General features: G+C 45.9%; 1 long non-coding RNA gene across 1 annotated transcript; it reads right to left on the reverse strand.

Moving 5' to 3' along the window:
• Nucleotides 1-13,571: 13,571 nt before the first annotated feature.
• Nucleotides 13,572-35,703, reverse strand: LOC137334370 (uncharacterized). Its single transcript, XR_010966130.1, has 2 exons — nt 35,632-35,703; nt 13,572-13,794 (listed from the first exon to the last, which is right to left on the reverse strand). It is a non-coding gene; the product is annotated as an uncharacterized lncRNA (long non-coding RNA).
• Between the last annotated feature and the right edge of the window lie 36,386 nt (nt 35,704-72,089).

Genomic DNA, 72,089 nt, shown 5'->3' on the forward strand with positions numbered 1-72,089 from the left:
CTGACACACTCCCGGGGACCCCGTGTAAAAATCTGACACACTCCCGGGGACCCCGTGTAAATACTGACACACTCCCGAGGACCCGTGTAAATACTGACACACTCCTGAGGACCCCGTGTAAATACTGACACATACAAGGGGACCCGTGTAAATACTGACACAATCCCAGGGACCCGTGTAAATACTGACACAATCCCGAGGACCCGTGTAAATACTGACACACTCCCGAGGACCCGTGTAAATACTGACACACTCCCGGGGACCCCGTGTAAATACTGACACATTCACAGGGACCCGTGTAAATACTGACACACTCCCAGGGACCCGTGTAAATACTGACACACTCCCGGGGACCCCGTGTAAATACTGACACACTCCCGGGGACCCGTGTAAATACTGACACAATCCCGGGGACCCGTGTAAATACTGACACACTCCCGGGGACCCGTGTAAATACTGACACACTCCCGGGGACCCCGTGTAAATACTGACACACTCCCGAGGACCCCGTGTAAATACTGACACACTCCCGGGGACCCCGTGTAAATACTGACACACTCCCGGGGACCCCGTGTAAATACTGACACACTCCCGGGGACCCCGTGTAAATACTGACACACTCCCGGGGACCCCGTGTAAATACTGACACATTCCCGGGGACCCCGTGTAAATACTGACACACTCCCGGGGACCCCGTGTAAATACTGACACACTCCCGAGGACCCGTTTAAATACTGACACACTCCTGAGGACCCCGTGTAAATACTGACACATACAAGGGGACCCGTGTAAATACTGACACACTCCCGGGGACCCCGTGTAAAAATCTGACACACTCCCGGGGACCTCGTGTAAATACTGACACACTCCCGAGGACCCGTGTAAATACTGACACACTCCTGAGGACCCCGTGTAAATACTGACACATACAAGGGGACCCGTGTAAATACTGACACACTCCCAGGGACCCGTGTAAATACTGACACAATCCCGAGGACCCGTGTAAATACTGACACACTCCCGAGGACCCGTGTAAATACTGACACACTCCCGGGGACCCCGTGTAAATACTGACACATTCACGGGGACCCGTGTAAATACTGACACACTCCCAGGGACCCGTGTAAGTACTGACACACTCCCGGGGACCCCGTGTAAATACTGACACACTCCCGGGGACCCGTGTAAATATTGACACACTCCCGGGGACCCCGTGTAAATACTGACACACTCCCGGGGACCCGTGTAAATACTGACACACTCCCGGGGACCCCGTGTAAATACTGACACACTCCCGGGGACCCCGTGTAAATACTGACACACTCCCGGGGACCCCGTGTAAATACTGACACACTCCCGGGGACCCCGTGTAAATACTGACACATTCCCGGGGACCCCGTGTAAATACTGACACACTCCCGGGGACCCCGTGTAATTACTGACACACTCCTGAGGACCCCGTGTAAATACTGACACATACAAGGGGACCCGTGTAAATACTGACACACTCCCAGGGACCCGTGTAAATACTGACACAATCCCGAGGACCCGTGTAAATACTGACACACTCCCGAGGACCCGTGTAAATACTGACACACTCCCGGGGACCCCGTGTAAATACTGACACATTCACGGGGACCCGTGTAAATACTGACACACTCCCAGGGACCCGTGTAAATACTGACACACTCCCGGGGACCCCGTGTAAATACTGACACACTCCCGGGGACCCGTGTAAATATTGACACACTCCCGGGGACCCCGTGTAAATACTGACACACTCCCGGGGACCCGTGTAAATACTGACACACTCCCGGGGACCCCGTGTAAATACTGACACACTCCCGGGGACCCCGTGTAAATACTGACACACTCCCGGGGACCCCGTGTAAATACTGACACACTCCCGGGGACCCCGTGTAAATACTGACACATTCCCGGGGACCCCGTGTAAATACTGACACATTCCCGGGGACCCCGTGTAAATACTGACACACTCCCGGGGACCCCGTGTAAATACTGACACACTCCCGGGGACCCCGTGTAAATACTGACACACTCCCGAGGACCCGTTTAAATACTGACACACTCCTGAGGACCCCGTGTAAATACTGACACATACAAGGGGACCCGTGTAAATACTGACACACTCCCGGGGACCCCGTGTAAAAATCTGACACACTCCCGGGGACCCCGTGTAAATACTGACACACTCCCGAGGACCCGTGTAAATACTGACACACTCCTGAGGACCCCGTGTAAATACTGACACATACAAGGGGACCCGTGTAAATACTGACACAATCCCAGGGACCCGTGTAAATACTGACACAATCCCGAGGACCCGTGTAAATACTGACACACTCCCGAGGACCCGTGTAAATACTGACACACTCCCGGGGACCCCGTGTAAATACTGACACATTCACAGGGACCCGTGTAAATACTGACACACTCCCAGGGACCCGTGTAAATACTGACACACTCCCGGGGACCCCGTGTAAATACTGACACACTCCCGGGGACCCGTGTAAATACTGACACACTCCCGGGGACCCGTGTAAATACTGACACACTCCCGGGGACCCGTGTAAATACTGACACACTCCCGGGGACCCCGTGTAAATACTGACACACTCCCGGGGACCCCGTGTAAATACTGACACACTCCCGGGGACCCCGTGTAAATACTGACACACTCCCGAGGACCCGTTTAAATACTGACACACTCCTGAGGACCCCGTGTAAATACTGACACATACAAGGGGACCCGTGTAAATACTGACACACTCCCGGGGACCCCGTGTAAAAATCTGACACACTCCCGGGGACCCCGTGTAAATACTGACACACTCCCGAGGACCCGTGTAAATACTGACACACTCCTGAGGACCCCGTGTAAATACTGACACATACAAGGGGACCCGTGTAAATACTGACACAATCCCAGGGACCCGTGTAAATACTGACACAATCCCGAGGACCCGTGTAAATACTGACACACTCCCGAGGACCCGTGTAAATACTGACACACTCCCGGGGACCCCGTGTAAATACTGACACATTCACAGGGACCCGTGTAAATACTGACACACTCCCGGGGACCCCGTGTAAATACTGACACACTCCCGGGGACCCCGTGTAAATACTGACACACTCCCGGGGACCCCGTGTAAATACTGACACACTCCCGGGGACCCCGTGTAAATACTGACACATTCCCGGGGACCCCGTGTAAATACTGACACACTCCCGGGGACCCCGTGTAAATACTGACACACTCCCGAGGACCCGTTTAAATACTGACACACTCCTGAGGACCCTGTGTAAATACTGACACATACAAGGGGACCCGTGTAAATACTGACACACTCCCGGGGACCCCGTGTAAAAATCTGACACACTCCCGGGGACCTCGTGTAAATACTGACACACTCCCGAGGACCCGTGTAAATACTGACACACTCCTGAGGACCCCGTGTAAATACTGACACATACAAGGGGACCCGTGTAAATACTGACACACTCCCAGGGACCCGTGTAAATACTGACACAATCCCGAGGACCCGTGTAAATACTGACACACTCCTGAGGACCCGTGTAAATACTGACACACTCCCGGGGACCCCGTGTAAATACTGACACATTCACGGGGACCCGTGTAAATACTGACACACTCCCAGGGACCCGTGTAAATACTGACACACTCCCGGGGACCCCGTGTAAATACTGACACACTCCCGGGGACCCGTGTAAATATTGACACACTCCCGAGGACCCGTGTAAATACTGACACACTCCCAGGGACCCGTGTAAATACTGACACACTCCCGGGGACCCCGTGTAAATACTGACACACTCCCGGGGACCCGTGTAAATATTGACACACTCCTGGGGACCCCGTGTAAATACTGACACACTCCCGGGGACCCCGTGTAAATACTGACATCCTCCCGGGGACCCGTGTAAATACTGACACACTCCCGGGGACCCCGTGTAAATACTGACACACTCCCGGGGACCCCGTGTAAATACTGACACACTCCCGGGGACCCCGTGTAAATACTGACACACTCCCGGGGACCCCGTGTAAATACTGACACACTCCCGGGGACCCCGTGTAAATACTGACACATTCCCGGGGACCCCGTGTAAATACTGACACATTCCCGGGGACCCCGTGTAAATACTGACACACTCCCGAGGACCCGTTTAAATACTGACACACTCCTGAGGACCCCGTGTAAATACTGACACATACAAGGGGACCCGTGTAAATACTGACACACTCCCGGGGACCCCGTGTAAAAATCTGACACACTCCCGGGGACCCCGTGTAAATACTGACACACTCCCGAGGACCCGTGTAAATACTGACACACTCCTGAGGACCCCGTGTAAATACTGACACATACAAGGGGACCCGTGTAAATACTGACACAATCCCAGGGACCCGTGTAAATACTGACACAATCCCGAGGACCCGTGTAAATACTGACACACTCCCGAGGACCCGTGTAAATACTGACACACTCCCGGGGACCCCGTGTAAATACTGACACATTCACAGGGACCCGTGTAAATACTGACACACTCCCAGGGACCCGTGTAAATACTGACACACTACCGGGGACCCCGTGTAAATACTGACACACTCCCGGGGACCCGTGTAAATACTGACACACTCCCGGGGACCCGTGTAAATACTGACACACTCCCGGGGACCCGTGTAAATACTGACACACTCCCGGGGACCCCGTGTAAATACTGACACACTCCCGGGGACCCCGTGTAAATACTGACACACTCCCGGGGACCCCGTGTAAATACTGACACACTCCCGAGGACCCGTTTAAATACTGACACACTCCTGAGGACCCCGTGTAAATACTGACACATACAAGGGGACCCGTGTAAATACTGACACACTCCCGGGGACCCCGTGTAAAAATCTGACACACTCCCGGGGACCCCGTGTAAATACTGACACACTCCCGAGGACCCGTGTAAATACTGACACACTCCCGAGGACCCCGTGTAAATACTGACACATACAAGGGGACCCGTGTAAATACTGACACAATCCCAGGGACCCGTGTAAATACTGACACAATCCCGAGGACCCGTGTAAATACTGACACACTCCCGAGGACCCGTGTAAATACTGACACACTCCCGGGGACCCCGTGTAAATACTGACACATTCACAGGGACCCGTGTAAATACTGACACACTCCCAGGGACCCGTGTAAATACTGACACACTCCCGGGGACCCCGTGTAAATACTGACACACTCCCGGGGACCCGTGTAAATACTGACACACTCCCGGGGACCCGTGTAAATACTGACACACTCCCGGGGACCCGTGTAAATACTGACACACTCCCGGGGACCCCGTGTAAATACTGACACACTCCCGGGGACCCCGTGTAAATACTGACACACTCCCGGGGACCCCGTGTAAATACTGACACACTCCCGAGGACCCGTTTAAATACTGACACACTCCTGAGGACCCCGTGTAAATACTGACAGACTCCCGGGGACCCGTGTAAATATTGACACACTCCCGGGGACCCCGTGTAAATACTGACACACTCCCGGGGACCCGTGTAAATACTGACACACTCCCGGGGACCCCGTGTCAATACTGACACACTCCCGGGGACCCCGTGTAAATACTGACACACTCCCGGGGACCCCGTGTAAATACTGACACACTCCCGGGGACCCCGTGTAAATACTGACACATTCCCGGGGACCCCGTGTAAATACTGACACACTCCCGGGGACCCCGTGTAAATACTGACACACTCCCGAGGACCCGTTTAAATACTGACACACTCCTGAGGACCCCGTGTAAATACTGACACATACAAGGGGACCCATGTAAATACTGACACATACAAGGGGACCCGTGTAAATACTGACACACTCCCGGGGACCCCGTGTAAAAATCTGACACACTCCCGGGGACCTCGTGTAAATACTGACACACTCCCGAGGACCCGTGTAAATACTGACACACTCCTGAGGACCCCGTGTAAATACTGACACATACAAGGGGACCCGTGTAAATACTGACACACTCCCAGGGACCCGTGTAAATACTGACACAATCCCGAGGACCCGTGTAAATACTGACACACTCCCGAGGACCCGTGTAAATACTGACACACTCCCGGGGACCCCGTGTAAATACTGACACGTTCACGGGGACCCGTGTAAATACTGACACACTCCCAGGGACCCGTGTAAATACTGACACACTCCCGGGGACCCCGTGTAAATACTGACACACTCCCGGGGACCCGTGTAAATATTGACACACTCCCGGGGACCCCGTGTAAATACTGACACACTCCCGGGGACCCGTGTAAATACTGACACACTCCCGGGGACCCCGTGTAAATACTGACACACTTCCGGGGACCCCGTGTAATTACTGACACACTCCCGGGGACCCCGTGTAAATACTGACACACTCCCGGGGACCCCGTGTAAATACTGACACATTCCCGGGGACCCCGTGTAAATACTGACACACTCCCGGGGACCCCGTGTAAATACTGACACACTCCCGAGGACCCGTTTAAATACTGACACACTCCTGAGGACCCCGTGTAAATACTGACACATACAAGGGGACCCGTGTAAATACTGACACACTCCCAGGGACCCGTGTAAATACTGACACAATCCCGAGGACCCGTGTAAATACTGACACACTCCCGAGGACCCGTGTAAATACTGACACACTCCCGGGGACCCCGTGTAAATACTGACACATTCACGGGGACCCGTGTAAATACTGACACACTCCCAGGGACCCGTGTAAATACTGACACACTCCCGGGGACCCCGTGTAAATACTGACACACTCCCGGGGACCCGTGTAAATATTGACACACTCCCGGGGACCCCGTGTAAATACTGACACACTCCCGGGGACCCGTGTAAATACTGACACACTCCCGGGGACCCCGTGTAAATACTGACACACTCCCGGGGACCCCGTGTAAATACTGACACACTCCCGGGGACCCCGTGTAAATACTGACACACTCCCGGGGACCCCGTGTAAATACTGACACATTCCCGGGGACCCCGTGTAAATACTGACACACTCCCGGGGACCCCGTGTAAATACTGACACACTCCCGGGGACCCCGTGTAAATACTGACACACTCCCGGGGACCCCGTGTAAATACTGACACACTCCCGGGGACCCGTTTAAATACTGACACACTCCTGAGGACCCCGTGTAAATACTGACACACTCCCAGGGACCCCCTGTAAATACTGACGCACTCCCAGGGACCCCGTGTAAATACTGACGCACTCCCGGGGAGCCCGTGTAAATAATGACGCACTCCCGGGGACCCCGTGTAAATACTGACGCACTCCCGGGGACCCCGTGTAAATACTGACACACTCCCAGGGACCCCGTGTAAATACTGACACACTCCCGGGGACCCCGTGTAAATACTGACACATTCCCGGGGACCCCCTGTAAATACTGACACACTCCCAGGGACCCCGTGTAAATACTGACACACTCCCAGGGACCCCATATAATACTGACACACTCCCAGGGACCCCGTGTAAATACTGACACATTCACGGGGACACCGTGTAAATACTGACACACTCCCAGGGACCCGTGTAAATACTGACACACTCCCGGGGACCCCGTGTAAATACTGACACACTCCCGGGGACCCCGTGTAAATACTGACACACTCCAAGGGACCCGTGTAAATACTGACACACTCCCGGGGACCCCGTGTAAATACTGACACACTCCCGGGGACCCCGTGTCAATACTGACAAACTCCCGAGGACCCGTGTAAATACTGACACACTCCCGGGGACCCCGTGTAAATACTGACACATTCACGGGGACCCGTGTAAATACTGACACACTCCCAGGGACCCGTGTAAATACTGACACACTCCCGGGGACCCCGTGTAAATACTGACACACTCCCGGGGACCCCGTGTAAATACTGACACACTCCCGGGGTCCCCGTGTAAATACTGACACACTCCCGGGGACCCCGTGTAAATACTGACACACTCCCGGGGACCCGTGTAAACATTGACACACTCCCGGGGACCCCGTGTAAATACTGACACACTCCCGGGGACCCCCTGTAAATACTGACACACTCCCAGGGACCCCCTGTAAATACTGACACACTCCCAGGGACCCCGTGTAAATTGTGACGCACTCCCGGGGACCCCGTGTAAATAATGACGCACTCCCGGGGACCCCGTGTAAATACTGACGCACTCCCGGGGACCCCGTGTAAATACTGACACACTCCCAGGGACCCCGTGTAAATACTGACACACTCCCAGGGACTCCGTGTAAATACTGACACATTCCCGGGGACCCCCTGTAAATACTGACACACTCCCAGGGACCCCGTGTAAATACTGACACACTCCCAGGGACCCCATATAATACTGACACACTCCTAGGGACCCCGTGTAAATACTGACACATTCACGGGGACACCGTGTAAATACTGACACACTCCCAGGGACCCGTGTAAATACTGACACTCTCCCGGGGACCCCGTGTAAATACTGACACACTCCCGGGGACCCCGTGTAAATACTGACACACTCCCGGGGACCCGTGTAAATATTGACACACTCCCGGGGACCCCGTGTAAATACTGACACACTCCCAGGGACCCCCTGTAAATACTGACACACTCCCAGGGACTCCCTGTAAATACTGACGCACTCCCAGGGACCCCGTGTAAATACTGACGCACTCCCGGGGACCCCGTGTAAATAATGACGCACTCCCGGGGACCCCGTGTAAATACTGACGCACTCCCAGGGACCCCGTGTAAATACTGACACACTCCCGGGGACTCCGTGTAAATACTGACACATTCCCGGGGACCCCCTGTAAATACTGACACACTCCCAGGGACCCCGTGTAAATACTGACACACTCCCAGGGACCCCATATAATACTGACACACTCCCAGGGACCCCGTGTAAATACTGACACATTCACGGGGACACCGTGTAAATACTGACACACTCCCAGGGACCCGTGTAAATACTGACACACTCCCGGGGACCCCGTGTAAATACTGACACACTCCCGGGGACCCCGTGTAAATACTGACACACTCCAAGGGACCCGTGTAAATACTGACACACTCCCGGGGACCCCGTGTAAATACTGACACACTCCCGGGGACCCCGTGTAAATACTGACACACTCCCGGGGACCCCGTGTAAATACTGACACACTCCCGGGGACCCCGTGTAAATACTGACACATTCCCGGGGACCCCGTGTAAATACTGACACACTCTCGGGGACCCCGTGTAAATACTGACACACTCTCGGGGACCCCGTGTAAATACTGACACACTCCCGAGGACCCCGTGTAAATACTGACACACTCCCGGGGACCCCGTGTAAATACTGACACACTCCCGAGGACCCCGTGTAAATACTGACACACTCCCGGGGACCCCGTGTAAATACTGACACACTCCCGGGGACCCCGTGTAAATACTGACACACTCCCGGGGACCCCGTGTAAATACTGACACACTCCCAGGGACCCCGTGTAAATACTGACCCATTCCCGGGGACCCCGTGTAAATACTGACACACTCCTGGGGACCCCGTGTAAATACTGACACACTCCTGGGGACCCCGTGTAAATACTGACACACTCCTGGGGACCCCGTGTAAATACTGACACACTCCCGGGGACCCCGTGTAAATACTGACACACTTCCGGGGACCCCGTGTAAATACTGACACACTCCCGGGGACCCGTGTAAATACTGACACACTCCCAGGGACCCGTGTAAATACTAATACACCCCCAGGGACCCCCTGTAAATACTAACACACCCCTAGGGACCCCTGTAAATACTATCACACCCCCCAGGGACCCCTGTAAATACTATCACACCCCCCAGGGACCCCCTGTAAATACTAACGCACCCCCCCAGGGACCCCCTGTAAATACTAACGCACCCCCCAGGGACCCCCTGTATATACTGACATACCCCCCAGGGACCCCCTGTCAATACTAACACACCCCCCAGGGACCCCCTGTAAATACTAACACACCCCCCAGGGACCCCCTGTAAATACTAACACACCCCCCAGGGACCCCCTGTAAATACTAACACACCCCCCAGGGACCCCCTGTAAATACTAACACACCCCCCCAAGGGACCCCCTGTAAATACTAACACCCCCCCCAGGGACCCCCTGTAAATACTAACACCCCCCCCCAGGGACCCCCTGTAAATACTAACACCCCCCCAGGGACCCCCTGTAAATACTAACACACTCCCAGGGACCCCCTGTAAATACTGACGCACCCCCCCAGGGACCCCCTGTAAATACTAACACCCCCCCCAGGGACCCCCTGTAAATACTAACACACTCCCAGGGACCCCCTGTAAATACTAACACACCCCCCAGGGACCCCCTGTAAATACTAACACCCCCCTCAGGGACCCCCTGTAAATACTGACACACTCCCAGGGGCCCCTATCCTAACTTCCAAAAGACAGCTACTCTAAAGAAATGCATATTATTATTGCAGAAAATTAATTTATGCCTATGCCGCAATAGAACTAACATGCTCGTGTGTCAACAAATACCCCAAAAATATAGAATAAATAATTCTCGAGACAATAAGGTAGGCCTCAGATAGAAACGGGCTGACCCCAGTTTGGAAATCTATAATCTACAGTGATGCCATAATGTGTCCTTTCTGGACAGTAGCTGAGCCCAGTCGCAAACACTGTTGTTAAGGCTCAATGCGCAGAGGTGGTCTGGAGGGTGTGTTGGAGAAACAGGCACACAAACTCAATCATTCGTTATGAGGACATTGTTAACTGAGGGGATGAATAGGGGCCAACAACAACAACTTGCATTTATATAGCGCCTTTAACAACAAGAACTCACATTCATATAGCGCCTTTAACAACAACAACAACTCACATTTATATAGCGCCTTTAACAACAACTTGCATTTATATAACGCCTTTAACAACAGTTTGCATTTATATAACGCCTTTAACAACAATTTGCATTTATATAGTGCCTTTAACAACAACTTGCATTTATATAGCGCCTTTAACAACAACAACTCACATTCATATAGCGCCTTTAACAACAACAACAACTTGCATTTATATAGCGCCTTTAACAACAACTTGCATTTATATAACACCTTTAACAACAATTTGCATTTATATAGCGCCTTTAACGACAACTTGCATTTATATATTGCCTTTAACTACAACTTGCATTTATATAGCGCCTTTAACATAGTAAAACATCCCATGGCGCTATACAGAAGCTTAATCCACAAAATTTGACAACGAGCTACATAAATGATATAAAGGGGCTATTAGAACAGCTTGGTCAGAGGTAGGTTTTAAGGACCATCTTAAAGGAGAAGAGAGAGGTAGAGAGTCAGAGAGGTTTAGGGAGGGAATTCCAGAGCTTTGGGCCGAGGCAGCTGAAGGCACGGCCGCCAATGGAGGGGCAAAGGAAACCGGGGCCACAAGAGGCCAGAATTGGAGGAGCGCAGAGGTCGCAGGGGGCTGTAGGGGTGGAGGAGGTTACAGAGATAGGGAGGGGCGAGGTCATGGAGGGATTTGAACAAAAGGATGAGAATTTTAAAATTGGGCGTTGTTGGACCGGGGAGCCAATGTGGGTCAGTGAAGAGGGGGGTGATGGGTGAACGGGACTTGACGCGAGTTAGGATACGGACAACAGATTTTTGGATGAGCTCAAGTTTATGGGTGGTGGAAGATGGTAGGCCGGCCAGGAGAGCAGTCTTCATGCACCTAATCTTCCAACAGATACAACCTCTGCTACATCCTCAATCCCACCACAGCACATTCCTGAATGAAGAGAGAGCAGGTCTTACAGAATACTTTAAGACCACACCGCCCTCTTACATTGCACGTCTCTTGGGGCCTGCCTGTAAGCAACTGAAACAATATATTCTGAGGTTGTGTGTGGGGTCAACTGTTCTTAATACAAAGTCAGTCTTCCTGGAATGCTGGTAGGAATTTTGGTAGTAACAGAGATGGAATATTCTCCCTAATCCCTGTCAGTAACTTCACCACTCAAACATCAAATTTTAGAGGTAATGTTAGCCCTTTGAGGGAGCCCTTCAGCTGTAAAATTAAAAGTGTAGCCAATTTCTGCTTTGATTCAGAGACCCAAGTGCTCTCCAGCTCCATACATTCCGACATTAATAACTGGAGAAGCCAGCGAGCGGCCTCTCACTCAGGGATACAGTGACCAGGGGAGCAGCTTCTCACTCAGGGATACAGTGACCAGGGGAGCAGCTTCTCACTCAGGGATACAGTGACCAGGGGAGCAGCTTCTCACTCAGGGATACAGTGACCAGGGGAGCAGCTTCTCACTCGGGGATACAGTGACCAGGGGAGCAGCTTCTCACTCAGGGATACAGTAATCAGGGGAGCAGCTTCTCACTCGGGGCCTACAGTAATCAGGGGAGCAGCTTCTCACTCAGGGATACAGTGACCAGGGGGGCAGCTTCTCACTCAGGGATACAGTAACCGGGGGAACAGCTGCTCATTCGGGGCCGACAGTGACCAGGGGAGCGGCTTCTCACTCGGGGCCTACAGTAACCAGGGGAGTGGCTTCTCACTCGGGGCCTACAGTAACCAGGGGAGCAGCCTGCGAGTGGCCTCTCACTCAGGGCCTACAGTAACCAGGGGAGCGGCTTCTCACTCGGGGCCTACAGTAACCAGGGGAGCGGCTTCTCACTCAGGGCCTACAGTAACCAGGGGAGCAGCTTCTCACTCGGGGCCTACAGTAACCAGGGGAGCAGCCTGCGAGTGGCCTCTCACTCAGGGCCTACAGTAACCAAGGGAGCAGCTTCTCACTCGGGGCCTACAGTAACCAGGGGAGCGGCTTCTCACTCAGGGCCTACAGTAACCAAGGGAGCAGCTTCTCACTCGGGGCCTACAGTAACCAGGGGAGCGGCTTCTCACTCAGGGCCTACAGTAACCAAGGGAGCGGCTTCTCACTCAGGGCCTACAGTAACCAAGGGAGCGGCTTCTCACTCAGGGCCTACAGTAACCAGGGGAGCAGCCTGGATAACGTTTTAAAGGCAGGAGCAGACCACGCATTACATGCAAGTGAGGTGATGATCACAGCCACTGGTTTAAAATGATTGAACAAGATGATTTCTATTTTTTATTACATGGGCGTTTTGCCAGTGTTTTGGGAATTACATTTCACGATTCCATCTTTCTCCATGAAAACTAAAAGCCAGAGGCCTTGCTGCTGATGCGTTTTGATGGAATTAATGTCATCACAGTGTGTGTTTGTAAACAAAGGAAAGGAAGAAAGAGGAAAGGACTTGCATTTATTATACCACCAAATCATGTCCTCAGGACATTCCACAGCATTTTACAGCCAATGAATTTCTTTTGAAGTGCAGTGACTATTGTAATGTAGGAAACGCGGCAGCCAATTTGCACACAGCAAGGTCCCACAAACAGCAATGAGAGGAATAACCAGAAAATCTGTTTTATTGATGTCGGTTGAGGGATGAATATTGTTCAGGACACTGGGAGAACTCCCCTGCTCTTCTTCGAAATAGTGCCATGGGTTCCTTAACATTCTCCTGAGAGGGCAGACGAGGCCTCGGTTTAACGTCTCATCCGAAAGAGGGCACCTCCGACAGCGCAGAACTCCCTCTGAGATGCATTGATAAGTGTCGGCCTTGATTGCGTCCTTGAGTCACATAATCCAGGAAGAAATAAGTTGAAAATTTTTAATGAAGCCAGTTCAGACTGCTACAAGAAGCAGATTCAATAGTAACTTTCAAAAGGGAATTGGATAAATACTTGAAGGGGAAAAAACTTGCAGGGCTATGGGGAAAGAGCAGGAGGAGTGGGACTATTTGGATAGCTCTTTCAAAGAGCCGGCACAGGCACGATGGGCTGAATGGCCTCCTTCTGTGCTGTAAGATTCTATGATTCTACGAATGTGTGAACCAGATGTCCATAACTAAAATGCTACCATTAAAAATGTTTTAAACATCTTCATTTCAAGTTTGTCAATAGTTCTATTTCTGCTTTACTCTACTCCATTCTCCATCTATTCTGCCGGGGTACAGTTCCACAGGCACCAGTCGCCTTCAGGTACCTCATCCAAGTGAGCAATCCTCCTGCGTGACCCAATGCACTGAATGTCAAGGGCTATTTGGTCGTGTAAGGCATCACTGCCAAACCTGATCGGGTCCTCACCCGACATCCAAACACACTCTAGATCCACCGAACAGCTGTCAGGAATGGGCGTCCCAATTGATATTTTCTGACCCAAGTACAAGGGCCAACCGTATCACCCTAACTGCTGTCCCAGTTACGATCAGCTAACCGAGCACAGAGTCGTCAATTAGCACTACATTGATTGGGATGTCCTTTTTATGCAGCTTGCTTTCCTCAACAATCATTGTGTGGTAACTGTAAAATGTTTAAGTACATGCTGGACTAGATCCAAATGATAGGGAGGCCTCTCTCCCTCTAACAAACACACACGCGCACACGCACACGCACACGCACACGCACACGCACACGCACACGCACGCACACGCACACGCACGCACACGCACGCACAATCCCTATCCCTTCTCAGAAACTCTGGCAGTCAGTATAACCCTACAGTAAGCACAAACAACACAGTGATGTCCAATCACATCTGTCAACTGCCCTACGCTGTACATACCACAACAACAACTTGCATTTATATAGTGACTTTAACTTAGTAAAACGTCCCAAGGTGCTTCACAGGGGCATTATTAAAAAAATTTGACACTGAGCCACCTAAGGAGATATTAGGACAGGTGACCAAAAGCTTGGTCGAAGAGGTAGGTTTTAAGGAGCGTCTTAAGAGGAGAGAGAAGCGGAGAGGTTTAGGGGAGGGAATTCCAGAGCATGGAGCTTAGTTCGCTAAAGGCACAGCTGCCAATGATGGAGCGGTGAAAATTGGGGATGCGCAAGAGGCCAGTATTGGGGGAGCGCAGGGATCTCAGAGAGTTGTAGGGCCAGAGGAGGTTCCAGAGATAGGGAAGGGCGAGGCCATGGAGGGATTTGAAAACAAGGATGAGAATTTTAAAATCAAGGTGTTGCCGGACTGGGAGCCAATGTAGGTCAACGAGCACAGGGGGCGATGGGTGAACGGGACTTGGTGCGAGTTAGGATACGGGCAGCAGAGGTTTGGATGAGCTCATGTAACGGAGGGTGGAGGATGGGGAGGCCGGCTAGGGGAGCATTGGAATAGTCCAGTCTAGAGGCGACAAATTCCCTCTGTGGAGCCTGTTACGCAAGATCACAAAGTTACCAAGACTCACTGCCACCTTACTCTTTGTAACTGGTTCGAGAATTTACTTTTTATCTTTAAAATACTCTTATAGCCCAATGCAGCTGGTGTGCTGAAAGCAGCAGGGCTGGCAGGACAGGTGAAGGGGTAATCAAGATATTAGTGACAAGGGAGATCAAGGTATAATCACATCATAATTCAAGTTGCAGAATTGCAGGCTTATCCAACAGAAAACAGGAACATATGTTTACAGTTATAGAGAGGGAAGGATGGATACTCAGGAGAGGTTACAAGGCAGGAATCTTATCCCTAAGTTTGGGTGATATCATAAATTGGCAGAATGGACTTCAAACAGTTTAAAAAACACCCATCTGACTCGGAGTGCTGCACTGTCCAAGGTGCCATTTTTCCCCCCAACCCTCCTTTCCCTCCCATAGGTTTGGTTTAATTCCATCGAGGGTTCTTTGCAATAGCAGCCATGGCAGACTCCGACCCCAGGTGTCACCCATGATCTCTACAAAGAAGGATTAAATCACTTAGAACCCTCACAACCAGAGGAGACTGAGCTGGATTTGAACCCTAGTAAAAAAAAAGAGAGGCAAAAGGAAGATGCTTAATCTACGCACCATCTGGTCCCCTTCTTTCTGCTCTCCGTGACGACTGTTGGAATTAGTTCTTCAATCTCAAAGAACTTTACTAAACGTTAATGAAGCCTGACCAGCGAATTGGAGTCTAGAAATGCATGAATATTTGGTAAATTGCCACATTAGTCAAATGATTTAGTCAACATAACCCAAAGTCAAAACTGGAAAATGTGTTATATCTAAGATGCTACTTTTAGAAGTCCCCTTAGAATCCCCAGCCCAATTTTCAGAATTTGTAGTAATAATGTTCTGCTCTTAGGATAGCATCATTATATTTTCCCCTTCTTTCAGATGAGACACTAAAACAAAGGCCCCATTTGACTGTTCAGTTTGACATTAAAGATCACGTGATACTATTCAAAGAAGAGCAATGAAGTTCTCCTAGTGTCCTGGGCCACATTCCTTCTTCACCCAACACCACCTAAAAGAGATTACATGGTCATGTATCTCATTGCTGTCCGTAGACTATTGGTGCGTGCAAAATGGCTGCCACATTTACCCACACAACAGCGGCCACTGCACTTCAAAGGAATTCACTTCATGTCGAGCACTCTGAGACAATCTGGAGGAACACAATGAAGCTCTATAAAAATGCTAGATCAGTTTGTAAATAGAATAGGACACAGAAGAATTAAGTAACTGTTGTTGATTTTACAGCACGATTGGGATTTTTTTTTTTATTCGTTCACGGGATGTGGGCGTCGCTGGCAAGGCCAGCATTTATCGCCCATCCCTAATTGCCCTTGAGAAGGTGGTGGTGAGCCGCCTTCTTGAACCGCTGCAGTCCGTGTGGTGAAGGTTCTCCCACAGTGCTGTTAGGAAGGGAGTTCCAGGATTTTGACCCAACGACGATGAAGGAACGCCGATATATTTCCAAGTCGGGATGGTGTGTGACTTGGAGGGGAACGTGCAGGTGGTGTTGTTCCCATGTACCTGCTGCTCTTGTCCTTCTAGGTGGTAGAGGTCGCGGGTTTGGGAGGTGCTGTCGAAGAAGCCTTGGCGAGTTGCTGCAGTGCATTCTGTGGCTGGTACACACTGCAGCCACTGTGCGCCGGTGGTGAAGGGAGTGAATGTTTAGGGTGGTGGATGGGGTGCCAATCAAGCGGACTGCGTTGTCCTGGATGGTGTCGAGCTTCTTGAGTGTTGTTGGAGCTGCACTCATCCAGGCAAGTGGAGAGTATTCCATTACACTCCTGACTTGTGCCTTGTAGATGATGGAAAGGCTTTGGGGACTCAGGAGGTGAGTCACTCACCGCAGAATACCCAGCCTCTGACCTGCTCTTGTAGCCACAGTATTTATTTGGCTGGTCCAGTTAAGTTTCTGGTCAATGGTGACCCCCAGTATGTTGATGGTGGGGTATTCAGCGATGGTAATGCCGTTGAATGTCAAGGGGAGGTGGTTAGACTCTCTCTTGTTGGAGATGGTCATTGCCTGGCACTTGTCTGGCGCGAATGTTACTTGCCACTTATGAGCCCAAGCCTGGATGTTGTCCAGGTCTTGTTGCATGAGGGCTCGGACTGCTTCATTATTTGAGAGGTTGAGAATGGAACTGAACACTGTGCAATCATCAGTGAACATCCCCATTTCTGACCTTATGATGGAGGGAAGGATACTAGTCTTTGACATTATACTGGTAGGTTGTCCAATGCAGATGGCTTGCCTTTTGTCATTGGACCAATGGGTGTACAAGACACTGGTGACGATGGAAATCAGACTGAAGGATGTTGGTGCCATTGTTAAGGGCCGCAGAGGAGGGGTAGATGTGTTTCAATTCTGAGTTACATCAGGTGGGGAGGTTTTGAGCAGAAGCATTCCTGGGCAGATTTTCCAAATTGTCTCTAAGTGCGTGACATGAAATGAATTACTTTGAAGTGCAGTGGCCGCTGTTGTGTTGGTAAATGTGGCAGACATTTTGCACACACCAATAGTCCACAGACAGCAATGAGATAAATAACCAGTTAATCTGTTTTCGGAGATGATGGGTGAAGGAGAAATGTGGCCCAGGTCACTAGGAGAACTCCACTGCTCTTCTTTGAATAGTTTACATGAGGCCTTTAATGTCAACCTGAATGGTGAGGGAGTCATGCCTGGGGAGTTAGCCACACATTACATTTGCCAACAGAATGATTTGTGCAGGATTCAACAACAACTTGCATTTATATAGCGCATTTAACATAATAAAATGTCCCAAGGCGCTTCACAGGAGCGTTACCAAACAAAATCTGACATCAAGCCACATAAGGAGATATTGGGACAGGTGACCAAAAGCCTGGTCAAAGAGGTAAGTTTTAAGGAGCGTCTTAAAGGAGGAGAGAGAGGTAGAGAGCTTTAGGGAGGGAATTCCAGAGCTTAGGGCCCAAGCAGCTGAAGGCACGGCCGCCAGTGGTGCAGCGATGATAATCAGGGGTGCGCAGGAGGCCAGAATTGGAGGAGCACCGAGATCTCAGAGGGTTGTAGGGCTGGAGGAGGTTACTGAGATAGGGAGGGGCGAAGCCACGGAGGGACTTGAAAACAAAGATGAGAATTTTACAATCGAGGCATTGTGTGGGATTCTTAGCACTGTAAAAATAAATTAATGTTCTTAAAACCCACCCATATCCAAAGGCAAGACCCTGCCACTCAATTCTGGTTACTTGTGTAAAAAGTGAGATCAAACTCGATGGAAATACAAACAAAAAGCACGAAGATATTAATTTCAGGCAGAACTCTCCAAACAGTTGGCTCCTTAAAAACAATTCATCACTTTATACTTCACCAGGTTTTGGATCAGTTACCACAGTGGAAATGCAAATGCCTAACAAAAACGGTTTTGTTTAAAAGCAAGATTTATTGGAAACTTCCAGTTGCTCTTAAGGAAAGGGACTTGAATGTCAGGGTGTTTCAGCCAGTCGGGCCCCATAAAAACTTGCAGACGGCCTTCAAAGGAAGGGAATGCTGTGGCTCAGTCGGTAGCCACTTGCATCTCTAAGTCACGAAGGTTGTGGGTTCAAGTCCCACTGCGCGAGACTCAAGCACAAAACCTAGGCTGACACTCCCAGTGCAGTTACTGAGGGAGTGCTGCACTGTCAGAGGCGCCATCTTTTTGGCTGGGACGTTAAACCGAGGCCCTCTCAGGCTGACATTAAAAATCCCATCACACTGTATCGCAGCAGAGGTGCCCTGGGCCAATATTCATCCCTTGAACAACGCCTAAAACAATTTATATTAACGATTTGGATTTGGGAATCGCAAGTATAATTTCAAAATTTGCAGGTGACATGAAATTGGGGGCTGTAGTTAATATAAAAGCAGAATGTGTCAAAATGCAAGAGGATATTAATAAAATTGCAGAATGGGCGTGTAATTGGCAAATTAATTTCGATATAGTTAAGTGTGAGGTGGTGCATTTTGGTAGGAAGAATAAGGAGGCCATGTACTACTTGGATAATGAGAGTCTAAATGGAATAGAGGAGCAGAGGGATCTAGGGGTACAGATTCACAAATCACTAAAAGTAGCGACACGGGTTAAAAAGGCCATTAAAAAGGCAAATCAAGCACTGGGGTTCATTTCTAAAGGGATAGATTTGAGGAGCAAAGAAGTTATGTTAAATTGTATAGAAACTTGGAGTATTGTGCAGTTCTAGTCTCCATATTATTGAAGGGATTATATAGGCATTGGAGAGGGTGCAAAAAAGATTCACAGGGACGATACCAGAACTGAGAGAATATCCTTATCAGGACAGACTAAACAGGCGGGGACTCTTTTCTCTAGAAAGGAGAAGGCTGAGGGTTGAGCTGATAGAGGTCTTTAAGATAATAATACGGTTCGATAGGGTAGATGTAGAGAAGATGTTTCCACTTGTGGGGGTGTTCAAATCTAGAGGTCAAAAATATGAAATAATCACTAATAAATCCAATAGGGAATTCAGGAGAAACTTCTTTACCCAAAGAGTGGTAAGAATGTGGAACTCGCTACCACAAGGAATAGTTGAGGCGAACAGCATAGATGCATTTAAGGGGAAGCTAGATAAGCACATGAGGGAGAAAGGAATAGAAGGGTATGCTGATAGGGTTAGATGAAGCAGTGGAGCATAAACGCCGGCATAGACCAGTTGGGCCAAATGGCCTGTTTCTGTGCTGTATTTTCGATGCAAAACAGATGATCTGGTCATTTTTCTCATTGCTTTGTGGGATCTTGCTGTGTGCAAATTGGCTGCCGCGTTTCCTACATTACAACAGTGACCAAAACATAGAAACATAGAAAATAGGAGCAGGAGTAGGCCATTCGGCCCTTCGAGCCTGCTCCGCCATTCGATAAGATCATGGCTGATCCTCTATCTCAATACCATAGTCCCGTTCTCTCCCCATACCCCTTGATGCCTTTTCTGTCTAGAAATCTATCTAGCTCCTTCTTTAATATATTCAGTGACTTGGCCTCCACAGCCTTCTGTGGTAGAGAATTCCACAGGTTCACCACCCTCTAAGTGAAGAAATTTCTCCTCATCTCAGTCCTAAGTGTCCTACCCCGTATCCTGAGACTGTGACCCCTCGTTCTGGACCCCCCAGACAGGGGAAACATCCTCCCTGCATCCAGTCTGTCTAGCCCTGTCAGAATTTTATATGTTTCAATGAGATCCCCTCTCATTCTTCTAAACTTGAGTGAATACAGGCCGAGTCGACCCAATCTCTCCTCATATGATAATCCTGCCATCCCAGGCACTCCCTCTATGGCATGTATATATCCTTTCTTAGGTAAGGAGACCAAAACTGCACACAATACTCCAGGTGTGGTCTCACCAAGACCCTGTATAACTGCAGTAAGACATCCTTGCTCCTGTACTCAAATCCTCTTGCAATGAAGGCCAACATGCCATTTGCCTTCCTAACTGCTTGCTGCACCTGCATTTTTACATGACTACACTTCAAAAGTACTTCATTGGCTGTAAAGCACTTTGGGACATCCTGGGGTCGTGAGAGGCACTATATAAATGCAAGTTCTTTTCTTCTTATAGGAAGGATATAAAAATAATAGTGCAGATTGACTTGGATGTTTCCAGGAATGAAAAGTTATAGATACAAAGATATACTTAGGAGGACATCTTGCATTTAAATAGAGACTTTCACAACAGCCAATGAAGTATGGTCACTTTTGTAATATAGGTTAACGCAAGAGCCAATTTGTGCACAGCAAGGTCCCACAAACAGCAATGAGATTCATGACCAGGTAATCTGTTCTAGTGATGTTAGTTGAGGGGTAAGTATTGGCCAGGAAACCAGGGAGAATTCACCTGCTCTTCTTCAAGCTATGCCATGGGAGCTTTTACATCCACCTGAAAGGGTGTTTAACATCCCATCCGACAGTCCAGCACTCCCTCAATACTGCACTGAGTGTGTCAGCCTAGATTATGTGCTCAAGTCTCTGGAGTGGGGTTTGAGCCCACAACCTTCTGACTCAAAGGCAAGAGTGCCACCAACCGAGCCACAGCTGACACCGAAACGTGAACGTTTAGGGCTTTTTTCACTAGCGCTAAGAAGATTAAGGGATGACCTGATAAGTTGCCTTCAACTATACGAAGGGTTGTGAAAAGATCAAGTGTGACAGATTGCTTCCACTGGTCGGTAAGATGGATACAGGAGGGCACAAATTCAAGGTAATCACAAAAAGAATAAAGGGGAGGTTAATTTTTTTTTTACACAGGTGGTTAAAATGTGGAATTCTCTGCCAGGAGCCATCGTTAAAACAGAGACTTAGAACATTGCTTGAAATGAGGAATATTAAAGGTTATGGGGAGTGAGCAGGAATTTTGGATTAGCTTCATTGGCCCATGTGGAGAAAAACACTAATGCAGACCTGATGGGGCAAGTGGCCTGTTTCTGTGAAGTGACATTCTATGGTTCTATCTCAAAGGTGATTTAAGGTGATTGGCAAAAGAACCAAAGGTGACATGAGGAAAAACTTTTTTACACAGCGAGTGGTTAGGATCTGGAATGCACTGCCCGAGAAGGTGGTGGAGGCAGAGTCAATCATGGCTTTCAAAAAGGGAACTGGATAAGTACTTGAAAGGAAAAAATTTGCAGGGCTACGGGGATAGGGCGGGGGAGTGGGACTAGCTGGATTGCTCTTGCAGAGAGCCGGCACGGACTCAACGGGCTGAATGGCCTCCTTCCATGCTGTAACCTTTCTATGATGCTTCTATAATTCTAAAGCGCTTCACGTATAGGGTTGCCAACCCTCCAGGGTTGTCTTGGAGTCTCCAGGAATTTGAAGGTTAATCTCCAGGACACTACTGCGAGCAATCCTGGAGAAAAATCATGGCAGCGTTACATAAATTGTGTGGATTTTTTTCATTTTCGTTGAATACTTTTGTTTATTAGTTATACAAATATTGGAGCTGGAGGGAGGGGAAAGGCTTGTTTGACTGACAGCCAAGAATCATCCAATCAGGTAACAAAGAGTCTGGTCGCTTTTCCAATTGGCGCGGGAAGTCAGTGCGCCACAACGATGGACGCGTCGGGCGACCAATGGCGGAGGTGTGGGGGATGGAGGCGGTTGGCGGTCACATGGCGAAATCTCCCAGAATACGTCCAACCAGAGTTGGCGACCCTATTTGCGTACAGTGAATTACTTCGAAGCACAGCGACTGTCGTCATCCAGGCAAGCAGCTAATAAAACAAATCCAAGCTACCCAATTGGATTTTCACACAAGATGATAGAGAATTCAGTTACAAGAAAAGGCCTTTGGGCCTAGCAAAGCTTGAGCCCTCTGTTATTCTACCTTGCCCAGCTGTGTTTTTGTATGCCTTAAAAGTCAGTGACTCTTCTGTCAAGAAATATCCCAGACATTTCTGACTCTTTGCGTGAAGAGATTCCTTCTGGTATCTGACTGAAATTTACTTCTCATTGCTAGTTTATATTTACGACCTCTGCTCCAGCGACCCTGCCATATTTTAAAGTAATATATTCAGGATTTACCGCACCTAATATTTTATAGACTTCAACGAAACCCAGCATTAATGGTGTTCTGTCCAAACTGTAGCTTTTTTGATAACTCACCCCCCCCGCTCAAACTTGGAATCATACTTGTTGTCCCCTCACACCCAGTAATGCTGTGATAAGGAAGTATAGGAATATATCACATTACATCATTCTTCAGGGAGTCAGTGACTTAATCCCTAAACCTATACAGAGCCCAAGACTTGTAACGGTCGAACCCCCCTCCTCTATATGCAACATTAGTTTTAAGTAGAACACTGGTCAATGGATAAAACTGCTCTGCACTGAGATGATTAATTTAGCAGCTTCCCGTTATTTTTCAATTGCTCCATTCACCAGGACACGCGTCGCTATGGGAACCGCATGGTCTGTGGTACAACATGTATTGAAATGAAAAGGGAAAGGAGACCACTGGGTGGCACAATTGGTTACAACATTATCCTTTCACCTCTGGGATCTGGGTTATAATCCAGTCCAGATTGATGGGATGTAAGTCTCCTCTTTCTCTCCTGGCTTTTAAACAAGATGAGTGAAGGTAGCTTCTACTGAATTTCCAGTAGGTGCAAAAACTGGCCATAATTCAATGACAGCATCATTCAGAGAGGCCACAAGACTGACTTCTGTGGGGAATGTGAATTGGTGTTCCTTAGAGTTTGAGGTTAAACCATTTCGTTGGGGTACAGTAGAGAGATCTTTAACCACTGGCATATTTGATCCAGGAATGCTTGACACTGGTAGACGTCAAAAATTTGCAACACTAAGATCCCCTTAACCTGATGAATACTTAGACAACTTCTTTCATCGTATGTTGCATTGTGATTTGAAAATATGGCCCATATCCCTCAGCCACCTCTGGCGGAAAATGTCCTCTGGGCACTTTATGTCAATCCTGTATCAGCAAGAGTTTTCTTACACACTGAGGAAATTTACCACCCTCCCCGCTCCCTCTGCCGAAGACTGGATCTATCAAAATTAAACATACACTTGTTATATAAACCAGAGCAGTCAAAGGTGGATTGAATGCAGGTTACATCACTTCAGGAACTTACATAGAATGTGCAGCACAGAAACAGGCCTTTCGGACCAGTCCGTGCCGGTGTTTATGCTCCACACGAGCCTCCTCCCACCCCTCTTCATCGAACCCTATCAGCATTCCCTTCTATACTTTTCTCCCTCATGCGTTTATCTAGCTTCCCCTTAAATGCATCTATTCTATTCGGCTCGACTACTCCGTGTGGTAACAAGTTCCACATTCTCACCACTCTCTGGGTAAAGTAGTTTCTCCTGAATTCCCCATTGGATTTCTTAGTAACTATCTTATATTTATAGCCCCTAGTTTTGGTCTCCCCCACAATTCTCTTTGGATCCACGAAAGTCAAATAATGTCGCATATCTCATCAACCCACTCCTTTTTTAAAGGATATAAACACGGTAATGGAGAAATACCAGCACAAATAAAATAAGATTTAAAAGTTGTTGTGACCGATTTTGTTGGTCTACAAAAGTACTCGTTAAAAATTCATTTGTGGCTCTGTAATTGGCCTCCATGATTAGGTTTGGCTGTGATTTCCTCCTCGGTCCCATGTTGAACAGCCTGGCGACACTAATGGTCTGTACTCACACCTGAAAAGAATGTGCATTTGGGGAGGTAACGGAGGAAGTCTAATGTCCAAGGAGCTGTAGCCCAGTAAGGGGTCGCTGTCTTCAGGACAGGAAGATAGAAAATGAGAGATAACAAAGAAAATGTACATTTCTGAAGGGATAGATTGCTCACTTGGGGAGCACGTCATGACTACCACATCTCCTACGATGACCACCACATGCCTTACATTTCTCACTTAAAAGACTTTATCCAATGACATTAAATTTTTAACAGTGAGGGTCGGGGTGGAGGCAGAGAAGTGAAGACTGAAAATACCAGAATGTCCCCAGAATGAAGAAGCTGACCTTTTGTTTCAAAAAAAGGAAGTGTTCTACTGATTTGTCACACGATCCTGAGCACCATAATGGAGCTATATGTACACTTCCTCTTAGTTGACCCGTTTTATTGTGTTTTGTGGATTAAAATGCTAATTAGTCTGGAAACAGACTCTTTGGCGGGTAAGGTGGAGTTGAGATACAGACCAGCCATGAACTAATTAAATGGCGGAACAAGCTCGAGGGGCTGAATGGTCTACTTTTGTTCCTATGTTCAGCACTCTGCTTTTTGAGACACCATGAAGTTCCACTCCAGTGACAACACAGCAGTGCTCACAAGCCCATTTGTGAGATCAGTGGAGTGGACCTTTAGGTCAGATCAGGGAGGTTGACAATAAATATCTTTCTAAAATTTGAAGGGCCAAGGTCCATGGTGCAGGACTTGGCCCTTCTAAAGTAGCAAAATGTCCCAAGGCACTTCAAAGGAGCGATTATCAAACAAAATTTGACACTGAGACACACAAGGAGATATTAGGACAGGTGACTAAACGCTTGGTCAAAGAGGTAGGTTTTAAGGAGCATCTTAAAAGGAGAAAGAGGTAGAGAGGGGGAGAGGTTTAGGGAGGGAATTCCAGAGCTTAGGACCTAGGCAACTGAAGGCATGGCCGCCAACGGTGGAGCGATTAAAATCGGGGATGTGCAAGAGACCAGGATTGGAGCTGCACAGAGATCTCGGAAGGTTGTAGGGCTGGAGGAGGTTCCAGAGATAAGGAGGGGCGAGGCCATGGAGGGATTTGAAAACAAGGGCGCGAATTTTAAAATCAAAGCATTGCCGGGCTGCTGGGAACCAATGTTGGTTGGCGAGCATTGGGGTGAGGGTACATCACCCATCAGAGGAGCAAAGAAGACAATGGTGACACAGGCATAAGTTTTAAAAGCCTGTAGATTGTTGGAGGAAGAGAACAATATGCACCACACTTTTGAAGTCCTGCAATAGAGTAGGAAACATGGTAATGAGACTTGATTTTGATATAGTGAGAATGCAAGGGAGGATGAAGAACACATTTGGAGCTTAATAAGGGAGAAATTCCAAATTTGTGTTTATATAATGCCTTTCTAAGAACACCCCAAAGGACTTCATGAGCAATGAATTCTTTGAAGTGAAGTCACTGTTGTTATGTCGGCAAAGAGAGGAAAGATCAAAGGATCAACGACCGACTCCAGGAGCAGTGATACATTAGGAAGATAGGCTCTTCAGCCCATTGAGCCTACTCTTCCATTTCTTATCCTTGGCAGATCTCTTTAATCTCAATTCCCTGCCCATTTTCCATATCCCTTAATATCCTTACTTCCCCTCCATTCCCTTTAAAATATCTCAATTGACAGTCAATCTATGGCCTTCTAAGGCACTGCGTTTCACATTCTCACAATCCTTTGTGAAGAAGATTTTCCTGGTTTGCTTTTAACTGGCTTAACTCTAATTCTAAGATGATGTTCTGGATTCCCCTATTAGAGGGAAGAATCATTCCTTGTTTAAATCCCTTCTTAATTTTAAACACCCGGATCAAATCGCCTCTTACCCCCCCTCGTCTCCAGGGGATGCAATCTTGAGTTCACCCAGTTTCTCCTAAATATCATATGGACAAAGCTGCGGTGGAAACAGATTGGAGGCTAGAGGTGAGAGATGGACTACTGATCAGATGGCAGCAAAAGATGATTCACTCTGGTGTATGAATTGACAGGTCATAAAAATGTCAGCCATGGCACAGTCAGTAGCACTACTGTCTCTGAATCAGAAGGATTGTGGGTTCAAGACTAGAGCACAAAATCTAGGCTAACGCTCCCAGTGCCGCACTGTCGGAGGAGTTGTCTCTTTTGGTGAGACATTAAACCGAGGCCCACTCAGGTGGACATAAGAGATCCCATGGCACTATTTTGAAGAACAGCAGGGAAGTTCTCCCCGGTGTCCTGACCAATATTTATCCCTCAACCAACATCACAAACAGATTTTCTGGTCATTATCACATTGCTGTTTGTGGGACCTTGCTGTGTGCAAATTGGCTGCTGTGTTTACTACTTTACAACAGTGACTTCAAAAAATACTTCATTGGTTGTAAAGCACATTGAGAAGTCCTAAGGTTGTGAAAAGCACTATATAAATGGAAGTCTTTCTTTATAAAACTGCAATCCATGCATTGAATTTTCCAGCATTGTATATTCTGTTTTCCTTTAATAATAGTCAGTTCACTCATTCTCTTTAGAGCACCTTAATGTTATTCTACCATTTCTATTTAACAGATAGAAGTCAAAGGATATCAAAACCTTAAAAGGCTAGGATGGGAAAGAACATAAAGAAACATGGAACGGGAGAAGCCATTTGGCCCATTGAGCTTGCTTCATGATAGATCATGGACCCCATCATGGACTCTACCCAAACCATTTTTTCTCCCGCGGGAAAGTTCTGCATAAATATTCCCTGATCCCCAAAGGTTATCAAGCAAATCTGTGAATGTTCATCCATCCCCACATCTCCATTATTCAACACAGGCCTGCTGTCCCCAATGGATAACATGTCTTCCCTACCTCCCTCACCCCCCCCCCCCAATTCCCCACAATCTCCTGGATTGAATTCAGAGGAACCATCAAGTATTGCGGAGTACTTGATGTACGATACAAGAGAAAGCATAAAAGGAAAGACAAACATGTTTTCAAAGGATCTAAGGTGACTAGGAAGGAAGGAGAATGGAGAGTCTACAAGCAAAAAGTAAGAGTTGCCAAGACAATGACCAAGTTGAGAAGCAAAATCACCACACACATTAGGGTAAATGACGAGATTTTTTTGTGGGGTATGTTCATAGTAGGCAAAGCACTAAAGACAGCTGGCCCTTTAAAGATGAGAGAGGTGATTATAGAGTTTTATACTGATTTTTTTCATATCAATTTTACTGCAACAAACACTGCCGGCATACCCAAGAAGGTGATGGAGACTTACATCTGAGTTTACGGAGAAAAATTAGTCAGCAATGTAGTGGTCATTGGGAAACTACAAGAGGACTTGAAGTTCCATAAAGCATGCTAACAAAAAGAATGCAGTTAAATATACTTGGTGGAGGACTTGATCACATAATCTAGGCTGACACTTCAGCACAGTACTGAAGGAGTTCTGCTTTCTCGGATATGGTGTCGAGGAGACATTAACTCAGGTGGATGTTAAAACATCCCAGGCACTGTTTAAAGAAGAGCAGAGAGCTCTCCTGGTGTCTCAGCCAATATTCCTCCCTCAACCAACAACATCAGAAACAGATTAATGGGTCAATTGTCTCATTACTGTTTGTGGGTCATTGCTGTGTGCAAAATGGCTCCCGTGTTTTATGCACTTCAAAGTCATTCATTCGATTCAAAGTGCTCTAAGGCATCCTGTGAAACATCGTAAGGTGAAATATAAATGTTAGTTCTTTGTTACTCACTAAAGAAATGAAGGAAGTAATAGAACCACAGAAGTTCTTGAAATCTGATGGAACACAGGGTTGTTCCAGGATGCTGGGATTGTAAACATGATCCTGGAAATTATAGGCCTGTTAACTTTCCTACATTGCAACAGTGACTACACTTCTAAAGTATTTCATTGGCTGTAAAGCGCTTTGGGACGTTCAGAGGTCATGAAAGGCCCTATATAAATGCAAGTCTTCCTTTAACATCAAGAGTAGAAACATATGAGCCTTGATTCAAAAACACCTAGTGAAAGTAAAGGCAAGAAATCCAAGTCAATATGGGCTTATAAAAGCAGATCATAAACAAGCAAATGTATTGGAATCCTTGAGAGTGTAATGGAGATAGTTGAATAAGGTAAGGCATTGGCACACAGCTTGACATATTACGTCTCTACATGCCCTGGTGACAATAGAGAGTAAGAGAGGCAGGGAAAGACAACGTAACAGTGTTGCCCAAATTTCTCTCACTGAAAGACTAAGAGCAGAAGAAAATAATAATGCTGTTTTAGGGAAGTACGCTGGGCAAGGTGAGTATGGGGACGCCACTGGCATGAGGAGGCATCAGACAATTAAATCCCAGGGTTCACACTGTTACTGACCCCTCTAGTTCTGAAACAAAAAGTCACATTTGAACCCTGAGATTTACTATCCAGCCATACGACCTTCCGACAAATCTGCATTCCTTCAATTCTGGCCTCTTGTGCATTCCTGACTTCCTTCGCCTCACCACTGGTGGCCCTGCCTTCAGCCGTCTAGACCCTAAGACCTGGAATTCCTTCCCTAAACCTCTCAGCATCTCTCTCCTCCTTAAAGACACTTCTTACAACCTACCTCTTCAACCAAGCTTTTGGTCACCTGTCCTAATGTCTCCTTCTTTAGCTCGGTGTCCATCTTTTAGTCTGATTATTTTTTTGTCTGATTACGCTCCTGTGAAGCGCCTTGGGTCGTTTTACTATGTTAAAGGCGCTATATAAATGCAAGTTGTTGTTGTTGTGGTGGTGGTGTTTAGAAATGTAAAGAAATGTATACTGGTGTTATTAAAAATAGAACTACACAATGGAGAGCACTAGAGAAGGTGCAAAAAAGATTTACAAGGACGATACCAGAACTGAGAGGTTAGACCTATCAGGAAAGATTGAACAGGCTGGTGCTCTTTTCTGAAAGGGATTGATAGGGTAGACATAGAGAAGGTGTTTCTACTTATGGGGGGAACCCAAAACTAGGGACAATACACATAAGATAGTCGCTAATAAATCCAATAGGGAATTCAGGAGAAACTTCTTTACCCAGAGAGAGGTTAGAATGTGGAACTCACTACCACAAGGAGTGGTTGAGGCGAATAGCATAGATGCATTTATGGGGAAGCTAGATAAACACATGAGGGAGAAAGGAATAGAAGGATATGTTGATAGGGTTGGATGAAGAGGGCTGGGAGGAGGCTCATGTGGTGCATAAACACCAGCGCGGACACAATGGGCCGAATGGCCTCCTTCTGTGCCATAAATTTTCTATGATTCTAATTCTATATAACTGGATAAGGTACAGTAGAAAGGAGATTCAGTTATTCAGGTGAATTAATGTTAAGGTTTATATTGTATGGCAAAAACAAACAGAGCGTTAAGGTGGAGGCAAGTAATGCTGCCACAGAACCCAAAGAGATGATAATGATGCTCCATTAAGCATAAGTGAGACCATTTGCATCATGTCCTGTTTTAGTCATTGCACGTTCAGAAAAGACAAAAAACATTGGAAAAAAAATCAAAGACAATATTTAATTTTGGAAGAAAATAAAGATGGACAGGGAAAGGGTAAGAGGAAGGACATGGAAAGGAGAGATTGTCACAATGGTGTCAGGCTCCCAGGTAATCACCTCTTTTTCAATAGTGTTTTTGAAGAGTTAAAACATGGCAATATTTTCTAGACTTCAAAGCCTGAGTTTTCAGATTCTGCACTTTTCAAGTCGCGATTTTCCATACATTAAAGTGAAAAATTGTATGCTAGCAGACGCAGAAAACCCATGCCCAGATTCTACTGTTTAAATGCTTCAGAAATGGTGCAATTAAAAACTTAGTGGGAGTCTTACAGTTCATCACTGCCTCAGTTGCAGTCATCTTGGCAACTTAGTTACATCAGGTATTTCTGACTTCCAAACCAGAAATCTCTGGTAACACATTCCCTTTTAACTTCACGACTGCTGTTGTGTCCAACGAGATGCTTCATCATGTCAAACACAAGTTAATGGTATCATGTGCAAGCTGTTACCGTAGTGACAGGTTCCAAGATGGTGGTTGATTGAAAGCCACAGGAACATCGGAATATACAAGACCGGAAAAAACCATTTTGGTCCATCTGGCCATCCCAAGAGTTCAGAAACAGAACAAACAGTTCACCACCTATATCCCTCAAAGGAATTTCTTGCCAAATGCCTCTCCAACTGTCCCTTAAAACTGCTGATGGTTCCAAACGGTCAGCACTCTTTGCATGAAGCAGTTCTATCTGATCTGCCCATTCACCTTCTCTCTTCTAAGCGTCATCCCATGACTACTCATTATTGTTCTCACATTCTAGTAAAGAGTTACCCAGGTGATACTTTAAATCAAACTGTGAGAGTAGAACAAGGGGGCCCAGGTTCAAATTAATAAAAGATGACTTTAGGGCCGACATCAGGAGCCTCTTCTTCACACAGACAGCGATCAACACTCGGAATGAACTTGGAGGCAAAAAGCCTGGAATCATTTAAGAAACAACTAGGTGCAGCAATGGAGGAGCGTAGGGTTGTTCTGGATGGATGAATTAAGGTGAGCCAAATGTCATCCATAAGTAATGTGTGATCTTGTTGACAACCTTAAGGATCTTGGATGCCTCAGTAAGTCTGTTACAACCTTTCGAAAAATGACATTTCTGTCGTTTTTGCAAGATAACAAAAAACGGTCAGTTAATTTATAGTTTCCTCAGGAAACATCAGAATGTTCAGCACTGGGTTTAAGCTCCAACAGGGAGGTTCGAATAGTTTGAAGTTCCAATGTTCTGCCAGGAGACTGTAGCTACGATATAGATTTTTCTAGTTCTAAGCCCACTTCTCCTTGTCCTGAATCAACCGGCCAACCCTATTCAACCTATTCCAACCGACTCTGACATGGTTTTGAATCAGCTTCCACATGACTGAACAACACTTCTCTCCCCTCTGCCCCTTGCTCCAGTGTCTGACCCTGATTTCCCAAGCCTTAATCCCCTAAAGCTTTTAAAATGATAAGTGTAGAAAAACATCTGGGGTAGAGTTTCCGCTTTGGGCACAATCGGGAAATTGCATCCAAAATGCGCTTGAAATTGCACTGGTTAGGTTCGGTTTCAAGTTTCCGCTAAAATTAATTTGCATAATCACAAACGTAAAATCTTCCATGAACCGGCGCAATTGGGCAGCGTAACAGAATGTAGTCGCTGTTTTCTTTCCGTTACAAAGTATTCCTTGATGTATTTAAGAGTAGTAACCTGGTATCGTTTTATTAACACAGCTGAAAATGGGTTTATCAGCAAAAATAAGCATTTTTATTAATGGTGTCCAGTCCTTCTCCTGTGAGTAACCTGATTTAAAATCACTGAAAATGATTTTAAAAAAAACTATACTGAACTATTTAATAGTTTCATTGGTGTACACAAAGTCAGTTTCTTTGGTAAATTAAGTATTTTTTGATATGATTCGGGCGAATTGAATTTTGAACCAACGTAAAAGATCGCGGAAAACACCCACCAAAGTGGTTTTGGGCATAACTCACTTACGTTTAAAATTCCCCTCATTTTTTGGGCTGGTTCGGCCGATTTCGCTCGGATTGCGCTAATATAACTAACGGAAACTCGACGCTCTGAGCTCTTCATGTCACAGACGGAGAAATTCTACGTTATCATTGTTCCTTCAGCTTCACAAACAGTGCAACAGTTGTTCAACGGAAGAGGGTCTAGCACAATTTCAACAAACTAACAAACGGGCAATTTGTTTGTTAAAACGTTCCAAACGCTAAATTAAACCTTCAGAGGCGCAGTCAGCAAACATATTGTTTGACACACCAATTAAAGCTAGCCAGAATGCCCAAACATTTGGTCACATGGACCAAAGTGACACACTCTCTCCCCTGTTCAATAAGAGGCCAACTGTAAATGACTACTCCCTCTGCTGGGGCCCCACTGAAGAATGCACATCTCAGAGGTTTGCATTACTCTTTTAAATAGATTCCTTCATTTCTGTATGTGATCAAATACAAAAAAAAACAATGAGAAAATTGGGCACGGCAGCAGGAATGTAAAATATTCATTTCAAAAGCATTATGTTTCTCTGTAGTTTTATATAAATTTGTTAAAGTACTCCTAACTCCTGCACTCTTTAATGGGCTTTTTTTTTAAAAAAAGAACCCTGGCTGGTGTGCTTCTCATCTGGTAGATGTGAGTCAGATGTACATTGTAATGTTAGAGCTGAATTGGTGTGCTGAGATCTACCCAAAGTTGGACTTTATTACACTAACAGTGAGCTGTGGCAATGATGCAGAGCTGAGCACTCCTAAGTGTCAACTGAAAGCAAATTTAAATGGGGGGGGGGGGCCGGAATGTGTGGAAACTGTTGCATTCTTCAGAGAAAACAAACATTAAATTTCACTGTCTGGTTATTAACTTGTAATGTCAGCTGATTTTAATACAATGGGGTAAATATATCTCCAGCCCTTCCACCACACCTAATCAACAAAATATCCAGGTCATTTCATAAACTTTTCCTAAACCATAAACAAAGTAAAATTCAAGATTTTTACATTTTTTTCACTATTCTTACAGATGTGATTCCAATTCTAAAGGGGAATTAATATCCTCCCATAAATTATGGGGCAGCTTCTGAAACTAATTCCTACCACACAGCGAAGGCTTCATCCACATTACAGTTTCTGATCTAGAAATAATGCCCTACATTTACTATAAACTTAAAAGCATGTTAGATGTGTATGTTTCCATGAAACCTAATGATTCTTAGCACAAGGTGCATGGGTCCATGAGGTTTTTGAAAGGCTTGATTACAATCGATTAATCGGGATGTGCCTATTATAAGGAACACCTCCCACCTCCCTGTATTGCACCCTCTGGAATCTCAAGTATGCCATGGGAAAAAAATAATCACGGGAATTCCAGCCAGTTTGTTTTTGGCCAGGTTTGGGAGGGGGGGGTTTGCACCGTTCAGGATATGAGTAAGACACAGGCAATTTTCCACTGAGGTGTCCCTTGGTTTTACAGGAACAACAACAAACATTTCTTGGAAATCAAAACAGTCCCCGAAAGGGTGACCCAAAGATGCATTTCGTTATTAACCACACACACTGCAATTGACTGAAAGCTTGCAACCACAAACTGCTACAGTTTTAAAATTAAATACGATTATCAAGATTCGTAATGAGTCGAAGCACGCAATCTACACCGATATGTAAGTGACAAGACACAGGAAGAAGCTCAGAAATATACAATGACTTGCCAGTGGGGACGTTAACTTATACTCGTTGGCGTGGTATCTATAGGATTAAGCATTCAGATTACTAAAGCATGCAATTAAAAGGCCAGTTGGCACGGTTTGAGTGGGATACTATAAACTGCTCTTCCCAACTGTTATAAAAAAAAACATTGGAACAGCTCTCCGGGATGTGTAGTAAGAGTTTTAGACAAGGTGGCCATCCATGCACGTGGCCCAGGACTTCCCTTGATACATGTTTTGACCAGCACAGGCTACAGTGTATTCATTACAAACAAGCTTGTTTACCAACTGCTCTCTTGCTAAAAAAAAACTCCCAGCAGAACTTCAACTAAACTGAAATTAACTTTTTTTAAAAAAATGAATGATATTCTGACAATTTGCATACTGGCCATTTTTTAACATCTGGCTAAAATTCAGATGACATTTAATACTATATATGAAAAGGGTAATGCAATTAAGGAATGCACACACACACACACGAAAAAAACATTCGGGAATACTTTGCAAATAAATATATATATATGTATAAACACACGCGCGCGCGACTGGTTTGCAAATAAACAACACAACTTGTAAATGAAATACAAGGTTTAAAATGCATCAATCTGCCCCTGTTTGGTGCAGACGCCTGTCCCGCTCGGGCTCGTTTTGACTCAGATCTACAACTAACCCAATGAACAGTGAAAACACAAAAAAAAACCCCGCGCCACTAGCAATTAAGCATCTTTAAAAAAAAATCCCGTGGAATTCTGTAACAGAAAAAGGGCGAGAGTTCTGTGTAAGCAAGGGTCCATTCTGAATTATGCCAGTTACAACTTTGAAAGATGACATTCATTGAGATTCACGCTGAATGCTAGCTCTGAAATCATCTGTGTACATCAATGATAAACATCTGAACAGTCCAGTCTAGTCAGGGACGATTTACTGATTCATTTCGCAGGGGAAAAAAATATAAAATCAACATTTTAAACAAAAAAAAAAGTTCCCCGGGAAAAAACTTTCAAAACTCCTTAAAACTTTTTTAAGATAAAAAAAGTTTAAGCAAATCGGAATAATTTATTTTAAATATATATATATTTAATATATGCTATGCCTAATACTTATTACGAATAATACATCCAAAATCATAGTTAATCGGGGCTCTAGGGACTGAAATTGCAACACAAAATGTTTAACCTGCATTATTCAACAATATAACTTGCAGCTCTTCCAAAGTGAATGACTGCATAGATTTATTACATTATATTATTATTAATAAAGACAGCCATAAACGATTGGTGTTGCCAACGAACCAGGAACATTTAACACAAGACGATCTAATTAAAATATTAATTTTTCATTCAACTTTGTGCACTTGAAATTAATTCACTCGCACTCTGCAAAAACTATTCAATTAACAACTGAATCACAATATAAACAAAAATGTTGGCGATTTAGATTTAAACAAAATAAAGCTGCATTAAAAAAATGAAACATGAAATTGACATGACCTAAAATATGAAATTGACTAAAATCGACCTGATTGATTGGCTTGTTGCACTAAAACTGACAAAAAAAACTCAGCTTATGATGAGAGCGGGTATAAGCTACATCTTTAATAGTTGCATCTCCCATTTAAAACAACACACAGCAAGCACTGCAACTACCACCGATTAAAAGTAATTGCACCTTCCTTATTTTTTGCAAAATTAGAATTACCATCACAACCAAGTTAAACAACGCACCGATTTGTCCTTAAGTTTGCACAGCCTGGAAAAATCCCACTAAAACCAGCCAACAAGCAGGGACGCCGCAGCTCCAAGAGAGAAAAAAAAAGAGTGGAGGGAGGGAGGGTGGGTGAGAGAGCGGGGGGCGGGGGGGGGGGGGAATCTCCGTATAAATGTAGAAAATATGAATCAGTTTCTCACTCGATGCTCACTGCGTTCAATTCACTGTACTGCGGTCATCATAGGGTCTAAAGGCGTCCAAATCGCTCCTATTCACACTCACACACTCTCTGCCAAATGCATAACATAGTTATGGTATTAAAGCATAGTCTGAAAAGCAGTTGTACCAAAGGATCCCCGCCCCCTGCACCGCCCCTGATTGACATTTAGTGGGCAAAAATAGAGATCTGAATTCAAATTGGTATTTGGAAGTTACTGACTGGGGCCCTTAAAGGGGAAACACACTTTTGACCTTTTAAAGTGGCAATGTCCAATAGAGATCATTTTAAAAAAGAGGTCATTGTAGTCTGGTTCAAAAAATGTCTTGCAAGCATTTTTTGTTTCTTAAACTGGTGTGTGATGATGCAATTGTCACATCTGTCCCAACAGTTTTTTAAAAAAAAAGATATTTTGCTTAGAAAACTAATGGGACCCTCCCCCCCCTCCGTCCCCCACTCCCCTCCTCATAGAAAAATCAGTCAAAATAGTTCCCCTACCGTAACTTCTCCAATGGCTAACTCACGCGGGCATTCGATTGGGTTTTTTTGGAGCAGGGTATCCTTTGCTCTTTGCAAATATTCGCACTGCCTGCTCCCTCCCGCCCTCCCGAAAACCTCTCTGTGACAACATTGCAGCCAAACGCTACTGTTTTCATTCAGACCAGTCTCCCTTGCCAAGTTCAAAGATTTCCTCATTGGAGCATTTGCCTGTGTTTGCATTTTTGTCTGCTTTCTAGAGATGCCACGTGCTTGATGATCTTAATTACTTTTTAAAATATTGGTAAGTATATCGGTTTCAAAAAGGTACATTCCAGCTTCATCATTTAGACAGGATCTGGGATTCAGAAAAACTAGAGACCAGAAGCTGGGTAAATAACTTTAAAAAGGCTGATTTCAAATGAAGTGAAGGAACAATTAAAGCAAATTGATTCGGGCGTACAACATTCCAATCGAGGACAAGTGGAATACCTTTAAAGGCATAATGTTGGGCAGGAAGGAGAAATATACCTAAAACTAGCAAAGCTCAGACTAAACAGATATGATATAGATTAATAAACAAATCAAAAATCAAACAAAGAGAAAACTGACTTCTACAGACCCTGCAGGGAGAAGGGGATAGGGTTCATGCAGAAACATCTTCTTATGAAAACTGCTCAATCAATTTACTGCCTTGCAACGCATCTCCACCATCCAATTGGTTACCAATTTATAAAAATGTAACGCTCCCAAAAACATTTCAATTATTCTTTTGACACAGAGTACGTAACCTTTTATAAGGGATCAATACACAAAGCATGCATTTTTTTAAAAATGGATAATTATATGATTAATAATTTTGGAGTCTGGATGCCAATTCTCACTATTTGAGGCTGATCTGTTAACATTTCTTAAAAAAAAGCAAGGGGGCGTCTTATAAAGGTACGATAACCGTAAAGAATGAACATTACATTCAAAGGCAGACTATTAAATAGCACGAACGCATTACATTTTGGCAATGTTTTATTTTAGGGGATTGGTAACTACCATGGGGAAGGTTCCTTCCGGTCAGTGTAGGGTAAATTCACAGTGGTGTTCCCAGTGGAGAGCTACACTGGATCAGAGCTAGGACTACAACACTTAGTGCTAATTCAATGACCTGTGCTCCCTCCAGGCACTGTTCCCACTGGGCGATGGGATCGATGGATTTATCCTTAGTGTCATTAGAAGATTTTCTAAGTTAGCTATTTCTGGCCATATCATAAAAATGTTTATGACGTTGCTAACAGTTAGACGATGAAAATTTCCCTTCATATGGCAATAAAGTAATTACATCCTTGTAGTCCTCATGCAATATCCGACTCCAACTCATTCTTTCCCAGGAACTCAAAACCGTGGGACTCTTTACCTCCCTCAGCTGACCCTTCCTCCTACAACCTACAAGTGCTGAGAAACTTCTTCAGCCTCCCCAGTTGTTTCACCTCCTGCCCTCCCCCTTCCCCTCCCCCCTCTCACCCACCTGCCCCATATCTGAAGAAGAGGTAGAGAGTGGAACTGAGAACAATAGGGTGCTGGGCACCACTAAGGTTGAAAAGAGTAGAAGGGAAGATGAGGTAAATCAGTGACGCCAAACTTGGATTTTTGTAAATTTGTAGATTGTAGGGGGAATGGGATACTTGAGGGAGGTAAGGAGTTCCCCAAGTTTGAGGTCCTTAGAGTGGGATACTGCATGAGGAAGAAGAAAGGAAAGTTCAGAGGAGCACTTGCCTTAGTAATATCAATAAAATAGAGAGAGACAAGAAAGGTTGCGAGGGAAAAAAAAAAGACTGGAAGCTGAAGTTGAAAGGAGGAGTAATGCTCAAGTCCCAACGTTTTTCTTGTATCCTATCCAGGAGTGTGGGTGAGGTGTCGGAAGAGCTGTGCCAAGTATTCAAGTTTTGGACAGACATGGGCTTTTTAGAATGTTAAGAGTCATTGAGTAGAAAACAAGTGTTTGGCATGAAACAAGGAACCAAGCTTCTTTGAGGCAGCTTTGACAATGGAGGTGATGTGGGAGTTCCATTTGAGACCAGAGGCAATCTACTGAGACCAAGAATGCCAATAGAAGGTTTACGGGTGGGCTCGACAGTTGTAAAAGGTGGTTGTTTTTTTTCTGAGAAACACAGAGTGAAAAGAAATGATTTGCATTGCATGTCAAAGCGCATGAAACAGATGAAAATGCAGTGTGCATGTTAGCAAGGAATGGAGGTTATGTGCCCTGAGGACATAGAATCTGAAAGATGTTGATAAATAAAGAGTTGAATCATCAGTGAAAGAGTTGATAGGGCTGGATGATGAGTGAAGGAAGCTATTGATATGAAGTAGGAACAGAGTGAGAGAGGGCAAAGCCTTGGGAACCCCTGGGGTAATGGAGAAGAAAAGAGTCAGTAGGTAAGTCATCAACTGCAGCACAGACTGTTAATTGAGAGGAAAATAGGTAGTCATGAAAATAGTTTTGGTGGAAAACCACATGCTGGTAAATTTTTAAAATATTAATTCTCGGGATGTGGGTGTCGCTGGCAAGGCTGGCATTTATTGCCCATCCCTAGTTGCCCCTTGAGAAGGTTGGTGGTGGGCCTTCTTCTTGAACCGCTGCAGTCCGTGTGGTGAAGGTTCTCCCACAATGCTGTTAGGTAGGGAGTTCCAGGATCTTGACTCAGTGACAATGAAGGAACGGCCGATATACAAGGAACTTGCTTAGAAGTTCAGTGTTTGACCACCTTTTAATTCAGGGGATGATACATGACCTGATGGGCAATCTAAAGGGGAGAAAATAATTGAAAATATGGACCAAAAATCTCTATCGATTCAGTGTACAGATACTTGAAATAGATGTGGATTTTTAAAGTGCAGAAAATGCACAATCCAAAGCAACAGGGAAGGGGCATTAATGTGAAGAGTTATCATGAAGCTTTGTGGAGATAATTAGTTGGATGCCCCAGTCAGAGGGGAGCATAGCAGTAACTTTATACTAGTCCATTAGCCAATCATAGTCCTAAATTTAATTCCACAGTGGTTCAGTTAGCCAATTGCCAACCCTAAATTGAATTCTGCCGTGGTCCATTTAACCAATCATAGTCCTAAATGTGATCCCTCAATGGTCTATTTAACCAGTCACAACCCTAAATTGAATTTCACAATAAAAACAGAAAGTGCTGGAAACACTCAGCAAGTTAGGCAGCATCTGGTAAAGGTAGGTTCAACGTTTCTGGTCGATGACCTTACATCAGGACTATATAATATTTAAATTGTATTACATTATATTGTATAATATCAGGCACCAGGGAGAGATTTCAAGCCTGTAATTTAATCTTGGAATTCAGGTAATCACTTAAACTTTGCTTTTCCGTTTTTGACATCTGCCGAACCCCAGTACTCAGTTCCGAGCTCCCAGCTTCCAGTTCCTGGTGCTTGGCTAACAGCTTCCAACTCCTGGCTCCCGGTTCCTGACACCTGGCTCCCAACTCCTGGCTCCCTGCTCCTGGCATCTGGTTCCCAACTCCCAAATCCATTCTCCCAACTCCCATCTCAAATTGATATTTTATTCCTTCCCCTACCCAGTTAAAGCAAATTTCAAAATGAATATTTTCACATTACAGGAGCAGCCATTATAACTGCTCTGGAGGGGCCGTGAACACCCATTTTTGTCACTAAATGATGGCGTCACACGGCTCGCTGTTGCTGGTCAAAATACCAAGGGGAACCATTATTGCCAACAAAGGAAAGATTTTTCCTCTGATTTTCACTCCTCTCTTGAAGACACTAACTCTTGCTGGGAACCAGTTCCATGTGTGCCTCCCGCCATCCAATTCCCTGCCTGGATAGTGAGCGCTGACATGCTATTCAACTGTGGACAAGGGGGGGTCACCGAGGCCAATTCTACCGCCCCAACTCCAGCTGCAAATGAGATCAGCTAACCAAGCACACGTAGGGGTTGCCAATCCTCCAGGATTGCCCTGGAGTTTCAAGGAATTAAAGATTAATCACCTGGACACTGCTGCGAGCAACCCGAGAGGAAAATCATAGGGGGCATTTAAAAAAATTATGTTTTTTTGTCATTTTCTTTGAACATTTGCATTTATTAGTTACAAAAAATATTAGACATGGGGCGGGGGGGAAGGAAAGGCTGTTTTAATGCACATGGAGGATGGAGGTCTTGTGATGAAACCTTCAGGGATATGTCCAACCAGTTGGCAACAGCAACTTTCATTTATATAGCGCCTTTAATGTAGTAAAACATCCCAAGGTGTATAAAGCAACCCTAATGCCCAGACCAGGGATCAGATCTGGGACCTTCCTGCTCTGTACCAAACAGTGCACCAACCTTCTGGACTATCAAGAGAAGCTGAACGGACACTTTTATTGAGTGGACTCTACTTTGGCAAGTGCAAGCAATTCTTTCACTTTCCGATGATTAACAGTAGTGATGAAAAACCAAGAAATATTGCAGTAGTCTTTTCCACTGAATTGTTATTTAGGAAGTCTGTTCTGCTGGCTGGGTTAAGGCCCAGTCCTGACACTGACAATAGCAGAGATTTACAGCAATAATTACAAAGGCTTCTTCCTTTGCTAATCCAAGAAAATCCTGGAGAAGATTCCTTTCAAGTTATCACAGTAAATCTTTATTTCTTTATGCCTGGACCCATCAGCACAAACCATGGAGATCCATGTATCAAGTTACCAAAAACCTGAAGGTACAGATGTACTACATACGGAAGACAGGACAAGACAGAACAGCTTGGAACTTGAACCCGGTGACAAAACGATGAAATACGAACTGAAATTTTGTAAGAAGCTGGAATGAGATCAAGCCACAACCAGCTCTGGCTTTTGCAAATCCAGATTTATCTTCTTCATTTTTCTCTCATTTAACTTTGGCCCCGAAGTGGCTATTTTCGATATTAGTGGACGGATGCTTAGCATATTCATATGGTATTCCTCTATTGCTGTTTCAACAGAACCATAACCCAAATAAGATAAAAATGATACATGTTTGTACATTAATACCAAGAACTAGCAACTTTGAGCAATTTTGCTCCTTTAAAAATCTCTAAAGTTCTTTGCTTTTTTCTCCTCATTGTTATCTTCATCTAGAACCTTTCTCACATTTCAGTTTCTGTTTCTTTCTTACTCCATGGTATCTCTTCCTTTGCCACCTTTTTTATTTTTTACTTTCCCTTTTAATAATTTTCTCTGTTTTTCTTTTGTCTGTTTTATTGTCTCATTTATTCTACCTCCGACTCTATCTTTACGTCCTGAAGGACATAGCTGCCAGATTGGGCCTGCAGCAGGTGGTGAACGAACCAACACAAGGGAAAAACCTACTTGAACTCGTCCTCACCAATCTACCTGTCGCAGATGCATCTGTCCATGACAGTATTGGTAGGAGTGACCACCGCACAGTCCTTGTGGAGATGAAGCCCCGTCTTCACACTAAGGACACCATCCAACGTGTTATGTGGCACTATCACCTGGCTAAATGGGATAGATTCAGAACAGATCTAGCAGCTCAAAACTGGGCATCCATAAGGCACTGTGGACCATCAGCAGCAGCATATTTGTAACCTCATGCACAATCTGTAACCTCATGGCCCGGCATATTCCTCACTCTACCATTACCAACAAGCCAAGAGATCAACCCTGGTTCAATGAGGAATGTAGAAGAGCATGCCAGGAGCAGCACCAGGCATACCTAAAAATGAGGTGCCAAACTGGTGAAGCTACAACACAGGACTACATGCATGCTAAACAGCGGAAGCAACATGCTATAGACAGAGTTAAGCGATTCCACAACCAACGGATCAGATCAAAGCTCTGCAGTCCTGCCACATCCAGTCATGAATGGTGGTGGACAATTAAACAACTAATGGGAGGAGGAGGCTCTGTAATCATCCCCATCCTCAATGATGGCAGAGTCCAGCACATGAGTGCAAAAGACAAGGCTGAAGCGTTTGCAACTATCTTCAGCCAGAAGTGCCGAGTGGATGATCCATCTCGGCTTCCTCCCGATATCCCCACCATCACAGAAGCCAGTCTTAAGCCAATTTGATTCACTCCACGTGATATCAAGAAATGGCTGAGTGCACTGGATACAGCAAAGGCTATGGGCCCCGACAGCATCCCGGCTGTAGTGCTGAAGACTTGTGCTCCAGAACTAGCCGCGCCTCTAGCCAAACTATTCCAGTACAGCTACAACACTGGCATCTACCCGACAATGTGGAAAATTGCCCAGGTATGTCCTGTCCACAAAAAGCAGGACAAATCCAATCCAGCCAATTACCGCCCCATCAGTCTACTCTCAATCATCGTCACTTCCTCACCAATAACCCACTCACCAATGCTCAGTTTGGATTCCGCCAGGACCACTCGGCTCCAGACCTCATTACAATCTTGGTTCAAACATGGACAAAAGAGCTGAATTCCAGAGGTGAGGTGAGAGTAACTGCCCTTGACATCAAGGCAGCATTTGACCGAGTGTGGCACCAAGGAGCCTTAGTAAAATTGAAGTCAATGGGAATCAGGGGGAAAACTCTCCAGTGGCTGGAGTCATACCTAGCACAAAGGAAGATGGTAGTGGTTGTTGGAGGCCAATCATCTTAGCCCCAGGACATTGCTGCAGGAGTTCCTCAGGGCAGTGTGCTAAGCCCCATCATCTTCAGCTGCTTCATCAATGACCTTCCCTCCATCATAAGGTCAGAAATGGGGATGATCGCTGACGATTGCACAGTGTTCAATCCCATTCGCAACCACTCAGATAATGAAGCAGTCCGTGCCCGGATGCAGCAAGACCTGGACAACATCCAGGCTTGGGCTGATAAGTGGCAAGTAACATTTGCGCCAGACAAGTGCCAGGCAATGACCATCTCCAACAAGAGAGAGTCCAACCACCTCCCCTTGACATTCAACGGCATTACCAATGCCAAATCCCCCACCATCTACATTCTGAGGATCACCATTGAACAGAAACTTAACTGGACCAGCCACATAAATACTGTGGCTACAAGAACAGGTCAGAGGCTGGGTATTCTGCGGTGAGTGACTCACTTCCTGACTCCCCAAAGCCTTTCCACCATCTACAAGGCACAAGTCAAGAGTGTGATGGAATACTCTCCACTTGCCTGGATGAGTGCAGCTCCAACAACACTCAAGAAGCTCGACACCATCCAGGACAAAGCAGCCCGCTTGATTGGCACCCCATCCACCACCCTAAACATTCACTCCCTTCACCACCAGCGCACCGTGGCTGCATTGTGTACCATCTACAGGATGCACTGCAGCAACTCGCCAAGGCTTCTTCGACAGCACCTCCCAAACCCGCGACCTCTACCACCTAGAAGGACAAGGGCAGCAGGTACATGGGAACAACACCACCTGCACGTTCCCCTTCAAGTCACACACCATCCCGACTTGGAAATATATCGCCGTTCCTTCATCGTCGCTGGGTCAAAATCCTGGAACTCCCTTCCTAACAGCACTGTGGAAGAACCTTCACCACACAGACTGCAGCGGTTCAAGAAGGCGGCTCACCACCACCTTCTCAAGGGCAATTAGGGATGAGCAATAAATGCTGGCCTCGCCAGTGACGCCCACATCCCATGAACAAATAAAAAAAGAATATTATTTCTCTATCAATTTCAATGCCTCTCTCCCTTTTATTGTCAATCTCTTGTTTATTTCTCCATCATTGCTATTCCCCTTTCTTTCTGTTTTACTGTTCAATCTCCCATCTCTCTCCTCCATATCTTGTCTTCATACAGAACATTTCCCTTCCCTGTCCTCCTCCACTCAGTACTTCCATACACATTATCTTCCATCCCATTCCTCCTCAATGTCCTGTGTCCATTATCTGGTTTCTCACAAGATAGATACAGGCAAGGGAGGCAACTTGGTCCATTTAAGCTCATCCATCCAGATTTTTTTAATATATTCATTCTTGGAATGTGGAGGTCCCTGGCAAGGTTGACATTTATTGGCCATCCCTAGTTGCCCCTTGAGAAGGTGGCCTTCTTTTTGAACCGCTGCAGTCCATGTGGTGAAGATGCTCCCAAATACTTTTAGGTAGGGAGTTCGAGGATTTTGACCCAGCAACGAAGAAGTAACAGCGACATATGTCCAAGACAGCCAGCAACTTGGAGGGGAAACTTGAGAGTTGATGGTGTTCCCATGTGCCAGTTGCCCTTGTTCTTCTAGGTGGTGGAGGTTGTTGGTTTGGGAGGTGCTGCTGAAGAAAACCTAGAGTCTCCCATCACATCAACTAACCTCTTCAATGAGTGTGAAGTTTTTTACCCTACCATTCCAAGTGTTAATCGCTCTTTGTGTGACATTTTTTTAAAAATCAGTTTTATGTATGGCCCTTGTTCTAGTATCCAAGTATACCTTGAAGCATTGCTCCAGATTAACCTTATCTATACCATTTAATATATTGGTTTTTACAAGGTTTTTCTTCATCAGCCTCTGTTTCTTTCGGAGATGACCACTTTTTCAGACCGTGATATGATATGTGGTGAGTGTAACTTGCTGGGGAGGAACAGGTGACTTTGGACCTATGGTTCCCAAATCTCTCTAATATTGGGGTTTTCCTCATGTCATTTCTGGGTCTGTTGTAGACTAATTGATAGAGATTGATTGCTATGATTAGTCAACAACTCGTTGTATTATGTGACTACCAGGATAGTCGAAGGCAAACTAAGTGGACTCTGGTCTTTTTTCATCTCGCAATTCCTATGTTCTCACATACATCTCGTACTTACTAATTTCCCTTCTCTCTCTTTGCTACGTACCTGATAGTCCCCTTTCTCCCAAATGCTTCACCTTAATTTGTGATGTGGACCCCCTTCTCTCAGGCCCATCCCACTCCTCACCTCTCCACAGCCCTCTCACTTCTCCCTCTCTAGTCAAAGGAACTTCTCGGTACATAGTGCTACCAAAATCAATGGAATCCTTGCTGTGCATATCAGCAATATTTAATATACCCCAATATAATCTAATGTACCCCAATACAGCTGAATGTATCCTAATGTACCCTCTAATTACCCTAATTTAACAATATATCCTAATGTACTCTAATATAACTTAATGTACCCTCTAATATATCCTAACAGAACTTAATATAACTTAATGTATTCTAATATACCTGTTAATGTACTCAATGTAACTTAATGTACCCTCTAATATATCCTAACAGAACTTAATATAACTTAAGTCCTGAATTTCCTCAGACTTCCTGCCACTGCGCCACCGTAACTTTGTCGGAAATGCAGTTGAATCCCCGTTTACGCTCATCAATAGGATTTCCATCACACTTCCGGCGAAGTTACATCGATGCAGCGGCAGAAAGTCTAAGGAAATTCAGGGCCAATGTATTCTAATCTACCCTTTAACGTACCCTCTAATATAACCTAGATACCCTAACCCAGGAAAGTGTGTGAAATTTCAATTAAAGCCTTAAGCAACGCAGACCCTCTCACTCTCCCGTAGAGACCACATACTGTTTCTCCCAGACATCTTGCTGCCTCTGTCCTAAACACCTTGCAAATGCTCACATTCTCACTCCCACACATCTTTCGTGAACTTAATACACTTTCTCTCCCACACACCTTTAATCTCTCCTCAGACAACTTGCTCTCCCACACACATTTGTATCAAATAGCACATTTCTCTTCCCTTCCAGACGCCCACAGACAACCCGCATTCATTCAAGCTCTCTCCCACACACCTTGCTCTCTCTCTTCCACGAAACCCATTATATATCTCTCATTCACAGAACTCATATCTGATCATCGTTTCTCTCAAGCACCCTTAAATATCTCTCTCTCGTATGAGTGCTGGTTGTGGACCAGAAAGTCCTTGGTTCAAATACTGACAACCATGATCTAATTGAATGGCGGAACAGGCTCGAGGAGTTGACTGGCCTACCCCGTTCCTATGTTCCTAGGTTTACTCCACCTTACAAGAAGGACAAGATCTTGGGGGAGGGGGAGCAGGAGACTGTTGCTCATCTTGTTACATACTGTTTAGATACACAAGGCTGTTGGCAATAGAAATGCAGATTGGCACTGACTCATGCTACCATTTGCTGTTAATGAGATCCTCTTCTTCATTCTCATGCGCACAATTCACAAAGACTTATTCACCAGTGGACTTGAAGGACCCTGAGCTGCATGGTGAAGGGTGGGAGGGGTTAAAGTGGTGTTGTCGGTAGATTGAGAAGGTTACCTACCTGTTGGGCTGACTATGCTCAGCAAACATACAGACTGGTAGTCCATTTACACGACGCCATCACCTCCAAGTCACATGCCATCCCGATTTGGACAGATACTGCCCGTTCCTTCATCGTCGCTCGGTCAAAACCCTGGAACTCCCCTGCCTAACAGCACTATGGGAGTATCCTCACCACACGGACTGCAGTGGTTCAAGAAGAAGGTCCTCCACCACCTTCTCAAGGGCAACTAAGGATGGCCAATAAATGCCGGCTTTTCCAGTGACGCCCATATCCCCAGACTGAACATATTAAAAAAACGCGTAACGTGGCACCTACGCCCATAGGGGCACCAAAACCCACTTCTGGAGGTGACTTCCGTTGTCTTGCTCAGGGTCTAAAATGCTGTCTGGTAAATGGCCACCGCCAACATTTGCACCAGGCCTGCCATTCTCATTCCTTTGCGAGCTGGCTGAGATCTTGGCCCACCTGTCCAGGTTACCAATGTGCCATATCCTGTATGGGGCCTTTCCCTGAGATTCGGAACGTGCACCGCAGAATGATCATTGACAAAATGCAACTTGTTGGCGGCTGCACAAGTGCAGGCATCGTGCGTGGTGGGGCCCAATCCATCCAGGGTATAAATGGGGCAAATGTGGCACCCCAGGCAAACCCGCTCCATATAATAAGTAGGAGTGTGAGGTGACACAATGGCAGGTTGCTATATACCATCTGAGCCTGGAGTCCTACAGACATTCCCAATCTAGTCTCCATGCAGCAGCAACAACAACCACAACTTGCATTTACATCGCGCCCTTAACGTAGCAAAAACGTCCCAAAGTGCTTCTCAGGAACAATTATCAAACAAAATTAGACACCTAAGCCACATAAGCAGATATTAGGACAAGTGACCAAAAGCTTGGTCAAAGAGGTAGGCTTTAAGGGGCGTCTTAAAGGACGAGAGAGGCGGATTGGTTGAGCGAGGGAATTCCAGAGCTTAGGGCCTAGGTAGCTGAAGGCACGGCCGCCAATGGTGGAGTGGAGAAAATCGGGGACGCACAAGAGCCACGGGACCGTTGAGCATCGCGCTCCATGCATGGAGGTCAAGAGGCTGATCTTTGACCATAATGCAAGGTGAGTTCATTTGAATTCCTTTTCAGTGCTCCTGGCGCTTAGTTTCCAAAGGTTGAGGGAGGCAGGCTATCCAGCAGCAGCAGCTTTTAAAGAGCCGCTGACAGCCCTTGAACCTGTCCCATTGGAGCTGATATAAAAATGGCAGGGGGTTGAACAGCCACCCTGCAGTAAAGAGTAGCATCAGAGCATGGATGGAGGTGGTAAATGCATAAATGTGGTCTCATCTGTAGCCTGAAACCGAGAGCAGGTGAGGAAGAAGTTTACTACGCTCCACAAGGTTGCCACAGTAAACATGCAAACATGTGGCCACAAGTTAATATGTTGCCTGGGCTCTAAGCTCTGGAATTCCCTTCCTAAACCTCTCCGCCTCTCCACCTCTCTCTCTTCCTTTAAGGTGCTTCTTAATACCTACCTCTTTGACCAAGCTGTTGGTGATCTGTTCTAATATCTCCTTATGTGACTCAGTATCAAATTTTGTTTGATATTCGCTCCTGTGAAGCACCTTGGGACTACATTAAAGGCACTATATAAATATAATTTGTTGTTGCTGTTGCCTTGCAAATTGTCCTTGGGACAATGCAGCACACTTTGCAAACTGTTCATCTTTCTAAATGCAACAGCCCATTCATGTATTTCCAATGGTACCGTATAATGTTGCTATATCAAAGTGCTGACCTCGTTGCTAATTAAATGTAGCAAGTGACAAGCCCCAGGTACAATGCTAGCTCAAGGCTCCTTAATGCTGCACACTCACATAAGACAAAAAGGGCTAGATCTTGACTTTGTGCGATGGTGTAAGGCAGGTGATAGTGAGTCGCAGAATGTTTTACATCACTCCTGATTTTAATTTCCATTGATTTCAATCGGGAGAGATGTAAAACGGCCTGCCGACTCGCTATCACCTGTCCTACACTATCGCACAAAGTCAGGAACTACCCCATAATGTTCAACAAGCATCTCTTTTATATCTACTTGCAGGATAAGGAATTTTGAGGAATATGTTAATTACTGCAACCTGCCATGACACTCTAGCTAAGTGATTGTTTGGGCGAATATGCTTTCTAGCTTTTTGGTCAGCGCTGTATTCAAAACTCCTGCTTTCCCCATTTTGTGCATTTTCCATAGGGAAATGAAGGGATTGAGTAGCCCATGTAAACAAGGCATTCCCGCCGTGCAGATTGGGAAATCGGACATACATCAGATGTGGCTTGGATGGAGTCCATGGCACCGAAGTTCAAGGCAATGGTTACCTTGACCGCCTGGTCCCCGTTATGGAAGTGGTTTGAAGGTGTGACTACATGACCATTGCCCAGTTCTGTGACAACTTCTTTGGGGAATTATCACAGGCTGCAGTTGAATTCCTGCATTTTCAGGTGCAAACGTGTGGGCCTGAACAGACCATTGATGACACAGGAGCAGATTCGAAGTAAGTGCATAAGATGCCAAAGAACCTGTTTACATAATCCCTCTGATCCTAGTCCTTGTCTTTCTCCTCCCCGACTGTACAAAAATAGAACAGTGCCCAGATGGGTACTCGTCCAAAGTGTAAAGCATCCCTTGGTCAAGAGCGGGAGGTAACAGATGGAGTGCAGCTTTAAGGAGCTGATTGTACAGATTAAAGTCCCTTTGTGCTTAAGCAGCAAAGCCGAAAAGCTGACGACCTACCCAGCTCTGCAGGAAAGCACCACCACTGCAAAAGAAAACCTAAGCAGCAGGAATGGCATTAATGTTTTCAAACCACCCAGTTTGAGATAGCCATGCGAAAGACTGGCAGGGGGTGGAGGGAGGGCTTCATTGTTTTAAATGGGCATTCAGTGCCTACGGTGCTGTTCGGTTACTCCAGGGACATTATGGGACTTTTCATTAATCTAGTTAAGGACACGGATCTTTAATGAGCCTCCTGCACAGTCCGTACGCAGGCTCCAAGCCCTCGCAGTGGTTTCGGGTAGAACTAACTCGCGCAGTGTGCACTGGGCCATGGCGCACGCCACAGGCCTCTGCAGCCAGTCGTAATTGGGAAACGATTCTGACGCACACGAAAAAACAGGAACAGCAACTTGCGTTTGACATAGAAAATCATCCCAAGGCGCCTCACAGAGAAAAACGAGCACCAAGGCAAAGACGATTAAGGGGTGATCTAATTGAGGTGTTTAAGATGATCAAAAGAGTTGATAGGGTAGATAGAGAGAAACTATTTCCTCTGGTGGGGGAGTCCAGAACAAGGGGGCATAATCTTAAAATTGGACTCCATCCAAACCACATCCCCGTTCAGGGGTGATGTCAGAATGCACTTCTTTACCCAAAGGGTAGTGGAAATCTGGAACTCTCTCCCCCAAAAAGCTGTTGAGGCTGGGAGTCAATTGAAAATTTCAAAACTGAGATCGATAGATTTTTGTTAGGCAAGGGTATAAAGGGTTACGGAACCAAGGTGGGTAGATGGAGTTAAGGTACAGATCATGATCTAATTGAATGGCAGAACAGGCTCAAGGGGCTGAATGGCCTCCTCCTGTTCCTAAGGAGAGATTAGGAGGGATGAACAAAAGCTTGGTCACAGAGGTGTTTTTTTTTTAAAACAGGAGAGGGAGGCAGGGAGGGGATTCCAGACCTAGGTGGCTGAAGGCATTGTTGGGACAAAGGGAGTGGGGATGTACTCGAGGCTGGAGCGAGGGAGGGACAAGACCATGGAGGGACTTAAACCCACATGCAATGATGCTTGCACAGATACCTGCAGGCCCAGGCTGTCCACACAGTAGTAGAAGTATTGTAGCCCACAGCAAGTCCATCTCAGGACTCATCTGCTGAAAGGGAAGGTCCACCTCAATCCTATGAGACTCGTACACACACACACACAGCATCCACTGCCTCACATACTCCTACCACTGACCTCAAAGAAGCACAAGACTAGGGTAAGAGCAACTATCTATCGCCAAGGGGAAGCATCGTAGAAACAAACACTAGGTTCTCACACACAACTGGGTTTTTAATAAAGAATATGGTAGCACTGAAGTTGATGAGTGTGCAGAGTGTGTTCTGGGCAAGGCTTTCCTGCATGTTTCACCAGGAGTTATGATTGTTAGACTTGTGAGTGGTATGGAAAAGGCGTTATACTGAAAACATATTTGTGGAAGGCATGGGTATTACATAGAATATACAGCACAAAAAACAGGCCATTCGGCCCAACAGATCCATGCTGGTGTTTATGCTCCACATGAGCCTCCTCCCACCCTACTTCATCTAACCCTATCAGCATATCCTTCTATTCCTTTCTCCCTCATGTGTTTATCTAGCTTCCCCTTAAATGCATCTGTGCTATTTGTGTCAACTCCTCCTTGTGGTAGCAAGTTCCACATTCTAACCACTCTCTGGGTAAAGAAGTTTCTCCTGAATTCCCTATTGGATTTATTAGTGACTATCTTATATTTATGGCCCCTAGTTCTGGTCTCTCCTGCAAGTGGAAACATCTTCTCTACGTCTACCCTATCAAACCCTTTCATAATCTTAAAGACCTCTATCAGGTCACCCCTCAGTCTTCTGTTTTCTAGAGAAAAGAACCCCATCCTGCTCAATCTTTCCTGATTGGTATAACCTCTCAGTTCTGGTATTATCCTAGTAAATCTTTTTTGCACCTTCTCCAGTGCCTCTATATCTTTTTTATAATAAGAAGACCAGAACTGTTCACAGTACTGCACGTGTGGTCTGAGATGTAGACAGGGCTATTAATGCAGTTGGCATTTCCAAGATAAGAGAAGGTGTCTTGTACGAGACCTTTCCGAATGGCTCGCTCTACCAGCAGTGGTTTCTGCTCTGCACCCTCCTCCCGCTCCTCTTTGTTGCTCCCTTGCTGTGATGGGGGGGCATTCCTCCTCCAGGGTCATCATGACGATGCCTTGGTGTGAGGCAAACCTGCGGGATCCTAGAAACCTTTGCCCGGCTCTGTTGCGGGACATTCCCAGATCCATCCAGGCACCGGAAGCGCTGCTTCACATGATAATGGCGCTTGGTAATTCCTCCGGTTAATGGCAGTGCCGCATCACACCTGTGCTCAGCTGGTGTTCAGGGATACTTCACGGGCATCAATAACCAAGGTTCCTGAGGATACTTTTGATCGCTCAGGAGTCACCCTGACGCTTGCTTGTGTAGGTCAAATAATGGTGGAACACTGAAGGCTTTGTGACAGTTTCCTGGGCAGTGAAGAGTAAATTGCAAAATCCGGTGCTGATGTTCGCAAACATGCTGAACGTTGAGAGACTGTAACCCTTTTTCTATTCATGTAGGTGATACTGTTGTATAATGTGGCGCGCAGAACCAAAACGGGTGCAATGTACAACCATCTAGACTTTTCATGATCCCACCACTCTGTAAAATTGCAGAGCCCTCTCATGCTGCCATCGATTGTTCACGAGGAAGGAGATGGAATTGGCTGTGCAAGTAAACTAGGCATCGGTTACTTGATTTACACATCTATGGACAGCTGATTGGCTTATATTGCTGACGTCCCCAGTAGCGGCCTGAAATAATTGTGAAGGGTAAACGTTGAGGGAGGCTGCGAACGGCAGATCTGGCCTACAGAGGAGCTTGACTGCAGGTCTGGTTGGAGCACGATGTCCCTTCTAAATCATGGTCTCCACAGGCATTGCTCCTCCGACAAACGCCCCTGTCTGTAGATTCTGGAGTGGGGTCGTCAGTGGTTTGGTGCACAGCGCCTCTGGTGTAGCCGGACCAGCTTGGCATCCCTCCCTTGGTCCTCTTCTTCTTCCTCTAAAAATCAGGGATATAGGAAGATTCCCATGGGGCAATCCACATGTGGCACGATTAGAACTGCTGGGAAATAAAAAGGCAGCAGCACAACAACTAGCACAAAGACCTCCTGAAAACCTGAGTCACAATAGAAAACAAACAAAATAAAAGCAACCAAAACAGTTGAGAAACGGTCTTACAATTAGTCAGTCTTCTTACTCTTGTTCTTTAAACTTCCACATATAGCTCAGCAACACTTGCCGCCCAATGCTTATGAACACGAAGAACACTCAACGTCCTGCATGCTCAAAAATTGGGAAATAGCACGCAGGACATACGCATGTTATTCCTCCGAATTTTTGGGTGGCAGCTTCCTATCCCTGTTAAACCGAGGCCCTGCGTGCCCTCTGAGGTGGACGTAAAAGATCCCGTATCACTATTTTGAAGAAGAGCAGGGCAGTGCTCCCCAGTGTCCTGGCTAATATTTGACCCTCAACTAACATCACTAAAACGGATTATCTGGTCATTATCACATCGCTATTTGTGGGATCTTGCTGTGCGCAAATTGGCTGCCATGTTTCCTACATTACAACAGTGACTACACCTCAATATGTCCGTCATTGGCTGTAAAGCGCTTTGGGACGTCCTGAGGTCGTGAAAGGCGCTGTATAAATGCAAGTCTTTCTTTTCTCTTAAAGGTTTATTTCGGAAATGGACTTTACAGCCGCAGCTGACGCCTAAATCCCTATGAAGCGGAACCTCTAAATCCCTTTATGCGTCTACCCCCACCCCACCACGCTGCTCCAATTGAGACGGCACAGCCTAGAAATTGCTGTCGGCTTGCAATTCAAGGGTTAACTGTGGGCTACCGAAAGTTTGGGGGAGAATTTCCTCTTGCTTGCAAACCCCAGATATTGCTGTTATTAGCCACTGGCATAAATGGTGTGATTTACCACTTGTACAGCTGGCTGACCGATGTAGTGCCTGAGCTGACTGACAGGCAGAGTGGCAGTTAAATGGCCAATGTTCTCCATCCATGCCACAAAATCCCTGAAAAATGCAGCCGGGAAGAAGGTGCATGATCGATGACTGAGCACTGGAGAGGCCTACTGAAGGAAAGGAAGGTTGTCCAACTTGCTGCACAAGGTCGCTCTCCCTGGACGTGTCTAGTTCCAACAGGGTTGGGAACAAGTCAGGAGTGTGCTGGGATATTCTCCACTTGCCTGGATAGGAGCAGCTCCAACAACACTCAAGAAGCTCGACACCATCCAGGACAAAGCAGTCCGCTTGATTGGCACCCCATCCACCACCCTAAACATTCACTCCCTTCACCACCGGTGCACCGTGGTTGCAGTGTGTGCCATCCACAGGATGCACTGCAGCAACTCGCCAAGGCTTCATCGACAGCACCTCCCAAACCCACAACCTCTACCACCTAGAAGGACAAGAGGAGCAGGCGCGTGGGAACACCACCACCTGCACGTTCCTCTCCAAGTCACACACCATCCCGACTTGGACATATATCGCCGCTCCTTCATCGTCGCTGGGTCAAAATCCTGGAACCCCCTACCTAACAGCACTGTGGGAGTACCTTCTCCATACGGGCTGCAGCATTTCAAGAAGGCAACTAGGGATGAGCACTAATGCTGCGATGCCCACATCCCCAGAATGAATATAAAAAGAAATTGTGGAGAGAGTCAATGCTGTCTGCAGAAACCAGCGGACCGAGGTACAGGTCAGGAAGAAGTCTGACCTGAAGAAAGCTGCTAAGGTGATGCTCCAATACAGCTTTGAATAACCAGTAGCTGCCCCAGGTAGGCATGCCATAAAGTGTACCCTCATAACCCATAAAGCATTATGTGCTAAACGATTCTGGCCATTGATAGAAGCTTATCCTGTGGAGTCCTGCCATGAAAGAAAAGGGCTACTGACTGCTGACCATGCATGGCCCATACTGCAACATGGGAGAAATACAAGTGCTAACTTATAACTCAAACGGTGGGCAACCAGATACCTTAAAGGGGTTTGACACAGAAAGTAGCCCTGAGGATGAGTTCATAGAGTGTATTCCAGACTGTTTCTTAGAACAATACATTGTGAAACCAACCAGGGAACAGGCCATTTTAGATCTGGTAATTGGTAATGAGACAGGATTAATTAATGACCTCAAAGCAAAAGATCCCTTAGGAAACAGTGATCATAATATGATAGAATTTCACATCCAGTTTGAGAGTGAGGATCTTGGATCTGAAACTACTGTATTAAACCTAAATAAGGGCAATTACAAAATTACAATGGCATGAGGACAGAGTTGGCTAAAGTGGACTGGGAAAACAGATTAGAAGGTGTGATGGTGGATAAGCAGTGGCAGACATTTAAAAAAAGATATTTTATGACTCTCAACAAAAATATATCCCAGTAAGGAGGAAAGACTCCACGGCTAACCATGGCTAACTAAGGAAGTTAAGGATGGTATCAATTTAAAAGAAAAGGCATACAACGTGGCAAAGATTAATGGTAAGCCCGAAGATTGGGAAAACTTTAGAAACCAGCAAAGGAGGACTAAAAAAAATAATAAAGAGGGAGAAAATAGATTATGAGTGTAAACTAGCAAGAAATATACAAACTGACAGTTAGAGCTTTTACAAGTATATAAAGAGGAAGAGAGTAGCTAAAGTAAGTATAGGTCCCTTAGAGGATAGAGCCACAGAACCATAGAAAAGATACAGCACAGAAGGGGGCCATTCGGCCCATCGTGTCCGCGCCAGCTCGAAGAACAACCAGGTGCCCATTCTAATCCCACCTTCCAGCACCAGGTCCGTAGCCCTGCAGTTTACAGCACTTTAGGTGCAGGTCCAGATACTTTTTAAACGAGTTGAGGGTCCCTGCCTCTACCACCAATTCGGGCAGCGAATTCCATACACCCACCACCCTCTGGGTAAAAAAGTTTTTCCTCATGTCCCCTCTAATCCTTCCGCCAATCAGCTTAAATCTATGTCCTCTAGTTCTTGAACTCTCCGCTAGGGGAAACAGGTACTTCCTGTCTACTCTATCTGGGCCCCTCATAATTTGTACACCTCAATCAAGTCATCCCTCAGTCTCCTCTGCTCCAAGGAAAACAACCCCAGCCTATCCAATCTCTCCTCGTAGGTGCAATTTTCAAGCCCTGGCAACATTCTTGTAAATCTTCTCTGCACTCTCTCCAGACCAATTACATCCTCCCTGTAATGTGGCGCACAATACTCCAGCTGTGGCCGTACCAGCGTTTTAAACAGTTCCATCATTACCTGCGTTTGTATTCTATACCTCGGCTAATAACGGAGAGAATTCCGTATGCCTTCTTCACAACCTTATCTAACTGTACTGCACATGCACTCCAAGGTCTCTCACTTCCTCTACTCCTCTCAATATATTCCCGTTTACTGCGTATTCCCTTGTACTGTTTGCCCTCCCTAAGTGCATTACCTCACACTTCTCCAGGTTGAACTCCATTTGCCATTTTTCCGCCCACTCCACCAACCCATTGATATCTTCTTGGAGTCTTCAGCTATCCTCTTCACTATCAACTACACGGCCAATTTTTGTGTCGTCTGCAAATTTGCCAATCATGCCCCCTACATTCAAGTCCAAATCATTAATATATACCACAAACAGCAAGGGACCCCACACTGAGCCCTGTGGCACACCACTGGAAACGGATTTCCATTCGCAAAGACATCCATCGACTTTTACCCTTTGTTTCCTGTTACTGAGCCAATTTTGGATCCAATTCACCACATTTCCCTGTATCCCATGGGCTTTTACTTTCCGACCAGTCTGCCATGTAGAACCTTGTCAAATGCCTTACTAAAATCCATGTAGACAACATCCACTGCACTACCCTCATCAATCCTCCTTGTCACTTCCTCAAAGAATTCAATCAGATTTGTAAGGCATGACCTTCCCTGAACAAATCCATGCTGACTATCCCTGATTAAACCATGCCTTTCCAAGTGACAGTTTATCCTATCTCTCAGTATTGATTCTAATAGTTTGCCCACCACCGAGATAAGACTGACCGGCCTATAATTGTTCAGCCTTTCCCTCGTACCCTTTTTAAACAATGGTACTACGTTTGCAGTCTTCCAGTCCTCCGGTACCTCCCCTGTATCTAGTGAGGATTGGAAAATGATCCTCAGAGCATCCGCTATTTCCTCCCTGGCTTCCTTCAATAGCCTCGGAAACAATCCATCCGGCCCTGGTGACTTATCAACTTTCAAGGATTCCAGTCCCTCCAGTACTTCCTCTCTCGTTATGTTTACCTTATCCAATATTTCACACCTCTCCTCTTTAATTACTACGTCCAGATCATCCCTTTCCTTTGTGAATACGGAGACAAAATATTCATTTAAAACCCTACCCACATCCTCTGCTTCTACACACAAGTTACCCTTATCGTCCCTGATAGGTCCCACCTTTTCCTTAGCTATCCTCTTGTTATTAATGTACTGATAAAACATCTTTGGGTTTTCTTCAATCTTACTAGTTAATATTTTTCATGCCCTCTCTTTGCTTTCCTTATTTCCTTTTTTATGTCATCCCTGTACTTTCTATAATCCTCTAGCCTTTCTGCAGTATTTAGTTTTCTGTGACAATCATAAGCTTTCTTTTTCTGCTTTATCTTGCCCCGTATACTTCTAGACAACCAGGGGGCTCTAAATTTGGCAGTGCCAACCTTTTCCTTTGAGGGGCTGTGTCTGCATTGTACCCGTAGAATTTCACTTTTTAGTGCCTCCCACTGGTTTGCCACTGATTTCTCCTCAAGTAGTTGTGTCCAGTCCACTTCTGCCAAATCACCTCTTAGTTCTGTAAAATTTGCCTTCCCCCAATTTAAAACATTTACTCCTGATATAACTCTGTCCTTTTCCATAATAATGCTAAAACTAACCGAATTGTGGTCACTATCCCCAATATGGTCACCCACTGCCACTTGCCCATCTTTTTTTTCCAGGAATAAATCTAGAATTGCATCCCCTCTTGTTGGGCTTGTCACGTACTGGCTAAAAAAGTTCTCCTGGACATCGATCAAGAATTTTGCACCGTCTGTGCCCCTCACACTGTTTGAATCCCATTTGATGTTAGGGTAGTTGAAGTCCCCTACTATTATTGCCCTCAGAAATTTGCCTACATGTTTGTTCTTCTATCTCCTTTTCGCTATTCGGGGGTCTATAGTACACTCCTCGTAGTGTGACTGCCCCTTTTTTTATTTCTTAGCTCAACCCATATGGCCTCGATTGATGATCCATTTAGCATATCATCCCTTCTCACAACTGTAATTGATTCTTTAACCAATAATGCTACCCACCCCCTCCTTTTTTATCACCCACTCTATCCTGCCTGAAAACTTTATATCCAGGGATATTGAGGTGCCAATTATCCCCGTCTTTATGCCAGGTTTCTGTTATAGCAATGATATCATGCTGCCATGTGTCTATCTGCGCCCTTAGCTCATCCGCTTTGTTTGTAATACTCCTTGCATTGAAGTATATACCCTTTAACCCCATCAAATTCCTGAGCTGAACACTATTTAACCTTTGCTTCTTTTGCCTTTCTGAGTCGCTAACTACGTCACTAACTGCTTTTCTACTTCCCGTTTCCTGGTCTGAATTAGTCCTATCTGTACCTGCCCTTTGGTTCCCATCCCCCTGCCATACCAGTTTAAACCCTCCCTGATGAGACTGGGGAAATAATAATGGAAAACAAGGTAATGGCAGAGGCATTGAACAGATATTTTGTATCTCTCTTCACAGTAGAAGACACTAAAAGCATACCAATAATAGTAGAAAATCAAGGGGCAAAGGGGAGGGAGAATCTAAAAACGATCACTATCACTAGAGAAAAAATACTAGGTAAACTAATGGGTCTGCAGACTGACAAGTCCCCTGGACCTGATGGCTTGCATCCGAGGTTTAAAGGAAGTGGCTACAGAGATAGTGGATGCATTGGTTGTAATCTTCCAAAATTCACTAGATTCTGGAAAGGTCCCAGCGGATTGGAAAACCGCAAATGTAACACCCCTATTCAAGAAAGGAGGGAGACAGAAAGCAGGTAAATTTAGACCAATTAGCCTAACATCTGTCATTGGGAAAATGTTAGAATCAATTATTAAGGAAATAGTCATGATGTGGAGATGCCGGTGATGGACTGGGGTTGACAAATGTAAGGAATCTTACAACACCAGGTTATAGTCCAACTGTTTCATTTGAAAATCACAAGCTTTCGGAGGCTTTCTCCTTCGTCAGGTGAGTGTAGAATAGTAGCAGGACATTTAGAGACACAAAATAAAATCAAGGAGAGTCAACATGGTTTTACGAAAGGGAAATCGTGTTTGACCAATTTATTAGAGTTCTTTGAGGAAGTAACGGGCAGGGTGGATAAAGGGGAACCAGTAGGTGTAGTGTATTTGGATTTCCAAAAGGCATTCGATAAGGTGCCACATAAAAGGTTACTGCACAAGGTAAGAGCTCATGGTGTTGGGCGTAATATATTAGCATGGATAGAGGATTGGCTAACTAACAGAAAACAGAGAGTCGGGATAAAGAGGTCATTTTCAGAATGGTAATCTGTAACTAGTGGGGTGCCGCAGGGATCAGTGCTGGGGCCTCAACTATTTACAATCGATATAATTGACTTGGATGAAGGAAGCGAGTGTACTGTGGCCAAATTTGCTGATGAGGTGGAAAAGTAAGTTGTGATGAGGATACAAAGTGTCTGCAAAGGGATACTGACAGGTTAAGCACGTGGGTAAAAATTTGGCAGGTGGAATATAATGCGAGAAAATGTGAAGTCATCCACTTTGGTAGGAAGAATAAAAAAGCCAAATATTATATAAACGGAGAAAGACTATAGAATGCTGCAGTACAGAGGGATTTGGGTGTCCTCATACATGAAACACAAAAAGTTAACATACAGGTGCAGCAATTAATTGGGTGGCAAATGGAATAATAGCCTTTATTTCTAGGGGGATGGAGTATAAAAGCAGGGAAGTCATGCTACAACTGTACAGGGTGCTGGTGAAACCACACCTGGAGTACTGCATACAGTTTTGGTCTCCTTAGGATATACATTGCATTGGAGGCAGTTCAGAGAAGGTTCACCAGGTTGATTCCGGGTATGGAAGGGTTTTCTTATGAGGAAAGATTGAGCAGGTTGGGCCTATACTCACTGGAGTTTAGAAGAATGAGTGGAGATCTTATTGAAACATATAAGATTCTGAGGGGGCTTGACAGGGTAAATGCCGAGAGGATGTTTCCCCTCACAGGGGAATCTAGAACAAGGGGGCATAGTCTCAGAATAAGGGGTCACCCATTTAAGACGGAGATGAGGAGAAATTTCTTCTCTCAGAGGGTTGTGAACCTTTGGAATTCTTTGCCCCAAAGAGTGGAGGAGGCTGAGTCATTGAATATATTCAAGGCTGAGTTGGACAAATTTTTGAAGGATATGGGGAACAGGCGAGAAAGTGGAGTTGAGGCCAGAATCAGATCAGCCATGATCTCATTGAATGGTGGGGCAGGCTCGAGGGGCCGAATGGCCTACTCCTGCTCCTATCTCTAATGTTCTTATGTTCTAAGTCATTGTCGGGCAATCTAGTTGTGTGATGTATGATCATTCAGTGTCAGGTAGGATGGACTGCTGTATGTCACTGTCTAAGCTATCTGACCTTGTACACTATCAAAACTCTCTACCTGCTTGCAAGACAAGATGGTCTGGATTTGCCTGGAAAAACCCACCCAAATTCAGGTGGTACAGAGATGGTCAGAGATGGAGAAATGGGGCAGGGAGACCTACGGCCGAAACCCCTCCTCAGAAAACGTCCATTACAATTTTCCTCCGATCCTCCTGACTCTAAGTGCTGTTGTCCATCCTGGCCTTTTGCTCCCCTGGATTTTACACCAGATTCCTGCCACAGGAAACTCAGCCACTATAAAGGAACTATCTGCCTGTAAAATCCCTAGCTTCCGGAGGTAGTGCTCTCCAGTCATTGCAGGGTGGCTGTGTCAGGGCCTGTAGATATGAAGGTGGAATAGAAGCAGAAGCAGATGTTATGGCCTTATTTTAACTCCCCCCGCCTGGCGGAAACCAGGGTGGGGGGGAGGGGAGCAATTGAAATGGAGTGGGAGATACCCGGTCCTTTCCAGCCCCAATCTGGCTGACTGCAATTTTAAATTGCAGGCAGAAAGGACACCTGCCTCAAGCCAACTGGGTCCTCTTTAAATATGCAGATCGGGCTCCGATGACATCATTGGGAATTTTATTTGGTTCCTCGTGAGCCAGTGAGAGTAGAAGTTATCAATATATAATATACAGTCATTATCAATACAATATACAATGGTTATCAATATATAATATACAATGGTTATCAATATATAATATCCAGTGGTTATCAATATATAATATCCAGTGGTTATCAATATATAATATCCAGTGGTTATCAATGTATCATATACAATTAGTTACCAATATATAATTTGAAAAGGCATTTGATAAAATACCGCATAACAGACTTATTCGGAAAACAGAAACACATGATAGTAAAGAGACGGTGGTAACTTGGGTATGTAATTGGCTAAGGGATAGGAGGCAGAGAGTGGTGGTGAACGGATGTTTTTCTGACTGGAGAGATGTGTGCAGTTGGGTCGATATTAAAGCCATTGCTTTTCTTGTTGCATATAAATGACCTGGACTTGGGTATAGGGAGCAACATTTTGAAGCTTGTGGATGATACAAATTTGGCATCGTAGCTAAAAGTGAGGAGAATAGTAGCAGACATCAGGAGGATGTAGACAGACTGGTGAAATGGGCAGACACATGGCAGATGCAATTTAATGCGGATAAGTGTGAAGTGATGCACTTTGGGTGGAACAACACGGAGAGGCAGTATAATCTAAATGGTACTAATTTAGGGAGGGTGAAGAGCAGAGGGACCTGGGGGTGCATATTCACAAATCTTTGAAGGTGACAGGGCAAGTTGATAAGGCGGTTAAGAAAGCGTATGGGATACTTGGCTTTGTCAACAGGGGCATTGAATACAAAAACAAGGACGTCATGCTAAACCATTACAAATCACTGGTTAGGCCTCAGCCGGAGTATTATGTACAATTCTGGGCACCACACTTTAGGAAGGATGTCAAGGCCTTGGAGAGGGTACAGAGGAGGTTTACCAGGATGATACCAGGGATGAGGGACTTCAGTTAAGTGGAGAGACTGGAGGAACTAGGATTGTTCTCCTTAGAGCAGAGAAGGTTAAGGGGAGACCTAATAGCGGTATTCAAAATTATGAAGGATTTTGATAGAGCAAGTAGGGAGAAACTGTTTCCACTGGCAAGGGGGTCAGTAACCAGAGGTCACAGATTTAAAATAATTGGCAAAACAACTCGAGGGGAAAAGAGGAAAAACATTTTCACACAGAGGGTTGTTAAGATCTGGAACGCACTACCTGAAAGGGTGGGTGGAAACAGATTCCATAGGAACTTTCAAAAGGCAATTGGACATGTACTTGAAGAGGACCAATTTGCAGGGTTACGGGGGAAAAGCTGGGGTGTGGGACCAGATTGGACTGCTCTTTCAAAGAGCTAGCAGAGGCATGATGCTGTAAGATTCTATGATTCTGTCCTATAATAATCTGTTATCAATATATAATATACAGCTAGTTATCAATATATGATATGCAGTAGTTATCAATTTATAATAGTCAGTTATCAATATATAATATAATGGTTATCAATATATAATTACAGATGGTTACCAATTGATAACACAATGTAGTTATCAATCTATAATACAGTCAGTTATTGATATATAATATAAAGTTGAACCTTGCTAATGCTACCGCTGTTGTCACAAACATCTTATCAACATACTTTTCCCTTGGTTCCCATTGGAGATATCATTATAGTAAGTGGGGGGTTCATTTCATTGAAGTTGTTGAGTTCCAATAAGAAGGTTAGCAGCAAGTTTGAATACACACCCATTATTGAAAGTCGAAGTGAAAGGCAGTGTATTATTTTGTGATCTGTAGCACAGCTGGGTTAGGGACTGGGGCACAATCTTTCGGATTGAGTTAGGGACTGTGGCAGAATCTCTGGCATTGGTTTAGGGAATGTGAAAGAAATGCTCGGACTGAGGTGGGGACTGTGACACAATCTCTGTAATTCTGATAAACCTGCACTTTGCTTTTGGTAGTTTGATGGGAATCGTCAGAGCTTCTCAATTACATTGCAGCCTTTTAACACACTTTGACCCCACCTGGGTTTCTTTTGCCAATTTTTGGCCTATTTCTTACCTCCTGTCCTGACTCTTTCTGGGGCACAGTTTCACAAGGCTCCAGCAGCCCACAGCACCTCACCTTAGAGGCCATTGTCCCTGGGTGAGCTTGAGCCCGTTATCCCTTATGGGACAGATGGAAGATAAGGCTGTCTGCCACAAAGTGCACCATCTAGTGGCCTGGCTAAGTAATGGCAGTTTGCCTTCATTCGACATCATAAAGAGGTCTGTCACATTGGACACTCTTACCTCTATTGGTTGCACTGAGCTGGAGTTCCTCTTTAGAGAAGGAATCTCAACCATGATGGACCCCTCTAAATATTGCAAGCGGGGTTTTCCTGTCTCTGACAGTTGAGACGGTTCTTTTGGCAGAATCTGCACTGTGATGATACTAGGGCTGCCAACTCTGGTCGGGTCTATTCCTGGAGGTTTCATCACATGACCTCTCACCTCGAACCACCCTGCCCCTACACTCCCACCATTGGTCCATCCTCCGGGTGCACTGCCTTCCATACCAATTGGAAGGGGAACAGACTCTTTGTTACCAAGTGTATTGTCATTTGTCCTAATATTTCCTTATGTGGCTCGGTGTTTTTGTTTGATGAAGCTCCTGTGAAGCACTTTGGGACATTTTACTATATTAAAGGTGCTATATAAATGCAAGTTGCTGTTGATTAATTTTGATTGTTTGTGAAATAGCCTTTTTCCCTCATCTTCAATATTTTTATACCGAATAAATGAAAGTGTTCAAAGAAAAACACCATCTTTTGTTTAATGCCCCTATGATTTTTCTCCTTGGTTGCTTGCAGCAGTGTCCTGGAGATTAATCTTCAATTCCTGGAGACTCCAGGACAATCCTGGAGGGTTGGCAACCCTAGATGACACACCGAGGGGGAGCATTGCTTTCGACACTATGGTGTAGATTTTCAACTTGCCGCCCAGGTAAAATTAGCTTTGCAGGTCGGCCGCCTGTTATAGAAACCGTCTGATTATCATGTCCACCAATTTCAATGATTTCTATCATGGGAGGCCGAACCTTAATGCCAGTTATACACCCGGGCAGCGAGTTGAAAATCCACACCTATGTGTAATGATTTCCTCCGATCAATGGGAACATTTTGACTTTGGGCAATAGTGCAAAACAGGCGTTATCGGATCAGCTGCCCATTATACATCTCTCCCCATTTTCATTTCCATTGAAGTAACTGAAAATCGGAAGAGGCGTGTAACGTGCGATCGATCCGATATCGCCCGTTTTACCCCATCACCCAAAGTCAAAATTACCCCCCGATATTTCCAGTAAAATCGTAAGTGTATTTTTTTGAACCCAGTGAAATTACTGAGAGTAAAACCCCAAATAATATAATAATATCCCCCACAGGAAATCTTCACAAAGGCAGTTCCAATGTTCCTACATGTAGTGAGCTAAGAAATTCTCCTCCTCTCCCCCGATTCAAAGCCCAATTTCATACATTGCAACAGTGACTACACTTCAAAAGTACTTCATTGACTGTAAAAGCGCTTTGGGACATCCTGAGGTCGTGAAAGGCACTATATATAAAGGCAAGTCTTCCTTCCTTCCAGTTGTTATGTGCAATCTATAGGGCTGCATGCTTTGCGAGGGGTGCAATTTTTTGCAGAGTTCCTGGAATTCCATGGGAGTCCTGGATATATTTTATGCAGGTATTCCACAGATTATGTAGGAACCTGTACAAAACACATCAGGTCCCCTGATTTTGCAGAATTTCAGGGGAAAAATGTGTCCCAAAAATTGCGCTCAGCTGAACCCAGAGTATTTTATACATTGCATGCTGTGTATCAGGATTTGCTGTGTGTTAATATATTTATAATTGTGGCAAGACTGTGGCAAAAAGTTAGTATGCAGGTGCAGCAGGTGATCAAGAAGGCCAACGGAATGTTGGCTTTTATTGCTAGGGGGATAGAATATAAAAACAGGGAGGTATTGCTGCAGTTATATAAGGTATTGGTGAGACCGCACCTGGAATACTGCATACGGTTTTGGTGTCCATACTTAAGAAAAGACATACTTGCTCTCGAGGCAGTACAAAGAAGGTTCACTCGGTTAATCCCGGGGATGAGCGGGTGGACATATGAGGAGAGGTTGAGTAGATTGGGACTCTACTCATTGGAGTTCAGAAGAATGAGAGGCGATCTTATTGAAACATGTAAGATTGTGAAGGGGCTTGATCGGGTGGATGCGGTAAGGATGTTCCCAAAGATGGGTGAAACTAGAACTAGGGGGCATAATCTTAGAATAAGGGGCTGCTCTTTCAAAACTGAGATGAGGAGAAACTTCTTCACTCAGAGGGTAGTAGGTCTGTGAAATTTGCTGCCCCAGGAAGCTGTGGAAGCTACATCATTAAATAAATTTAAAACAGAAATAGACAGTTTCCTAGAAGTAAAGGGAATTAGGGGTTACGGGGAGCGGGCAGGAAATTGGACATGAAGCTGAGTTTGGATCGGTCAAGGCCCTGTGGGTGGCGGAGCGGGCCCAGGGGCTGAGTGGCCGGGTCCTGCTCCTACTTCTTGTGTTCTTTAGATTTGAGGTTAGGATCAGATCAGCCATGATCTTATTGAATGGCGGAGCAGGCTCTAGGGGCCGACTGGCCTACTCCTGCTCCTATTTCTTATGTTCTTATGACTGTCAGCTACTTGAGCAGGTAGACAGGGCAGAGGTTTAATATCTGAAAGACCACGCTTGTGACAAGAAAGAAAGAAAGACTTGCATTTATATAGTGATCTCAGGACGCCCCAAAGCACTTTATAGTCAATGAAGTACTTTTAAAGTGAGTCACTTTTGTAATGTAGGAAACGTGGAAGATAATTTGCGCACAACAAAGTCCCACAAACAGCAATGTGATAATGACCAGAGACGAGAGTGCTACCCACTGGGCCGCGGACACCTCGATGCAATATGACACTGATATACCATCCTCGATGAAATGCTTGAGTCCACAGGGGGACTCGAACCCATAAACTTTTGATTCAGGTGAGCGTGCTTCCAACAGAGTCAAGCTCTAAGGGCAGAGACTAGATGAACAGGGCCTACCGTGTTGTTGTTTGTTGTGCTGGGGAGACGTCCGAAATGCTAAATCTTTCATTTTCTCCTGGTATTTGTGCTGCTGACTATGGCCCCTTTTCCTGCTCATGAACCTTGCCAACAGTAGATTAAACTGTAGTAAATCCTGGAAATTGTGTTTCCGTGTTCACTGTGAATTCCACAGAAGATTCTTGCAGCAATTTTTCCTTGTTTAGTTCAAAATTAACTTCAGAATTGTCCATTGTACAAGTTACATGTACTGTAGCTTTTTTGTGTTGTGTTTTTTGTGGGGCATCTGTGCACAGGTTAACCCTCGGGCTGCTGACACATCCAAAAAAATACCCGTCTCCCTGAGCAAGGCGGTTTCGCATGTTTTTACCTCATGCTTTATTACAGTAGCTGGGTGTAGGTTTATTACAGTAAGATGAATTCAGTGGAACTTAAAAGACAAGTTAAACACTTTAAACCTGCTCATCCCTATGAGCCCCAACTTTCCCATTTTCTATCTGTCTCTTTCCCATTCTCTATCTGCTTCCCATTCTTTATCTGACTTTTTTCCCTATTCTCTCTCTGTCCTATTTTTATTTTTTGATGCTTCATTTTATTTTTTCTTTGACCTATTCTACCTTTTTCTAACCCCCTTTTCCTAAAAAATACAAAAGCGCCTTTTAAAATGTCGCACTTGCTCATCTTTCCCTTCATCCTGGCTCTTAATCATTTTGGAGATGAAAACAAGTTCTTAAAAGTTGGGTTTTCATTGGCTGAAACCTAGGCCAATCAAAAGTCTAAACTAGGAAAATTGACCTGATACATCACAGGTCGATCTTTGATTTGTTTTAGTGTACGCACCAATGACAGGAAGGGGCTCTGCCGATAGATAAACATGATAGCAATCCTTGAATCCCTGGGTGAGTAAAAGGGATTGGGGGTTATTTATAAGGGTGCATTTTCCAATTGCATATTTTCCGTGCAAAGTCTCGCTTACCAGGAGTGCATACTACAAAATCATGGATGTTTGCTCTTCATTGTGGGCTGCACATAAGCAGCTTGCTGATATGTGCTCCTCGTGGACAGGACTCCATTTTGGGAACACACAATCGAAAATTTACGCTGAAGTGTTGTGTGGTGTACAGTGATAGCATTGGTTTAAAATGGGTTGTCACTACTAGAAAATAATCTAGATCTTTGATCAGCCTTGGTTCAGTGCTAGCACTCTCAGCTCTGAGTCAGAAGGTTCTGGGTTCAAGTCCAACTCCAGACACTTGAGCGCATAATCTCGGCTGACAACACTCCAGGGGAGTGCTGCACTGTTGGAGGTGTCGTCTTTCGGATGAGGATCAATACCTGTCCTCTCAGGTGGACGTAAAAGATCCCATAGCGCTATTTCGAAGCAGAGCAGCAATGTTTTCCCCATGTCCTGGCCAATATTTATCCCTCAACCAACATCACTAAAACAGATTATCACATTGCTGTTTGTGGGAGCTTGCTGTGCGCAAATTGGCTGCTGCGTTTCCTACATTACAACTATGCTTTAAAAAAAAGTACTTCATTGGCTGTAAAGCGCTTTGGGGCGTCCTGAGGTCGTGAAAGGTGCTATATAAATGCAAGGTCTTTCTTGCTTTTACTGTTCCATTCAGAGGCTCGAACAACCCTTTCTGTTCCGATTTACGAGGCTTAATTGTCCTCATTCTCACCCATCCTAAACGCCACTGGCATGGACTTGCAAAGATAGGTGGCTTTCCCCATGAATATGGAGACGGATTAAGAATATAAGAAAATTTGGAATGGGAAAAGGTAGTTTGGAGCATCGAGCCCATTCCACCCAGAGCCCATGAATGACCAATACACCGCACAGATTTTGACACTCTCTTCATGTGAATCAAACCCATCTATTTTGATCCCAATTCACTTTCTCAACAGTTATTGATTCAGTTCCTTTTTAAAGGTGTTAATCTACCCAAAATTAACTACTTTTACTAATTCGCATTTCTTTTGAGGAAAGAAATAATCTTCTTTGATTGAAGCTTTTAAATTAATTTTTTTCTGGTAAGCGTTAGCCAGATTTCAGCTTTCCAAGTGCTACAGAGCATTATTGACTCCTTCTTATCGGGAGGTGAAAACCCTTCAGTGGGACTCCACTACATCTTTACTAATAGGGTCTTTGGATTTAAAAAAATCTGGCAGCATTGGGCCCCCCAAATCAAACCTATGTGGTGGTGACTTTTTCCCTAGAGGATTGACCACTGCAGAAACATTTCAATTTTTCTACCTCTCCTCGTCATTCAATGTGTAGCTGGCTTTGTGATCTCTTTAACAGTAGATGGGGAAAGTATTGGCCCAGACGGACAGCAGTCAGTCCTTTATCAAGGAGTGCCTTGGCAATGGATTGTTCTCTTTTGATTAGGTAACTGTAAGGAACTGGAAAGCACAGTGGATCAGCCACTTGCCTTTTAGCTCTGGGATCTGGGCCCCGATATTACCAGGGAGGCGGGATGGTAGCGGGGGGGGGGGCGGGGGGGGGGGGCGACTGGGCGCGTGGGTAACCCGCCCAGTGAAATCCGTCTGTTCCCCACGCGATCGCGGGTAAATTGAAGCCACTTAACGTGGCTTCCGGGTTTCCCGTCGGAAACCTGCGCAGCGGGCGGACTGCGCACCCGCATCACGGGCTGTCAGCTGGAGGAGCCCTATTTAAAGGGGCAGTCCTCCAATGCTGCTCCTGCAGCAAAGAACCAAAATTATAGAATGGAGCAGACCAGAGGAAAGGCTGCTCCCAGATTTACTGATGCCTCACTCCAGGTCTTACTGGATGGGGTGAGGAGGAGGAGGGATATTTTCTACCCGGTGGATGGGAGGAAGTGGCTCGTCTCTGCCACCAAGAAGGCCTGGCTCGAGGTGGCAGTGGAGGTCACCAGCAGCAGCAACATCTCCCACACCTGGATCCAGTCCAGGAAGTGCTTCAATGACCTAACTAGGTCAGCCAAAGTGAGCACACTTACTCATTCTCTTACACTCCGTCTTCCACATCACCGCCCCCACCCCACAACTCATTCTGTACATGCCAACACTACTCTATCACATCACCCCTCACACCCACTCAGAGCTCACCCTCAACTTACCTGCACTTACTCACCTCCCCAGTACTCATCCCACCACTACCACTCAACCCAATCCTCATACAATGTCATGCCTCTGTCTCATACTCACTCTCTGATGCATCTCTTTCATGGTCAGCCTCACCCAAACCAATGCATTCAGCGGTTGGCCACGTCACCATCCCTCACTCACGCCTCTCTACTTTCTCCCCTTTTAGGCGAAGAGAGCCCAGAATGCACGGGAGAGGGTGAAGACCGGAGGGGGGCCTCAACATCAGGTCGTCCTCACGGACACGGAGCAGGAGGCTCTTAAACTGAGCCGCACCCTCGGGTGCCTGTCCGTTGGAGACGCCGAGACTGCCACCCGACAAATGGCTGGTGACAGAACTTTAACATTCAGCACTCACAATAGCAAATGATGTTAACATGCCTTGCCACCTTCAGCACCTCAACATCTGTCACCATGCTTAATATTGCCTTCTGTTCTCTTACAGGGCCTTCAGCGACTGCTGTGACGGCGGAAGGCGATTCCTCAGAGGACCGGCCGGCCTCTAAGGGGGCACCGTCACATCTGAGCAAGCCATCCACCAGCGCAGATACACACACCTCGGTGGGTCCCCTTCCTCACTTAGTTGGGGTCGCACATGGTGAGTCACCACACACAGGTGAGCACGAGCAGACACTGGTGGCAGGGGCAGCTGTGGAGAGTCCGCGTCGGTGGGACCACTCTTCTCCAGGCTCTGTTCAGCTGGGCACAGATGCTGAACCCTGGGGGTCATCCTATAAAAGGAGAATGATCGAGGGGCAGCAGCACATTTGCGAGGTGCTGGAACAGGTGCCACGCGTACTCTCCATAATCGCGCAGAGGATGGAGGAGTCCAACTCCTGCATGAGTGGAATGGTGGCACAGGTACAGGAGGGAATCTTTGAGATACTGTCACAGTGATGTGAGGGCATCTCTGAGATAGTGTTGCGGGTAAGTGCGGGAATGTCTGCGATGGAGGGAAGGCTAGCCTCCATCGAGTCTCAAGAACGGCTCACCAATGAGTCCATTGAGGCCCTGACAACGGCCCTTTGGACTCAGGGTGAGCAACTTTCTGCTGCCTTAAACAGGCAGGCAGATACACTAGCACTGGTCTTACAAGGCTTCACACATGTCCTTCAAATTGTCGACCAGCAGGGTGGTAGGAGTGATGTGGGCCTGGCCCAGGAGAGGGATGATGGCGATAGGGAACATGGAAGTGGGGACGCCACTCAAAGTGCTCCCACGTCTCACCCTTGCCCCCCTCTCTACCAGTACCCTCAATGCTGCCTCCTCTCCAGGTGACCGAGTCTGCCCCTGCACAGGTGCAGGTGGAGCAGTCTTTGGAGGGGCCCTCACGGGCACCGAAACTCAGAGGGCATAGGCCCAAAGCATCTAATCGGTCAGGGCATGACCAAGAGCAACCTGGGAAGCACCACGTAGAAGTAGTAGGAAGCATAAGACAAAGGCTTTGTAAGCACAAAGGGGATGCAAAAGGGTGTTTGAAGGTTTGTCATGTTTTTTATTTATCTTTGATTTTTGTTAATGGCACATTAAACATTATTATTGTCACCACTACTGCCACGTCTTGGCCATTTTTGACTGGCTTGTGTAATAAATCCCTTTCATGAGGTTCTCCATGAACACCCACACTTGATGCCACCCATTGGGTCACCCTACAGTGGGTGTATGTGTAGTTGCACGACTATTTTGTGCAGGTGCCTGTGGCGCAGCACTGTGTTGTGGAGCTCCACGTGGCGGAGGTGGACGGCGTGCCTGGCGAGGCTGGTGATGTTGCTCGTCCTCGAATGAAGTGATGAATGCAGCCATGGCGCCCCCCCCAATCCTGACGGTGTGAGTTTGAGGGGGTCCGCAAAGTAGGTAAATGTGTTTACACAGCAGAGTTTAGGATATAAATTCATAATTTTGAGTGGAAAGACAAAGGTGTTGCAGCCAAAACTTTGTCTGAAGTGACAGAGTGCCCTGCTGCAATACATGAGATATTCCCCCCAACCGTCAAAAAATCCTTTGCATCTCCCACTGGCTGCTGACTGAAACACGTCTGCTCCAACAGGGAGTGTTTCCCACAGCACGGGAAACACGCTGAGGATCCTTCAAAATTGCACCCCTGCCAAAATCTCCACTCAATGAGGTCTGTCAAGTAACTCAACTACTTAAATAACTATCTAAATTATCATCCCGCCGGCTTTAATTGCCGGTGGGAGTCCCGCATGCGGGAGCTGCGCGCGCACCCGAACACGTCATTGGGGAACCCGGAAGTGAGCAGGTTGGAGCCGGGCTCCGAACCCACTCCGGGATTCCGCCATTTTCGGAGCCCCCTCGCCCCCAACGCACCCACTCGGCCGTCCGAAAATCGGCCCCTAGACTCTAATCTACAACAAAACAACAACTTGCATTTATTTAACGTGGTAAAATGCCCCAAGGTGCTTCACAGGAGTGTCATCAGACCGAGCCACATAAGGGGATATTAGGACAGGTGACTAAAAGCTTGGTCAAAGAGGTAGGTTTTAAGGAACGTCTTAAAGAAGAGAGGTCCTATTTGACCCTGAGACGAGCTTCTGACCACATATCTGCTCCATCACCAAGACCGCCTACTTCCATCTCTGTAACATCGCCCGTCTCCGCCCCTGCCTCAGCTCATCTGCTGCTGGAACCCTCATCCGTGCCTTTGTTACCTCCAGACTGGATTATTCCAATGATCTCCTGGCCGGCCTCCCATCTTCCACCCTCCGTAAACTTGAGCTCATCCAAAACTCTGCTGCCTGTACTCTAACTCGCACCAAGTCCCGTTCTCCCATCATCCTTGTGCTCACTGACCTACATTGGCTCCCGGTCTGGGAACGCCTCGATATTAAAATTCTCATCCTTGTTTCCAAATCCCTCCGTGACCTCGCCCCTCCCTATCTCTGTAACCTCTTCCAGCCTTATAACCCTTCAAGATCTCTGCGTTCCTCCAATTCTGGCCTCTTGCACATCCCTGATTTTAATCGCCCCACCATTGGCAGCTGTGTCTTCAGCTGCCTAGGCCCTAAACTCTGGAATTCCCTCCCTAAACGTCTCCGCCTCTCTGCCTCTCTCTCCTCCTTTAAGACATACCTCCTTAAAACATGCCTCTTTGACCAAGCTTTTGATCACCTGCCCTAATATCTCCTTATGTGGCTCGGTGTCAAATTTT

The sequence above is a fragment of the Heptranchias perlo genome, chromosome 17, assembly GCF_035084215.1.
Source record: "Heptranchias perlo isolate sHepPer1 chromosome 17, sHepPer1.hap1, whole genome shotgun sequence".
Taxonomy (NCBI): domain Eukaryota; kingdom Metazoa; phylum Chordata; class Chondrichthyes; order Hexanchiformes; family Hexanchidae; genus Heptranchias; species Heptranchias perlo.